Source organism: Miscanthus floridulus, chromosome 16 (genome assembly GCF_019320115.1).
Source record: "Miscanthus floridulus cultivar M001 chromosome 16, ASM1932011v1, whole genome shotgun sequence".
In the NCBI taxonomy this organism is placed as follows: domain Eukaryota; kingdom Viridiplantae; phylum Streptophyta; class Magnoliopsida; order Poales; family Poaceae; genus Miscanthus; species Miscanthus floridulus.
In genome coordinates, this window is record NC_089595.1 from 44036149 (window position 1) to 44108237 (window position 72089).

Below are 72089 nucleotides of genomic sequence, written 5' to 3' on the forward strand. Positions count from 1 at the left end.
TTTTTCTCGGTATAGTCCAGAGCACATCGGATTCAGGTCGGCACTTCACCGATGAACCAATGCTGCTCTAAGATAGGAAATTGCCGAGAGCACACTAGGTCTCTCTAGACATACAGTCCAGAGTGCACCACAACGGATGGCTCTGTGAACCTCATGGCATCTCTAATCTTTGGCGTTGCTCTATCTTCAGTAGCATTCTTCTAGTACCTCATGTGTGCACCATTTTGGTGGACTACGATGCATAATGATATATGTGGTTTGTTGTGAGAGGAAAATATTATATCATGGCTGATAAGGCCTAGCTGAAACCAACATGCATGGAGAGGCTAGCTCCTGGCCGAGGGCCATTTTATAGGGGCTAGCAGTCGTGGTACATTTTTATTTCTGAACTAAAGTTGTTGGGGTAGGTGGGAGCGGTGTTCCAACTGTTGTGGTCATGGGAGCACTGTTGGCATGTGAGGAGCATCTACACATCACTATCGGTTTTAGTTTAAAAACCGACAGTGAATTGGGTCTTCTGTGTCGGTTTGAGCAACCGACAGTGATAGAAGCTATCACTGCCGGTTTTTAAAACCAAAACCGGCAGTGAAGGGCCCTGCCGCCATCTTTTAGTAAAAAAATATAAAAAACACTATCGGTTTGGAGCCTGCCATCGCAACCTTTTTGTAAAAAATATAAAAAAGTTTGCCCTGCCTGAGATTCGAGCGCGGGTCGCAGGATCGAGAGTGCGCGGCCTTAACCGCTGAGTTAGGATAGGGAGTTTAGTTAGAATGGTTTTATTTTTTCTTTTATCCCATCGTAATGCACTACTAAATAATAAATGCAAAATCAAAAAAGTTTGGCCCACCTAGGATTCGAGCGCAGGTCTCAGAGTACAGAGTGCGCGGCCTTAACCATTGAGCTAGGATAGGGAGTTCGATTAGTTTGCTTTTCTTTATTTATTTATTAATATAAATAATGCAGTTAGTTTATATTCTAAAATAACACAAAAATTTGTGTCTTGATTATTTAATTCTATGATAATTAATTAATGGTCTATAATTATCAAATAATAGTGTTTGTGAACATCATCTTAATATTTGATTACATAGTCAATAATTAAATTGTAGAGATGTGCACAAAATATAAATTAAATATTCAATGCGAATTACTGATACAACGTCTATATAATGATTACATAGTTAACAATAATCTAACTATCTTTAGGTGCATCGACAATGAGGGCCTCATTGTGATCAATTTGTACGTAAGCAGGTTCGTCACCCTCTTGAAGGATAGGTAGGGGTACGTTCGCCCCGAATGGATGCATTTCCTGATAGCCTCTATAGTCTTCTTCGTCTGTTACTCCATCGACACCAACAATCTTTCTTTTCCCTTCTAGGACTACTTTTAGCCTTCCTTTTGTCTTGTTGCCCCTTGCATAGAAGACTTGCATAACATCTCTTGCAAGGACAAAGGGGTCGTCTCTGTATGCGGTCTTAGTGAGATCAACGGTAGTGAACCCTTTGTTGTCAGTGTTGATTTCCTCGAGCCAGACCCACTGGCAACAAAAAAGAGCTACTTTCAACGAACCGTAGGCTAGCTCCCATATCTCTTCTATGAAACCATAGTATGTTGCCTGCACGCTACTGTTTTCGTCGTGAGCATCAAAACAAACACCACAATTTTGGTATGTGCTCTTTCCATCATGCTTTTTTTGTGTAAAATGTGAATCCATTGATCTCATACCCTTGGTACTTAAGATATGTACTCAAAGGCCCCTTGGCTAAGGCATCCAGTTGATTACCCAACTTTATTCCAAGCAAGCGACGTCGCAACCAGCTGACAAATTCCTTCTTATGTTTTTTATCCAGCCAAGCCTATGACCTGCTCGGATATAGAGTTTGCAGCGATTGCCTGTGCTCGTCAATGTATGGCATCACACCCTTGGCTTACTAGAGAACAGCAAACTGTGTCTGTCTGAAATAAACATGGTCGTCTACTATAACAGATTTCTCCCCGATCGTTTCTTTGCCATGTAGTCTTCCCTCGTGATGAGATTCTAGAACTCTGACCCTTTTGATGTCTAGATAATATGTGCAGAACTCAATGGCCTCCTCCATTGACCATCCTTCAACCATGCCCCTTCTGGCCTGAATTTGTTCCTAACATCCTCCTAAAAACTTTCATCAATCTTTCAAAAGGGAACATCTGATGCAGGTACATTGGGCCAAGGGCTCTAATTTGGTCAACAAGATGAATGAGCAGATGCAATGAGATATCAAAGTAAGTCGGCGAGAAATGCATCTCAAGCCTAACGAGAGTTTCAGCTATGTCCTGTTGTAGCTGCTCTAGCGTGGACACATCAATGACCTTTTTTGAGATCGCGTTGAAGAATGAGCAAAGCTTTATGATTGGGGCGCGGATCTTTGGGGGGAGGATGCCACATAGGGCAACAGGGAGCAGCTGAGTCATAATGACATGACAGTCATGGGCCTTCAAAGGGCCATAGTTGAACTTGAGTTCTCTCATGTTCACTAGCCTCTTCGGGTTCGCACAGTAGCCCATCAGGACTTTGAGTTCATTGAAGAAAGAAATAAGCGCACGCTTTTCTTCCTTCTTGAATGTCCATGACGCAACTGGAAGTTCGAACTAGCCATTCTCTAGCTCCACAAGATGCAGCTCCTTCCTGATTCCCAAGTGTTGCATGTCTAGGCGTGTGGCTAGTGAATCCTTCGATGTCCCCCCCGATGTCCATCAAGGTGTTAAGAGTGTTAGAGCACATGTTTTTAGTGATGTGCATGGGATCAAGACAGTGGCGTACACTCAGAAATGGCCAGTAAGGTAGTTTCTAGAAAACCAATTTTTTCTTCCAAATGCTCCCATCAGGCGCTGCTACTGCATTGTCCCCCTTCCCAAGGACAACCTCCGGTTTATTGAGTTCTTGAAGTACCGTAGGCCCGTCTTGATATTTTGGAGCTAAGCATTTCTCAATAGTACCATTGAAATCTTTTCTGTTCCTGTGGTAAGGGTGATCCTTAGGTAGGAACCTACGGTGTCCCATATAAACTATCTTTGATTTATTTGGCCGATTTACCGCATCGGTGTCGTCCAAGCACTTGATACATCCAGTATAGCCTTTTGTCTTCTCTCTGGACAACGAACCTCGACCTAGTAGGTCAGTGATTGTAGTGATAAGTACTCCCTTGATCGTGACATGTTCCTTTTTGTACTCATCCCAAACATCCGACACACCCTTTTCAAACATCTCCACTAGTTCATCGATGACTAGTTCCATAAACACATCGATGTCATTCCTAGGTTGTCTTGGCCCTTGGATCAGTAGTGGCATCTGGATGTATGACCGCTTCATACAGACCCAAGGTGGAAGGTTGTATATACAGAGCATCACTGGCCAGGTGCTATGATTGCTTCTAACCTGGTCAAAAGGATTCATCCCATCTGTGCTCAAAGCAAACCAAAGGTGCCTTACCTCTCCACCAATGTCCTTATAGAACATAGTATTGACAGTCCTCCAGTCATGCCCATCGGTGGGGTGCCTCATCATTGTATCTTTCTTATGCTCTTCGCCATGCTAGCACAACAGCTTGGCTAACTTTGCACATGCAAACAGCCTATGCACCCGGGGAGCTATAGGGAAATACCAAACGACCTTTATGGGACCTCCTCTGGTCTTGGTACCCTCATCTGATGGCCCTTCCTGGTACCGTGGAGCTTCGCACTTGGGGCACTTGTCCAAGTCTTTGTATTTTTCTCCACGGTACAATATGCAATCATTGGAACACGCGTGGATTTTTTCAACCTCGAGGCCGATGGGGCAGATCATTTGTTTGGCCAAGTATGTATTTTCTGGCAACTCATTTTTTTCTAGGAGCATTTTCCTTATTATACCTAACAACTGATCGAAGCCTTTATCGCTCAATCCGTTTGTCGATTTGAACTCTAACAGCATGATGTCGGCTTCTAGTTTGCTCATTGGACAATTCCTATACAATGGTGTTTTGCCATCTTGTCTCATTTTCTCTAGCTTTCTCAGTTGTCTTTCACTAAGACATCCGGTCTCTACATTAATAGCAGCTGAGAAATGCCATCGTTATCCTCAGTGTCATCAGCTACCGTGTTCCTAAACACATTATTAACTGTGGCCATAGGTTCCGTGTTGACACCGGGTTCCTCGTCAGCATCATGGATGGCTACGTCAGGCATGTCCACATCATCATCGTTTCCTGTAAAACATTCACACCAACCTCGCCATGCATAGTCCATATCATATAGTTTGGCATGAACCCCCTGGTAATCAAATGCGATCGTATAGACTCAATTTGATAAAAGTTCCTATGAGTCTTGCAATCTTTGCATGGGCAGAAGACAGGGTTCGCATTCCCGGCATGGGCTTTGGCATCGGTGATAAACTGGCTGACGCCATGCATGTACTGCTTGTCCGTTCGGGACAGATGCATCCACTCTCAATCCATCTCTGCACACAAAAAAATACTGAGACAGTAATTACAAAGAATTAATAAGAAATCGAGCTTCATGAACAACAATTGTAGCTCAAAAGTACCATTTTTGGAAAACATTATTGTACACTAATTATTGGATAATTGAAATTGGTAGCCCCAGCCCTGTAAATTGAAAATCATAGTAAAAACAATTATTGCACAATATTGAAGAACAACTATTCTACTCTACTTCTAAGAACTAATTATAGCATCACATACTAACAATGATGATCTTGACCACCATGGAATAATTAGCTAGGAATTTAAATGTGTTCATAGACACCAATCTTTTGGATGATGGATTCACCACAATTTGAGCCTTGCACAAATGTCCAATTGGAAAAGTGCTCTCTAGAATGGAGAAAGAACTAGAATGAGAATCAAGCAATGTAGCCATCAAAACGAAGCTAATTAAGCAACAAAATCAAAGGAGTGGATGTTTGTTACTAACCTTAAAGAAAAAAGATCAAGCCATTCTTCAAAATCCAAGCACTAGCTTCATGGTGAAGAGCAGCCGCAACAATGGAGGGAAGGGTCCAAACGCGTGCCTCTATTCTTGGGATGGAAGAGAGGAGGAAGGAGAGGACGGTTGCAGCCTTTTTGTGTTGTAGGCTTATCACCGTCGGTTCTTGGCTAGAACCGATAGTGATAGAGCCCAATCACTGTCGGCTCTTGGCTTAAACTGGTAGTGATGAGTGCCTACCAAAACACTACCGGTTCAAGCCACAAACCGGCAGTGATATGGTCCTTCATTGCCAGTTTTAGCCCTGCCCCAATCATTTTTTCATTTTCAAGCTCATAACCGGTAGTGAAGGTACATCACTGCAGGTTCTCACAAATCCAGCAGTGATGATGCCAGTAGTGATGTGCAAATCTGGCATAGTGGTTACTCTTGGAGCAAGACTCCTAGCCGCTAGACGTTGTCCATTGAAGCATCCAAGCTTTGTGGATTGCTCTGGGAAGTTTATATTGCATAGAATTTCTTATTGGAACCTTCAAGCCACTACTTGGTAGATGACTTGAGACGAGGTGGGAGTTGGAAGAGACTCCAAGCCTTTGTGGCTCCCTCAACAACATGGATGTAGGCAAGCCTAGGTGGTGAGCTGAACTACGGGGTAAATCTTTTGTCATCCTTCATTTGTTGTGCTTGTGTTGCTTTTACTTGTGTTTGAATTGAATCTTCCTTTTGGACCTGATCTACTTCCTCTACAAGCTCTAAGTGCATCCACTACTTTAGACAGCTTAATACAACCCTCGGGAAGGCTACTGGTATACAAATTGATTTAAGTTTCTTGCATTTAATTCTGCTAGCTTTAAGCTCTAACGTGCGGAGGCCCCGCGCATCTAACTGAAACCTCCGCATTGTGGAGGTTCGACGATCTACTAATCAGTTTGTATTAGTTGTGATTTTTAGAACTAAACCTATTCAAACCCCTCCTCCCCTCTAGGCCTTGCTAGATCCTTTCAGGTTTGGGTGGGATGTAGAGCTCCATTTTGATTCACCTAACTATTATATGTGTTAGCTAGAAAAAATAGCTAATAGTTAATTGCTAGTTGGGTGATAGGTAAGACATTAGCTGATTTATTAGCTAAGGATCCAAACAAGATCTTGGCTAATTTTTAGCACCTAGTAATTGTTAGCTGCATGGGACCCAAAAGGCTCATAAGTTGAAAAGGTCTAATGGGTTGGTATGTGTTGGTATTTGTTAACGCAAACAGAGAAATCTGCAAGCGCACGGATATCATTGTAGCTTTCACCCAAGAGTATTCTAGGGTATCGTATTTATCCTCAAGGAAGCAATGGTTAAAGTTTATAGTTAACCATCATGTATCCACTAACTAGAATACCGACTAAACTAATGTGGGGGTAAGTGATAAAGATAGGAGTTTTGTATAAGGAGAACTCCATGGTAAGATAGTAAAGTAGACAAGCTAGACTGGGAGGACAACGAGTGAGTTCAAGGTTCCTTTATTCTTCTCTAACTATGGTTCTATTCTAGTTCAGACCAAAGGGGATAACTAAATATGGGTAAGACACAACAATCACACCATAACACTTTGGGACATCAGAACACTAGCCACGGATAGGGATGAGAAAGGGGGCTAGGAAGCTCTGACTATGGTCCTGCAAACACCAACCCGAACGTGCTGGAATACGTCGGCTGTTAGGGCCATCACCACCTAGGGCTATCACAGCTATCCGTGGGTTTGGGTGCCATCTCAGGTAACCTATAGGCTAGACACCATGTCTAGCCTACTGATTACTACTCTAGTCATGATCTATAACTAGAGCATAGGATGCGAGCGGAGATCCCATGCTAAGGTGTAAAACCACTATACTAACCACGCTTAGCTAACCAACTAAGGAGTGGACTAGATAACCATGATAAACAATTCAAGTAATTAGAGAAGATAAATATATGAAATATTTGAGTCTTACAAAGGAAAGATACAAAGGCATATCAGACCTCCGAGGACTCCTCCGAAACCCAAGCACTCTCCCTAACTCCCAACAAGGCTAATCTTATTCTACATCTTGAAAAATAGAGTGGAGCTCTTCGTTGTGGTTTGTTCAAATGAGGAGGGGGTGGCCTCCTTTTATAGGTTGAGAGGAGGAATATAGGCCACTCAATGTGCCATGTTAGCAATCCGTGTGCTTCTTCACCATGGCCCTTTGATCAAACCATCATAAGATCAATGGTGGAGATAGAGTGGAGTTGTGCTTCTTTGCATGCCTCCATGGATTGAGGCGGTGGAGCAAGGGGAGGTTGGTTTGGCGCCAGACATGCATGCTAGTGCTTCTTCTCCCTGATCCTGTATGTCCATTTTCTGTGTGTGGGCTGCATGGGAGCAGCTGAGACCAGCTGCATGCTGCCCATTTTGTGTGGACGTGGTGATTGCAGCTTGTGAAATTAATATCTTTTTACTCTGAACTCTAAATATAGCAAATGATATATCCGTTTCGATCGTCTCGACGAGCTCTTCACACTAGAGCGTTCCAAATCTTTGTTTGAGACTATTTTTCTATGAAAGAAAATTCAAACTACTTTTGTTCCTGATTTTCACCAAACTATGTATGTACTATTTAATATCTTTTGATGCAAATTTCGGCATATCCTACAAAAAAATCTAGAGAACCAAAATTCGTGGAACTTGTTAGATAAAAGACATATCTTGCTCAAGTATATTTTATTTGTTGTCATTTAAATATACTTTGACGGGCAAGATATTTGAGTTAACGACCGCCAACAAGCTCCCCCACACTTGTTCTTTGCTCATCCTCGAGCAAAAGTAAATGTAACTATGAAGTATGACTTCAAAAGATATAATGCTAGCATAAAAGATATTCCATGTCATTCCTCATACTTGTGGATTTTTGAAGTGTCTACCATGTTGCCTTGGGTGGTTGAAAAGTGGAACGGCTATGACATTAAGTCATCACTACCTCCCTATGGAGCATTCTAGGAGTTTTTTTTGTAACTTTTTGCAATTAAAAACATAGCTCATATTTCTCCGCAAATGGTACTCTAAATTTGCTCAATGGTGTATATATCCTTACCGAAGGCTTTTGAATTTGCCTTCTTTTTCATCCTACTTTTAATAAGCCTTTTGTGGATCTCTAGGTAGGATAAGGGTAAGGCATACTTGCATTTCATTTATTGCTAAGTCAAACAATGGATCCATTGGAGAAAAATATCGTACTTTTAGATCAAGATGTGCATGTGTGTGGAAATGTGGTGGTCATTATTACTCCTTAGTATGACACGATTCTTTCTCCATCTTTATTTGAGAGCATGGCTATTTTCTCTCTTTCTTTTAACTATGCACCTTCATGTGTCCACATTTTTTTCTTTTTTTACTATGGACCTTCATGTGTCGACATGTTTTTTGTTTTCAACTATGGACCTTCATGTGTCCACCTTTTTTTCTTTTCAATACTTTTTCATAGCCCATGCCTCATTTGCAAGAATTATGAAGAAAGATCATGTTTGAACACATGGAGTATTTATTTGGTGGAAATGGAAATGCATGTTTTGCTTACTTCTAGTGTAGAAGCATAGCATTTATTTAGTGGAGTGTACTTGATCTTGGAAGCATGATAAATTTCTCAACATGGGTCAACAAAGTTTGACAAAGCTCAATACAAAAACAAGCATCATATATGGAAGGTTTTTTTCTATCATAAATCATATTTGGCCTTGGTAGGATATTTCACCAATGAGGAGAAGTAAGGCTATCAATTTGATGTTTTATCAAAATAGAAATCTCCAAGAGCTTACATAAAAAAGATAGGATTTCTTTAGTCTTTGCCATTTCTCACCTCACAACAACTTAGTTGATATGTTTTCCTAATAAAGATGTATCCACAAGTAGCAAGTATATGAACTAGGAATAAAGTTTATGCCAGCCAACCTTTATAAAGCCAAGTTAATAGTTTGGCAAGATTTTATTTCATATTGTAAGTTTGATTGACATGTGTGGCATTTTTTAAACACAATCAAACATATAGGAGCAAAACATGGGTGAGAAAATGGAGTGCAAACCAGCATGCCCGAGAGAAAGTATGGTAGGGTCGAGTCCCCCACACTTGGACTTTTATGTCATTCGACACTAAAAGCCAAGTGTGAATGTTGGAGCATCTCCTTCGTGTGTATTGCAGCACCCATGTTCTTTAGACATTGTTCATCCTTCGTTCCTGTAATTGTTAGTGACCAAGAATACTCGAAGAGAACTTGTCTAGCACCAAGATTTTTAGTTTATTGTGGGAGAAAGGGAGGTCATAGCTTAAAAAAAGTTAAAACAAGTTTATTATGCAAATTTTATTTTTCTATCTTAGGGCAAGATTGTTTTTAGTTTGTATGCAAAAAGTATTTTGGTTGAAAGCTAAACATGCAAAATTCAAAATCAAAAGTCGTTTGAAAATCAAATATGAGATAAATATCGATTTACCTTCGGTAAGGGCTCACCGTTTTAAGTCCATTAAGCAAGACTTCTCCATTGAATTTAGCTTGAATGTGCATTATCCAATCTCAAAGATGAGGATGTGGATAGTTGCCTTTCTTGTTTCTGCCATGCCATCGTAATCATCGTTTGGTTTTGGCTTGGCAGTTGTGTGATTCATTTTTATTTTGATCAAGGTTTCATTCAAAGTTCACCAAATGAACTTTGATTTACCTCTATTATGAATTCATCTCAAGGACTTACCCACATGAATGTGATAATTTCCTATAGGGTTTAGTCCATGCATACAACCATTGTCTACACAAGCAGTTTTAGTCCAATAATCAAACTAGACTCCATGTCTAATTTAATTAAGGTAGGTTGTATTACCTAAGCACCATGCTTAATTTAAAAAGCCTATGGAAGCACCATCGATTAGGACAACCAAACCAAATCATACTAGTGTGGAAAAAGGAAGCATGAAAATATAAACATGAGATTCACTCAAAAATGGATGTATGAACATTGAATGACGAATCAGAGAACCATTGTTTTTTATGCAAAGCAATGCAAATGAGGTCGATTGTATTAATCAAAGATGCTATGGTTTTGTAAAAGGAAATCTAATTAAACGATTGCTATGCATGAAAATCTAGGCTTTAGCTTTTTCTCATAGCGCAGACCTTCTATCGATATCATACCGACTGGCAAAGCCAACATATGATTCCGATGGTCCCATTTAACATACGTCTACTACGAAGCTAGACTAAGAGCATCGAATAGATAGATAACAAAGAAGTTGTCATCTACCTAGACTAGGCATAGCGCCCGAATAAAGCTCAAAGTCTAGGAGCCACCCGAGGAAAGCACTAGATATTTGATGAATCAAGCAAACGTGCAGTGGTAAAGATAGGAATGTGAAAGATATTTTTGGGTTGGTTCTCATACCTTGATCGATTCCATCATCACCCACAATTTATGATGGAATTGTGAGTGATGTAATGTATTTGTTTTGTCACATGTGATGGTTTTGTCTCCTTTTGACGGTGACCTCTCCATCTGCACATGGTTAGAATGTACACATATACCTATCTAAGAGATGGTAGGGTGGAGGTGCTGATGGTTCATGATTGATCGGGCACCTGTTGGTATTTATTAACTTCTCACTTGTTGAAGTAGTCACCTAATGTTGTAGACATTTCTTAGCGTCACTTTTACTAAGTTTTCATCCCTAGCGATGGTGCCAGAAATGCTTGTTGGTACTACCTAGTGCCACTTCTAGAATGACACTAAGAAGTACGTTAGTATTTCATGTGACTAGAAAGAATATATATATATATATATATATGAAAAGAAATCTGCAAGCGCACAGATAATATACCATTGTAGCATTTCACCCGAGAGTATTCCAGGTATCGTTATTTATATTTTTTACCACAGGGAAGGACGTGCAGTTGGAATATATTGATAACTTATACATATGATGGAGAGACTAACCATAACCAACTTCTACTCATAACAGGGGTAAGTCAAGAGATAAATATATATGAATGGTAAATAATAACTAATCATTGATCACTTAGAGTACTCCTTTCTATGGCATTAGCATGGCTAAGTAGAATATTAGAGGAATAATTCCTAAGTCAATCTTAATTACAAGTCAAAGCATACGTTGATTAGTGCAATTACACTTAGTAATCATGGTTAAGATCAACTTCATATCTACACATAAGGGATATTACTAAGAAAGATTAAGAACTGAGCTTGTCTTCCTTCGTAACTAGATCCTACTAGTCCTATATTTGGGGAGTGGACTACAAAGGACTCAACGGAAGTGTCACATCCACGATCTATCACATGGCCTAGAATATAGGGTGCATCCATAGGTAAACAACGTATAAGCACCATGCTTACATAATGTCGACCACTCACCCCTGGATCCAAAGAGTGAGTGCTATACGAACTTATGCTTGAACACGATGATAATCTAACTATACTAAGCATATAATCAAAGTAGACAATGAACATGATAACTAGGAACATGATTAATATGAAGAACAATGTTATAACAATTGTAGCAAACATATAAAAGTAATGAGAGATACAAAAGAGAGGGGGTACAAAAGCTATACCAAGCTACGCTCTTGACACGATCAGGAATCCAAGCGAAGCTTGCATCCCTCTACACCTAGCCTAGCTAGCTATGCCCTAGAATAGGTTGGAGATCTGAGGATGATTAGGGTTTCTGTCTTCTCTTCATTGAATGCAATGCCTGAGGGAGGGGGTAGGGGCTGGTATATATAGGCCGGAGCGTTAATCATGAGCCCTCGGATCAAACCGACTTGAATAAACGGCATAGATGCAATGTAGGAGGTGATGAAGAACCAACATAACGAGATGGAGGCTAACAGGTGGGGTCCCAGACTGGTTGGCCTGCAAGTGGGACCGGCCCCTCACCCTCCGCTTCGGTGTGGTGTCCTCTAGAACCTTCTAGAGATGTTTATGCGATGATTAAGCACGATAAATTCTGACATCTAGGTCCACCTTGATGATTTTTGGATAAACCTTGTAGAAAATACAGATTCACCAAAACTCATGGAATTTGTTAATTTAAACCCTAAACCTATGTTGGTGATTATATTCATGCCCTTATACATGTTATATTAATGGTTTATAATGTTCGTTGACTACTGTTAACAAACTCTCCCAAGCTTAACCTTTGCTCGTCCCTGAACAATGCTAAACTCAGCAAATGGATCAGGAGTTGCATCGATATTTTCACTCCTCAAAAGTACAGATGAGTTCAAATAAGAATTCTCCTCCGGATTAGAATAAACTGATGTGACTTTCAAACTTACTCATATTACCTTCAACCATGGAGCTTCTTAGCCTTCACTTAGGTCTTGAGCAATTGAAAGGAAGAACGATCAAGGCAAACACTATGTCTCAAGCTCTTTGCTCAATTATTATTTCAAAGTTTTTGTGGATTTTTAAAATAAAACTCAGAGCTTCCATTGTATGACACTCTCAAGTCTCTCAATATATGTGGTATTTATGGATCCTCACCAAGGCAATAAAGATGTTGTGCCTTTCTCTTCCTACAACTAAGGCTTATGTTGAGCTCATAGGAGTGGAGAAAGCATGAAAGAGCATACTTGCAATACATATATTGTAAAGTCAAACGTCGAATCCAAAGAGAGTAAAGTCATACAATCAAATCAAGATGTGCATGTGTATGGATATATGGTGGATATATGTGATGGATATATATGTGGCTAACCTAATTCTACTATGCTCCTTGAAAACATATCTCTCTTTTGGAATTTAGAAACAACTTTGCAAGAGAACATGGGCTATCTTATTCATCTCTTCTCTTTTTTTTCAGGCGGGTATGTAAGTACCCATTGTTTTCAATATCTCAGACACTTGTCCATTTTTCCAACTCTTTTTCTTTTTTTATGAATAACTTTTGCATAGCCACATGCTTCTTTTATGTAACAAGAACTTTTGAGAGATAGCAACAAGAACTTGGATCATTTATTTGGTGGATGTTCTATCAAACATATTTTTGGTGTTTACTCCCAGTGTAGGAGTAAAATATTTTTGGGTGGATCTAAATGGAATGACATATTTTTGCGCCTACCCCCAGTGTAGGAGTAGTGCATATGTGGGTAGTGTGTACATGATCTTGATTTTAAGAGCATGACAAACCTCTCATAAGGGTCACAAAGCTTGACTAAACTCAATGCAAAACAAGCAACATATAAGTAGAAGTTTTCCTAGTCTAAATATCATATAAGGCTCTAGTAGGAATTCAAGCTTTGTCATACAGGAGCTCATCATGAAACATTTTTATGTTTTTCAAAAGATAAATCTCCAGAACTTTAGTATCACTTGGAACAAGATAAACAATAGCTCGGACCTTCTCATATCATATCCGTCAATTACCTAGACTTAGATCAAGCATATACTACCCACGAGTTTCAAGTTCAGAGTAAATTCTTATATCAAAACAGTCTTATCCAAAACTCGGGAGGATTCAAGGCTAAAAATTAGGTACTTGAAATGAATTTCAACAGAGCAACTATTCATTATTTCCATTTCAAGAGATCACCTTCAGAGTCCATTTTTTATTTTATTCAGCTTTTAAAAATCAAACTAGATGCACACTTTTTATTTTGTTTTCATTTTTTTAAGATCACACCTTATTAATATATATCTAAGACTAAGACAATTTTTATTTTGTTTTTAGTTATGCATTTTATTAAAGCAAACTATATAGCAGACTTAGAAACAAAAGAGAAAGAAATACTTATCTAGATACATGGGGGATGCCCTTCCCCCAAGCTAATTGTTGTTGTGGTCCTTCTCAAAGCAGCCTGACTAGCAGATGTCCTTCTCATCCAAAGGTGGAGCGAGACGAAGTCGACCGGGTGAACTTGCTCTTGATCATGTATATCATCCTGCAAAGCACAAAGAAGAACACGAAAACTCGTGGAATGGATTAAGATAAAGGGCTAGCAATCAGCCATCCAGAGATTAGTTGTTCTTGGGATTTAGAAATATTTTTGTATTGGCAAGTCTTTAGCAGGATGTCTATCTAGTATTTTTGGATTTTTCGAACATAATGCATGCATGGTATTTTTATTTTTATGCCACCACGGTGAATAGTCTTGTGGGTTTTTACACACCGTAAAAGTATTCACATGGGGCTTAGGATTTATGATGCAATTTGTATTTTCTTTTCTAAATGCTATATTGATGCAGAAAAGTAAATATGCTAAAGTGAAAATAATTTATGCAATACGAGAAAAGTAAATATGAATAACTACCGATGTTACCTCCTGGCGATGATTTAGAATTTTAAGTCCTCCGGACAGGACTTGACTAGAGAAAGTCCTTTATTCTCTAGGTGCATTCGTTGGTCTCGGAGATGGAGACCTTGATGGTTGCACCTCTTGTGATGGTGAATCTGATGATGTCACATTTTCCTTCCATACTTGCTTGGTCTATGGACTTGACTTGGGCGGAGTAGGTTCGTCTTTCACAACTTCTTTATCTTCCTCCCATCCATTCTTTGGAGATTGATTCTTCCAGTGTTGGGATCATCGTCGTCTAATCCTATAGCGGGTCTTCTTTGACTGCTCATAAGTGGTATAACTATTCAAATAACAGCATACCTTTTCTCTAGGGAATTGGAAGTGGACTTGTCCAGATCCGATATAGATGATCGTGTTTGTGGTGTTAAGGAACGGTCTTCCAAGGATGATGGGTGTATCATCTTCTTCTTCTCCTATGTCTAGAACCATGAAGTCGGCAGGGGCATATTGATCATGTATTCTTACTATGACATGTTTAGCTATTCCTTCTAGAAATCGGATGGATTGATCCACCATCTGCAATTGCATACATGTAGCAAACAAAGGTTTATCACCGAATAAGTATTCATACATTTCCTTAGATATTATATTGACACCCGATCTAATGTCGTAGAAGGTCTTGTGGAAGATTCTTCGTCCCATGGTGCACTCGATGATCGGTACGCCTGGATCATCCTTCTTGGTTAGATATGGTGAGGCGAGGAGGTGGTCGTACTCTGATCGGAGCATGTTGATCATGTTGACAGACTCTTCTTGTGGCTACCTGATCTTGTTCTTCCTTCTTCTCCTATTGTTTTTCTTCTTGTTCAGTGTTGTCTCTTCAGGCAGGTATGGCGTTGGCGGATGTGTAAGAGATTGCAGGATACGATTCTTGAAAGAAAACTTCTCCTTCTTATCCTTGATTGTGAAATAGATCTTGGCACTGTCTGCGTAGATGATGGCTTTTGTGGTGCTTAGGAAAGGCCAGCCCAAGATAATGGGTACCCTTTCATATCTAACTGTTTCCAAAATCACAAAGTCTATGGGAACATATGATTGTCCCACTTGAACAATGTCATCTTCAAGAACTCCCTTGGGGTAGCAGAGTGACTGATCTGTAAGCTACAAACGCATATTTATGTACAATAAAGTATCTCTATTAATTTTATCATAGATTACCTTAGGCATGATGTTGACAGTTGCTCCGAAGTCACAAATAGCTTCCTGGAAAATGTGAGGTCCAATGGCGATGGGGATGATAGGTCTTCCTGAATCACCCTTCTTTTTAGGAAAGGAGTAATCTATCCACCTTCCCTCTGATGGTTGTATGTAGTAGTATGCTGCATTGTGAACATCGACAAGATTTATAGTTTCTAGATCTTCCGGTTGCCCCAGAATCTTACCTTTATCGGTCGGAGGAACAGCAGCTACAGCTGAGCTATTTGTGATTCTATCATTTTATTGAAGCTATGTTGGTTCTTAATAGTAAAGGAGAAGTTATCAATTCTATTATTTATATTTTCTAGGATTCTATCATTGGAAGCTTACTTCCTAGTTAAGCCCTCCATTATTTTAGCTTGGCCAGAACTCAATTCTCTCAAGGGTAGTTGATTATTGAAATTATTATAATTATTACCTTAATAGTTACATTGGTAATTACCTTGGTAGTTCGGCCTCTATTGCTAATTCCATCCTTGATTCTATTGAGGATGAAAGTAGTTATTGTTGACGAAGTTCACATCCTCGTGGATTTCAAGGGAGTTGTTCCCTGAATGCCCAGTGCTTCCACACTCTTCACACGTCATGCGGGAATCATGAATGTGCATGACTTCTTGCTTCTTTGTGGCTCGGTCTTCGAGCTTCATCATGAGCAAGTCCATCTTGGCAGACAGCATGTCTACCTCCTTGAGTTGATGCATTTCTCCACCTCTCTTGCGGGTCTGAAAATGTTCTTCATTCCAACCTTGGTTGGAGGCCATCTTCTCTACGAGAGCTGTTGCACCTAGGATTGTGAGTGATAGGAAAGCACCTCCAGTAGCAGCATCCATGTTCTCATGGGTACTATTGGTCAACACCTGGTAAAAAGTTTGCATGAGTAGCCAATTCTCCATCCCCTGATGAGGACATTCTGATATATAATCTTGAAAGCGTTCCCATGCCTTAGGGACAGATTCATCAGGTTGTTGTTAGCAGCTTGAAATTCTCCCTCACAGAGCATTGGTCTTGTCTGTGGGAAAGAACTTCGCTAGGAAGGTAGTGGAGCAGTTATCCCATATAGTGTTTCTATCTTTGTTAGTGTAGAACCATTTGTTCGCCTTCCCCAAGAGTGAGAATGGGAAGAGGCGAAGTAGTATGGCGTCTCTAGTCACTCCTTTGATGGTGAAAGTGCTACAAATCTCCAGGAAGTGTTGGAAATGAGCACTCGTATCTTCATGTGCCTTTCCACAAAACTGGCTAGCTTGCACAATGTTGATGACAGCTGGTTTGTGTTCAAAGCCATTGTCTCCGACGTTGACCGTCGGCCTAGTTTGGATGTTGGCCGTAGATGGAGCAGAGAACTCATGGAGGGTCTTGTCAGCCATGGCTTCAAAATCAGGTGTTAAGCTTCGCATTGTCTGGTTGTCTTCCAATTCTAAAGCCAAGACTTTCTTGAGTTTGGCTCTAGTTCTCCTGATTAATGCTTCTGGATCTTAAACGTAGTTTGTCAGAAGGTCAAAACCGGTCATACATTACCCTGCATAAGATATAAAAGTATACAAAACAAGGGTAAGCCTGTTTGAGCAGAGGTTAATGGTTTATCTCGATCACATCAGTAAATATAAGTGTTTCAATATTTCCTTCTTGCCTAGCTACCTACCCCGGCAACGGCGCCATAAATGCTTATTGGTATTTATTAACTTATCACTTATTTAAATAGTCAACTAATGTTGTAGACATTTCTTAGTATCACTTTTACTAAGTTGTCATCCCTAGCGATGGTGCCAGAAATGCTTGTTGGTACTACCTAGTGCCACTTCTAGAATGACACTAATAAGTACTTTAGTATTTCATGTGACTAGAAAGAATATTATTTATATATATGAAAAGGAATCTGCAAGCGCACAGATAATATACCATTGTAGCACTTCACCCGGAAGTATTCTAGGTATCGTTATTTATATTTTTACATAGGAAAGGACAGGCAGTTGGAATATATTAATAACTTATACACATGATGGAGAGACTAACCATAACCAACTTCTACTCATAACAGGGGTAAGTCAAGAGATAAATATATATGAATGGTAAATAATAAATAATCATTGATCACTCAGAGTACTCCTGTTGATGCAAAAATGTTGACACACGGCAAGCCGAAAGGATCTACTTAGGATTGAGCCCAGAGATCCGCTTGGCTTCAACGCAGGGTTAACCGATCCTGCGAATTCCTCCCGAGGTGTGCCAGTCAATTTGACCTGCAATTGACAAGGAGAGAAAGTTTATCAGTAATTTAAGGTGGAACATGTCGGTCTTTGCCCAGACAGTTCCAAGTGTGCCGCTTCGGGAGCAGCTAGACGAGAAAATCAACTAAATAGCCGATATGCACAGAAATCGGCTGTTACGGATAGTAAAGTTTATGGATCGTGATTGATTTTATGTTGATAAGTACAATGCCCGCAGATGTAAATGAGATCATCAGCTATGTGGATATTACCAGTATGAATCATTGAGCCAATGAATCTAATCGAGAAAGAATATAACATGCAAACAAATTGACTGTCTAATATAAATGGACCTACAAACGCTCTGAATCTAATATGTTACCATCAATAGTGAGGTTCGACCGGATCGATGGCAGCTATGATGATAATAACAAACTAAAATCTTAGAATCCGTAAAACCATCTATACTTCGACAGGCTTTCCGAAAGACATGCTATACGTGAAGGCTTGGGCGAATCGGCTAAAATAGCCGATTCAGATGAAAAGGGACTACAGCGTGTGAACAATCGACTATTTCACATAGACAAACCTATGGACTCATCAGACTTAACCTACTATCTCTAACAGTGGGGTTCGACCGGATTGATGTAGCCGTGATAAAGATAATAAATTAAACCCTTAAAGTACATGGATCTACTCACGCTTAATAGAATCATGGACACACACCGTAGGCGTTAAAGCATAGGCGATCGGCTATTTAGTCGATGCAGACATATCAAACAGTTAAGGTCACGCCTGATCGAGAACAAACCTACTAGCTATCATCCTCCAATCTGCAGTGCCATTAGTGAGGATCGACCGGATCGTTACAGCCATAATAGCGAACTATAGATCATATTTAACTAACTAGCAAATACCTTCGAGATCATACATGCCTTAACCGTGTACTATTCATGATCAAGATCAAAATAAAAATAGCCGAGGAAACATGACCTGTCGCTCAGAGTAAGAAACATTGTGTTGTGACAAAGCGAACGACGAACTAAAAAGATATAAGGCCGATCTAAATCGATCTCGACCGAGCGGATTGATGTTGCTGCAAACTAATAACAATAAGGACATCAGCAAGATCGGTAACTTAATGAATCTACCCGAAGGACGCCACCCTTAGGTAGAGCTGATAACTTGACCTTAATCTAGTTCGAGCAGTGGAGGTCGACCGGATCGATGCAGCCGTACTTGAACTAGACATGAGTCGATAACTAGCTTATACTAGAGCTCACAGTGGAGGTCGACCGGATCGATGCAGCCGTACAAACCAAAGTATAAGCTATGACGGTACTTACAGACAAGTCGGAGGTCGGCCGGACCGATGCAGCCTTGCTTGTTGAAGAACTCACTGAGATCTACTCTACTCCTACTCCTAAGGGTTGGCACAGAGCCGAAAAAAGTAAATTGTATTTGATTGATTGGATGTCCCTTTACAATAGCCGTGGTCCAATATTTATACCCGGAATCTAAGCATGAATCATACTTAAGTACGACTCATTACAATCTTTGGCATAAGAGAAAATATTCCTAATTTAAGATAACTTGGACCCTAATCTTTTTTCTTTTGTAGAGTCCAACATGTTTTTCCCAACGCCAACCGTAGCTTTTGTCGTTATCTGCTGACGTCATTCGAAGAGAACCGATTCCAGTGTTGTATTTGAATTAGCTGATATCGGTTTTTATACAATCGATTCCTTGATGACACGATCTTGGGAGCTTCGAGTTCCTGCATTCCTGTTCCTAAATTTTGGTGTAAACAACTCCTTTTATGGCATTAGCATGGCAGTTGGTATTTATTAACGTGTCACTTATTTAAGTAGTCACCCTATGTTATTGACATTCCTTAGCATCACTTTTACTCAGTTGTCATCCCTAGTGATAGTGTCAGAAATGCTTGTTGGTACTACCTAGTGCCACTTCTAGAATGACACTAAGAAGTACTTTAATATTACATGTGACTAGAAAGAATATATACAAATGAAAGAAACCTGCAAGTACACAGATAATATACCATTGTAACACTTTATCCGGGAATATTTTAAGTATCGTTATTTATATTTTTTTACCACAGGGAAGAACGGGCAGTTGCAATATCACTACAAGAAATGTGACGATTTATGACATTTGATTTAAGTCATAATATCTTAAATATATGTCACATATCAAAACTTATGACATCTGTGTGACGAAAAAGGCGAGTCACAAACCATGCGCCTTAAATGGCCATTTTTGACGTTTGTATGTTCATGTCATAGATTAATGACATTGATTTTAAAGTCACAAAGATTTTATGACAACTGATTTAATGTCGAGTTCTTGCAGTGTGCCATATCAACAAATGCCACGTAGGAATAAATGTTGATGTGGCACTGAGGTGGCAGATTCATACACAAAATCCCATTTTAACAGCCATACAACCAACTAGGCCACAAACACATATCAGATTACAAATCATGCACTTATCATATTAATAAACATACCAACAATTAACATGTGCGAATCTTTTACAAAATGTCATTCAGAAAAAATATATATATCCTAGAAAGTAAAATACAGCATCACACGTAACATCAAAGTCTGTCTTCATCATTTAATTCTAAATCTCTATCAATATGAATCCTGGTAAGGCCTTTGTTGCCTTTGTTGCTTTCTTAACGGGAAAACAAGAGTCCAAACTCCAGCTAGCCTTCTTTGCTTCAACCTACAAGTGGCTCAAGTTAGAACTTACTCAAAAATTAATCCCACAAATACATTGTGTTTCTCAGATATATATATATATATATATATATATATATATATATATATATATATATATATATATATATATATATATATATATATATATATATAGTCAAATCTACTTATACAGGAACACAAGCTGAAAGATCACGCTTCAGTACACTTTGAGCATAAATAAAACAGTTAATTTGTTCAGTACACTATCTAGCTTATCATGTGATTAAACGCCTCCTAATCTAGTGGCATAGAATATGTAATGATGCACAAAATATCCAGATTAGGAGACATTTTCTTTTACACATAAAGCTGAATGACCAACATGCCAAAACTCAAAAGTCAAACCACCAAACTGATTAATAATAGGCAAAAATAGATAACACATCTACTGAACAAGAAAAATTCTGCATGCTTGTAGCCCATCTTCCTCATCAATGTAATGACTATATGCTGCCCAGTGGCTAACTTGTATATTGATATAGGAGGCTGACTGCAGCTTCAGCTTATTAAATCTGAGATGAAATGCTACAGCTAAACAACTTTAGGTATAGGCAATATGAAACACTGGATTGCACTGGTACACTACTAATATTTCTAACTTGTTATATGTGCAGAAGAAAAGGTACATTTGAACCTACTTTTCAAAAAATTCCAATAGATAAGCAAATAGCTAGCTTTCTGAGTACAAGTTCAGCCTATAAAATCTGAGAGGATCACGAAAACTATAGCAAGTCATGTGCTCACAGGTCAATGTCTTCAATACTAACCACACAATAAGCTAACCTCTACTCTATATTTTTTACTTTTTATTGATTCCTACCTTCTCTGAATTGGTAATAATTAGATTAAATGAAATTATATAGACATCTCACACAGGAAGTCATACAAGTTTCCAGCATACAATCCTAAGACATTTTCCAAATCTGTACAGTGTAAACTCATATATATCACACAAGAACTATCCCTTTATAGCCTCAAAATGTACCACTTATTATTAAGAGTAGTTTCATCACCAGGAATGAAAAAAATAAAGCAGAAATGCATGTAATATTCTACCTGATAATTTAACTGAATCTGAAGGACGGCATCACCTTATAACCTGCAAAACAACGTACCCATACCCAATATTCAGCAAGAAATAGAGCCAACTGAAGTTCAGTACAAATCAAACTTGCTGTCACTAACCAGCTCAAGTATATTTACAACTTCCATGGTGTTGGCCAATGTTTTTTTTGGCGCTAGGCGGTTTCTAGGCGGTGACCCATCGCCTAGCGCCTAGGCAGGCCTAGGCGTTTTCTAGGCGTTTTGACATTTTTTGTGCGTTTTCTAGGCGTTTTGACATTTTTTGTATCTCAGCATATATAGCTAAATAAATTATATAAATATAGTAGCCGAGTGAATTTTATAAAAAGAGAAAGGGTCCAATAGACATACCTTAGTTGATAGAAAAGCGATGTTCATGCTTAGTTCATAGTTGATAGTTGATACAATACAAATGTGATGTCCTTCAGCAATACAAGTGGAGAACAGACCATATCAGTAGTTAAATATAAATGAACAGCAGACCATATGAACAATACAAGTTACACAAAAATAGGAAAGAGCAGGTTAGGTACTTATCTCAATGATCTTAGCCCTTTCCTATCCATCAGACATTATCAGCAGCAAATGATAGCCATTTGAAACCACAAACATGTAGGGATAACAGTAGCAGCAAAGAAAATTAAATGGTACAGAACAACACATAATTCAGTTCTTAAAATACAGAACACAGGCACACAGGCACACAGAATGTAGGAGTTCCAAGTTCATAAGTTAAAGATACAATTAAAAGATAAACATGACATGATAAAGCCCCACTGCCATATCTTCTTCAATAGGGTTCCATATATTCGTCCTCATCTTCATCAAACTCTTCTTCTTCAGAGTCAAATTCTTCTCCTTCATAAAGCTGCCTCACTCTTGCACTTCTACGCAGCTCAAGTTGTTGGTCTACTCCTACTGCTTCTCCAATAACAGACCAAGGTATCCCTGTACCTTCCATCTCCTCATCTTCCTCATCTCTATAGACAACTATTGCACAATCATCTCCATCCTCATACAGAAAACCTTGAGCTTCAGTTGTCTCACTAGACAAGAGAACATCAGTGGTTTTCTTTGACGCTATCCTTTCTTTCTTATTAATCAACTTGGAGTTGAATTGAATAAAGACCAATTTGTTGAGTCGGGTTGTAGTAAGCCTATTTCTCTTCTTAGTGTGTATCTACAAATTAAACATGAGAGCATATAACTATTTTCATTCCTGTAAGTTTACTGCTGAAATCTGGACAGTAGATAGGGACTAACCATTTCAAATGTACTCCAATTTCTTTCACAACCAGAAGAGCTTGATGTCAGAGATAGGATCCTTGTTGCCAACTTCTGTAAAGCTTTTGTTTCAGTTCCATACAACCGCCACCAAGACGCTGAAATAAATGAGCAGAAACTATATAACAACCATGTAATAGCACTGGATAACAAAAAGTTGCAATAAGGTGTATAACAGCCATGGCAATCAAGGATAGATGCCGAGGTACATTTTGGGAGCTCTGCCTATATTTTTGGGCAAATGCTAGCTCATGTTGTATGCATAGTCTGCATTAACTAGCCTCTTGATAATGATAATGATAGCAGCAACTCTATAACAGCCATGTAATATGAGTTACCTGGATTGTACTCAAAATTTTTCACAAGTCTTTGCAAGCTTCTTGTTAAATGGTCCTTCTCTATTATGAAACTTCTGTAGTTCAGTGTTGACAGCCTGATCTTGCTTGTCCTCATCATGATGAAAAAAAGTCTCTACACAGCTCATAAAACCTACCGTTATTGTGGCATCATCAAAGATTGATGGGTTGCCATAGCTGTAGTATGGATTCAGCAGATAGGCAGTCAAATGCAATGGAGAATCAAGTCTTCCTTTCATCTTCTTGTCAATAATAGCAATAACTTCGTTGTAGCGGGACTAAACATTGCCATAGGCTTCCTTGATCTCTCTCTTTGCCTTCAGTAGTTCTCCATATATGAAACCCATTGATGGCTTCGCATCCCCATCAACCAAACGAAGAACTTTGACCAATGGCTCAAAAACACTCAAACACAGCTTCACATCCTTCCAAAAGGTTGGACTCAATTTTGTTGCTGTTGCATCTTTTCCCTTTTTTGACTTCACATCCTTCAATGTGTCCCACCTATTATGAACCACCATCTTTCTTAGTTGGTCCTTCTCTAGTATGCTGTTCAAAGTGAGAAAAGCTGAAGCAAACCTAGTCACTCCTGGCCTTATTATCTCTCTCCCCTCTGTGAAGTGTCTCAAGCACTCCAATGTTCTTGTGTGCCCATAGACAAATATGGTTAATGCCTTTGCTTGGTCAATCACCTTCTTCAACCGTGGCATGTTGCCAATTCCTTGGAGCATCAAATTGATTGTGTGAGTTGCACAAGAGGTCCAAAAGATGTTTGGTCTCTTCTCAAGCAATAGCTTCTTTGCTCCCATGTTGTTAGAAGCATTGTCTGTCACTACTTGCACCACATCATCCGGACCAATGTCTTCAATTGCTTTGTCCACTAGTTCAAATATGACTTCACTTGTGTGTGACACATCTGACATCTCTTTTGAGCTGACAAAACTGGATCCATCAGCACAGTTAGTGCACAGGTTCATTATACTTCTCCTCTTCCTATCTGACCAAGCATCAGTCATAACAGAGCACCCATTCTTCACCTTCTCAGCCTCACGTTCTTGCAGCAAACTCTTGGTTCTTGCATATTCTTCATCTAGCAAACTCTCTCGCAGATCACGCAGAGATGGAGGTTCAAGTCCAAAACCAAACTGTCCAATTGCTTCACACATTTGCTTGAACTCATCATTGTCACAAGCATTGAATGGTATGGCTACATATGATACAAAAAAGTGTAATTAACTAATTAGTGTGTAGTTCAGGCATGTATTCAAATTTGAAATGTAAAACAGAAATGCATAATATTAAATTACCATGTTTATATGCCCATCTTGCAATATATTTATGCACCTCATGTGTTCTTTGTTTCCAAAGTTCCTTGTTTAGCTTCTGTTGCTTCAAAGACTCAGATTTTGTTGCTTTAGGATCAATAGCACGTGTCCACTTATCAATGGGTCCTAATTTGTGAGGCTCTGAACTTCCAACACAAGTCACTCCATCATCCTCTGTTCCAACCCGAGAAACATTCACGTCTTCTCTAAGCTCTAGTTCACGAACAACCTGCTCCTTCCTCTTCCTTTTTGAATCTTCTAGTGATTTCTTGCACTTGTCTTTAGCCTCCTGTGTGCTCTTCCTGCATTTCTTCGCATTTGTTCCAACATTGGCCACATGTTCCTTCAACCGATGGACCCCTCCTTGGCTCCGATGACCACAGAATTTGCACTCCACCTTGTCCTTGTTGTTTGCATCCACTAGAAACCCATACTCCCATCCAACATCATCTGAATTCCTTTTCAGGACATTCACCTCCTCCCGAGATGTAACACCAGTTTCAGTTTGAGGAGCACATTGTTGGACCGACATTCTACATGAAGAGCAGCAGAGGCATGTGAAATTAGTCCTGCAGCACTACTTATAAATTTAGATAAAAAGCCACTGATAAAAAGCCACTGAGTATTTCATTCCCCTTCTCATGAAATCTAATCCAGCAGTTTAGAAGATGCTCTAACCAATATTGAATCCACAACCTCTTCATCCAGCAGATTTCTAAATTAGGAACCTTCATGAACACAAATGAAACTTCCTCACCTTACTACGAGCACAGTAGTACAGCACAGCCGAGCAGAGGAGAGAGGAGCAGGGGGCGGGCGGACCTCACGTACAGCACAGCCTCTTCATCCAGTTAACTAACTACGAGCACAGCAGTACAGCACAGCCGAGCAGAGGAGAGAGGAGCAGGGGGCAGGCGGACCTCACGTCCTCACCTTACCTTGGGGTTCCCGAGCGGTGGGACCAGGGGTAGCGAGAAGGTCACCACCGGTGGCGGCCCGGCGAGGAGGGGCCGCACGGGAGCTCCAGGGGCAGCGGCGGGCCGGCGGACGGGGCGGACGGGGCCAGCGGCCGGCGGGGAGGCCTGCACGGACGGAGAAGATAGCCGGCGAGCGAGCTCGGGTCAGAGGCAAGGGGTCGACGAGCTCGGGTCGGAGGCAAGGGGCCGGCGAGCGAGCTCGGGTCTTGACTCTCTCACTGTGTATCTCTCTCTCTCTAATCCTCTCTACCACCCGTGCTCTTTTCTTCCCGCGCGGGCGCTTCCTTTCCCGCGCACCCGGCTTCTCGCGCGCGCGCTCCCGCCTGCTCCCGTCCGCCAAAAAGCGCTCGCGCTCCCACCGCCTAGGCGCCGCCGCCTCCGCCTAGTCGCCGCCCAGGCGCCGCGGAGGCGCCGCGAAACTCCGCGGAGGCGCGCCCAGCGCCTAGAGGTGCGCCTCACCCCTAGGCCCCGCGGGAAGGCTCTGCCTTGCGCCTGGGCGCGCCTAGGCGAGCGCGGAAACACGCCTTGTTTTTCATTGGTGTTGGCTCAAGGCACAATCAGTTGCTGAACTAAAATGTAGAAATAATAATAGCATCAATAGTTATATGTATTCTTTTATTTACACAAATCCAAATCAACAGCTAGCTGTCATTTTTGAGTCATGGACAAAAGATCTCAATAACTAATCTCATTTCATATTTCTCTACTTTTAAGGGACAGAATATCATCGTACTTCTATACTAGGGAATTTTGGTTGCTCCTCTAGCTGCTACCATTTGAGCCAAACACAAGCCACCTGACACATTCTTTTCCTCAAACAGAGTAACTGCTAATGCATGGTCTAAATTTTTAGATGCAAGCAACATATATGCAACTGTATTTTCAATTCTGCTACGAATCACATATCAATCACTAGATCTCTTTTTAATTTAATTCTAACACAACCAGACATGACATAGAAATATTAACTTTTAGATCTGAACTAGTAAGAAATCCTAACCTCAATAATCCATAGGCTTCCCTAAATCAATCACAAGTGCACCATGCAGCTCATCCACAGCCTGAAAATGGATCCAACAGGGGTAACTGAGTAGTAGTAACAGCACAGATCTCAGGTTAGGACAATAGCTTGAGTTTGCAGTGTCATCATATAAATTCTGGAAAACAGGAAGACAAAATTATATCGCTGTCCTTACTGGAGGAGATAAGATTCACAGGTGTCATCCTTACTGGCACTAAAAGGCACTGGAATCACCAACCCACAAACTGAAATAAGTGCAAACATTTGTAGTGGTCAGAGTGCTGCTTGTGCCGACATGCTGATTAGCATCTATTTATTATTTAATATGTGCAGACAATATGTATTCACAGCTCGTAAAAAACAACAGACAACATGTTATCACCAATTAGTCACCCTAACACATCTTCTATTTTTTAATCAAATAATATCAATATATATCACTAATTTATGTTGCAGAAGCAACCTAAGGCAACCAATAGGTATTGAGCATTAGCACATTGTGAAAGCAAGAAACAGTGTTGTCAGTCTGAAATAAGGATTAACACTGAGGTCACACCGAGCAGATTAGCTTCACACGCTAGTACAACAGTTGCTCATCTCACTGTTACGAAAGTACTAATAAACCATGGAATAGTAAGAAGTATACATCACACACCATCTATCTCAGCATGGTCTAAGGGAGCCTCGCTGCCATTTTGGAAGAGCTTTACCTTGAACTGAAAAGGCAAATGAGGGTTCCAATGTTGCCTATGACTATGCATATGGACCACTGGAGCTTTCAAGCCTCCTCCTCGTGTCTAAATCCTGAAATGCAATGCTAGACTATATCAACTTACCAAGATGAAAATCTGTGTAACATAATTTTAAACAGATCTCCACACATATACAGTACTTTTGTTTGGGGGGGTGGGGGGGGGGGGGGGGGGGGGGGGGGGGGGGGTGATTTCCTAAATATACCTCTGTTGGCAAACCGTGTGAACCAAGATCTGAAAACACTAGACAGCAGTACAATTGCTTAAATAAATCATAGGTGGAATTCTAGTCCACCAAAATTTATGTTCTTTAATAATTCAGAAAGCTTATGTAATTGTCTACAACTTTGTAGTTATCAACAGAGCTAGTTCTTCGGTTAACAAGGTCGAAAACATAAATGTTCAGGACCACGCAACAAAATCCTGACAGCGAACTTCAAAAAATCATGGAACTCCCAATCTGGTGGGCTAAAATCCCGAAAGTTTAGGATAACATAGATATATAAATTATCTACAACTTTTTTATTAACAAGATTAACAGAAAAGATCATTTAAATACACAGAATATTTTTTTCAAGCAGAATTATACACAGCAGTTTTCAGCACACATTGCAAAAATGTTATTGAGTTTTCCTTATTTGTTTCCACATCAAGACAATATATACTGAGTTCATTCGTTCAGCCCAATTCCACTCCTAAACAGATAAGTGAATCTCGATCTCAAGTTCCCTAACCCTAACCCTAGATCCCTAATTTGCAGCACATAACAAGACAGGCACAAAACCGTTGGGGGAAAGAGCTCACCACGGTGATGCATTGCCCGATCTCGATCTGCAATGGTCGGAAGAGCACGACAGTGAGGGGAAGGGGGCAGCACGGACAGCGTCATAGCCTGGCCAGGGGGTGGCCAGCCCGGCCAGGGGCTCGGCGGCGGCAAGGCCAGCAGCGGCCGTGTGGCACGCAGCTGCGACCTGCCGGCAGCCCGGCGGTGTGCCCATCCATCCCCGACCATGGCCGGCGGCGCCAGCGTGGCCAGCAGAGCCGCCTAGGGCATGGCAGCCTACCTAGTGCGAGGGCGCGCGACGCGGGGAGGAAGTGGAGGGGGCGCCGGTGCTACACGCGGAGAAGCTGGGAGCAGGGGAGGTCGCCATGGGAGGAGCAGCAGGGACCGGCGTCGGCGTCGAGAGAGGGAGCCCGCGAGAGAGAAGACCGAGAGAGACACCACGGGGTACGCACGGGACGAGATAAGGTGCAGGTGCTGCTCCCGTGCCCGTGCGTGCGTGGGTTGGGTTGTGTTGTGTGCGTGGCATTTTCTTTTTAATTTCTTCTTTTTTGTTAATTAAATATTTATTTAGAAAACAAATTGTCAATATATATGCAAACAATTATTTAGGAGTACATATAAGTAGAGATATACAAATATATATATATATATGCATATATACACAAATACATTTGACACGAATTGAGTTTCCACAATAAAAATAAGATATGCATGTATATATAAATGTATTTTTATTTAATTATTATTTTAATACCCAACTAAGCCACATATATATTATTATAGCATTTATTTAATGTTATTCATATATACGTACAGGTGTATACTTTTATCTAGTATTTTAAATAATTAACAATAAATAATATTTATATTTTTTATATACATCTTGATTTTTTTACTTGCCAGTTACTAGAATGGACAGGATTAACAACATTGATCAACACCTACGGTGTTACTAGACCTGTCTTGTTAGTTGGACTCGCATGCCACCTTGGATAAAAATGTTAATAAAATCAATAAATATTTTTGTGACACATCATCCTTACAAATTACTCTTTATGACATGACAAATATTGTCATAACATATAATTGGACTAGCTTTAAGACATTTTTATGACATACATTTACTTATGTCACTAAGTTCGGATGCCTCTAGAAAAATCATCATAAACTAGTGGATTTAGTGACATTTTTGCCTAATGTCGTGCTATAAATGTCATAAACTAACACATTTCTTGTAGTGTATATTGATAACTTATACACATGATGGAGAAATAAACCATAACCAACTTCTACTCACAACAGGGGTAAGTCAAAAGATAAATGTATACGAATGGTAAGTAATAACTAATCATTAATTACTCAGAGTACTCCTTTCTATGACATTAGCATTGCTAAGTAATATATTAAAGGAATAATTCCTAAGTCATTTTTAATTACAAGTCAAAGCAATGTTGATTAGTGCAATTACACTTAGTAGTCATTGCTAAGATCAACTTCATATCTACACATAAGGGATATTACTAAGAAAGATTAAGAACAGAGCTTGTCTTCCTTCGTAACCGCATCCTACTTGTCCTATATTCGGAGAGTGGTCTACAAAGGACTCAACAGGAGTGTCACATCCGCGATCTACCATATGGCTCAAAATATAAGGTGCATCCGTAGGTAAACAACGTATAAGCACTACGCTTACACAATGTCGACCACTCACCCTAAGTACACCAGAGCGAGCGCTATACGAACTTATGTTTGAATATAATGATAATTTAGCTATACTAAGAATATAATCAAAGTAAACGAAGAACAATATAACTAGGAACATGAATGATATAAAGAACATTATCATAACAATGGTAGCAAACATATAAAAGTAATGGGACATACAAACGAGAGAGGGGTCCAAAAGCTATACCAAGCCACGCTCTTGACAAGATTAGAAATCCAACCGAAGCTTGCCTCCCTCTAGATCTAGCCTAGCTAGCTATGCCCTAGAATAGGGTGGAGCTCTGAGGATGATTAGGGTTTCTATCTTTTCTTGATTGAATGCAATGCCTGAGGGAGAGGGGTAGAGGCTGGTATATATAGGTCAGAGCGTCAATCATGAGCCCTCGGATCAAATCGACTTGAATAAACAGTGTAGATGCAATCTAGGAGACGATAGAGAACCGACATAATGAGACGAAGGCTGACAGGTAGGACCCCAGACTGGCTGGCCTGCAAGTGGGATAGACCGGTCGCACCAGGTGGCCCCTCGCCCTCCGCTTCGGTGTGATGTCCTCTGGTATCCTCTAGATCCTTCTAGAGCTATTTATGCGATGATTAAGCATGATTAATTTTGATATCTAGGTCCACCTTGACGATTTTCTAGATAAACCTTGAAGAAAATATAGATTCACTAAAACTCATGTAATTTATTAGTTTAAATCCCTAAACCTATGTTGGTGATTATATTCATGCCCTTATACATGTTATATTAACGGTTTATAATGTTCGTTAACTACCGTCAACAAACTTCCTTAAGTTTAACCTTTGCTCATCCCTGAGCAATGCTAAACTTAGCAAATGGATCAGGAGTTGCGTCGATATTTTCACTCCTCAAAAGTACACATGCGTTCAAACAAGAATTCTCCTATAAATTAGAATAAACTGATCTGACTTTCAAACTTACTCGTATTATCTTCAACCATGGAGCTTCTTAGCCTTCACTTGGGTCTTAAGCAATTGAAAGACAGAACGATCAAGTCAAGCACTATGTCTCAAGCCCTTTGCTCAACTATTATTCTAGAGTTTTTATGAATTTTCAAAATAAAACTCAGAAATTCCATTGTACGATACTCTCAAGTCTCTCAATATATGTGGTATTTATGGATCCTCACCAAGGTAATAAAGATGTTGTGTCTTTCTCTTCCTACAACTAAGGCTTCTATGGAGCTCATAGGAGCTGAGAAAGCATGAAAGAGCATACTTGCAATAAATATATTGTAAAGTCAAACCTCGAATCCAAAGAGAGTTAAGTCATACAATCAAATCAAGATGTACATATATATGGATATATGGTGGATATATATGTGGCTAACCTAATTCTACTATGCTCCTTAAAAACATATCTCTCTTTTGGAATTTAGAAACAACTTTGCAAGAGAACATGGGTTATCTTATTCATCTCTTCTTTCTTTTTTTAGGAGGTCATCTGAGTACCCATTATTTTCAATATCTCGGACACTTGTCTATTTTTTATTTTCCTTTTTCTTTTTTCATGAAAACTTTTGCATAGCCCTTGCTTCTTTTCTACAACAAAACTTTTGAGAGATAGCAACAAGAACTTGAAGTATTTATTTAGTGGATATCCTATCAAACATATTTTTGGTATTCACTCCCAGTGTAGGAGTAAAATATTTTTGGGTGGATCTAAATGGAATGACATGTTTTTGCGTCTACCCCTAGTGTAGGAGTAGTGCATATATGGGAGGTGTGTATGTGATCTTGATTTTAAGAGTATGACAAACCTCTCATAAGGGTCAACAAAGCTTGACTAAACTCAATGTATAACAAGAAGCATATATAAGTGGAAGTTTTTGTAGTCTAAGTATCATGTTTGACTCTGGTAGGAATTCAAACTTTCTCATACAAGAACTTATCATGTAGCTCACTAGGAACAAGATAAACAGTAGCTCAGACCTTCTCATATCATATCCGTCAATTATCTAGACTTACAACAAACATATGCTAGCCACGAGTTTTAAGTTCAGAGTAAATTCTTATATCAAAACAATCTTATCCAAAACTTGGGATAATTCAAGGCTAAAAACTAGGTACTTGGAAGAAATTACAACAGAGCAACTATTCATCATTTCCAATTTAAGAGATCATCTTCAAAGTCCTTTTTATTTTAGCTCCTAAGAACAAACTTAAAACTAGACACACACTTTTTATTTTGTTTTCATTTTTTAGATCACACAATACTTAATATATTTTTAACACAAAGATAAATTTTTATTTTGTTTTTAATTATGCATATTTTTTGGCATGAAGCAACCTCATAGTAAAAGGAAAGAAATAGTTAGCTAGATACACGGGGATGCTCTTCCCCATGCTAGATGTTGTTGTGGTCCTTCTTAGAGCAGCCTTACCATCGGATGTCCTTCTCGTCCAAAGGTGGAGCGAGATGAAGTCAACCAGGTGAACTTGCTCATGACCATTCTGCAAAAACTTCAATAAGAACCACAAAACTCGTGGAACGAAATAGGATAAAGGGTTAGCGGTCAGCCGTCCAGAGATTAGTTATTCTTGGAATTTAGAAATATTCTTATTATTATTTTTTGTTGAATTGGTAGACTTTAGCAAGATGTCTGTCTAGTATTTTTGGATTTTTTTGAATATAATGTATGCATGTATTTTTATTTTTATGCCACCACGGTGAATATTCTTGGAGGTTTTTACACACCATAGAATTATTCATACGGGGCTTAGAATTTTATACCCAATAATGAAATTTTTATTTCTTTTTCTAAATGCAAAGAATGTGTAGAAAAGTAAATATGCTAAAGTAAAAATAATTCATGCAATGTGAAAAAAGTAAATATGGATAACTACCATTTTTTATCTCTTAGCGAGGGTTCGGATTTCTAAGTCTTCGGATAGGACTTTTCTCTAGTCTTGTTCATTCTTCGGGTGCATTTGTCGGTCTCGGAGATGGAGACCTTGATGGTTGCATCTCTTGTGATGATGACTTTGATGTTGTTACCTTTTCCTTCCACACTTGCTAGGTCTATGGACTCGATTTAGGCAGAGTAGGTTCATCTTTCACCACTTCTTCATCTAACTCCCATCCATTCCTTGGGGATTGATTCTTCTAGCGTTGGGATATCGGTGTCTCCTCATGGAGTGGGTCATCTTTGGCTGCTCATAAGTGGTATAACTATTAAAATAGCAGCGTACCTTTTCTCCAGGGAATTGGAAGTGGACTTGTCTAGATCTGACATAGATGATCGCATTAGTAGTGTTAAGGAATGGTCTTTCAAGGATGATGGGTGTATCGTCTTCTTCTTCTCCCATGTCTAGAACCATGAAATCGGTAGGGGCATAGTGATCATGTATTCTCACTATGAGATCTTTCGCTATTCCCTCCGAAAATGGGATTGATTGGTCTGCCATCTGCAATTGCATATACATAGGGAACAAAGGTTCATCACCAAATAAATATTCATATGTTACCTTGGACATTATGTTAACACTAAACCCAAAGTCGTAGAAGGTCTTGTGGAATATTCTTTGTACAATGGTACACTTGATCGTCGGTATGCCTGGATCGTCCTTCTTGGTTAGATATGGTGAAGCGAGGAGGTGGTCATACTCCGATTGAAGAGTGTTGATCATGTTAACTGATTCTTCTAGTGACTGCCTATCTTTGTTCTTCCTTCTTCTCCGATTATTTTTCTTCTTGGTCACTGTTGTCTCTTTGGGCAGGTACGACATTTTGTGGATGTCAAGGAGATTGCAAGATACGATTCTTGAAAGAAAACTTCTCCTTTTTATCCTTAATTGTGAAGCAGATCTTGGCGTTGTCCGCGTAGATGATGGCTTTTGTAGTGCTTAAAAAAGGTCAGCTCAAGACAATGGGTGCCCTTACATCTCCACCTATTTTCAAAACCACAAAATCTGCGGGTACATATGATTGTCCCACTCGAACAATGGCATCTTTAAGGACTCCCTTGGGGTAGCAGAGTGACTGATCTGCAAGCTACAAATGCATATTTGTATACAACAAAGTATCTCCATTAATTTTATCATATATTACCTTAGGCATGATGTTGACACTTGCTCCGAAGTCACAAATAGCTTCTTAGAAAATGTGAGGTCCAATGGCTTTGGGGATGATAGGTCTCCCTGAATCACCTTTCTTCTTAGGTAAGGAATAATCTATCCACCTTCCCGTCGATGGCTTCGTGTAGTAGTAAGTTGAATTGTGAATATTGACAAGATTTGTAGTTTCTAGATCTTCTGGTTGCCCTGAAATCTTACCTTTGTCGATCGGAGAAACCGCAGCCACCAGCTAAGCTATTTGTGATTCTATCATTTTATTAAAGTTGTGCTGGTTCTTAATGTCAAAAGAGAAGCTATCCATTCTATTGTTTATGTTTTCTAAAATTTTATCATTAGAAGCTAACTTTCTCGATAAACCCTCCATTATTTTAGCTTGGCCAGAAATTAGCTCTCTCAAGGGTGGTTGATATTGAAATTATTATTAACTTGTTAGTTACCTTGGTAATTACCTTGGTAGTTTGGCCTTTATTGCGAATTCCATCCTTGATTCTGTTGAGTACAATAGTTGTTGTTGTTGATAGTTTACATCCACATGGGTTTTAGGACAGTTATTCCCTAAATGCCTAATGTTTCCACACTCTTCACACATCATGCGGGAATCATAAATGTGCATGACTTCTTGCTTCTCTATGGCTCGGTCTTCGAGCATTTTCATCAGCAAGTCCACCATGACAGACAGCATGTCTACCTCCTTGAGTTGATGTATTCTTCCACCTCACTTGTGGGTCTGAAGATGTTCTTCATTCCAACCTTGGTTGGAGGCCATCGTCTCTACGAGAACTATTGCACCTAGGATTGTGAGTGATAAGAAAGCACCTCCAGCAGCAGCATCCATGTTCTCGTGGGTACTGTTGGTCAATCCTTGGTAAAAAGTCAACATATGTAGCCAATTTTCCATCCCATGATGAGGACGTTGTGAAATGTAGTCTTGGAAGCGTTCCCATGCCTTAGGGACAGATTCATCATGTTGCTGCTGAAAGCTTGAAATTCTCCCACGTAGAGCTTTGGTCTTGCCTGTGGGAAATAACTTTGCTAGGAAGGCAGTGGAGCAGTTATCCCTTGTAGTGTTTCTATCTTTGTTGGCGTAGAACCATTGCTTTACTTTCCCCAAGAGTGAGAATGGGAAGAGGTGAAGTAATTTGACAGATCTCTAAGAAGTGTTAGAGATGAGCACTTGCATCTTCATGTGTGTTTGCACAAAACTGGCTGGCTTGCACCATGTTGATGAGAGCTAGTTTGAGTTCAAAGCCATTGTTTCTGACATTGACCGCCGGTCCAGTACGAACATTGGCCATTGTTGGAGCAGAGAATTCACGGAGAGTCTTGTCAGCCATGGCTTCAAAATATGGTGTTAAGCTATGCCTTGTCTGGTTGTCTTTTGATTCTAAAGCTAAGACATTCTTAAGTTTGGCTCTAGTTCTCCTGATTAATGCTTCTGGATCTTCAACGTAGTTTATCGAAAGGTCAAAACCGGTCATACATTACCCTGCATAAGATACAAGAGTAGACAAAACAAGGGTAAGCCTATTTGAGCAGAGGTCAATGGTTATCTCGATCACATCAATAGGTTATAAGGTTATCAATATTTCCTTCTTGCCTAGCTACCTTTCTAGGCAATGGCGCCAAAAATGCTTGTTGTATTTATTAACGTGTCACTTGTTTAAGTAGTCACCCTATGCTATTGACATTCCTTAGTATCACTTTTACTAAGTTATCATCCCTAGTGATGGTACAAGAAATGCTTGTTGGTACTACCTAGTGCCACTTCTAGAATGACACTAAGAAGTACTTTAATATTACATGTGACTAGAAAGAATATATATAAATGAAAGGAACCTACAAGCACACAAATAATATACCATTGCAACACTTTATCCGAGAGTATTCCGTATTGTTATTTATATTTTTACCATAGGGAACACTACAATGATTCACCTCTAATGCCATGCCACATGATTGCAACACCACTAATTTGGTTGGCATAGGTGGATCGTGTTGCAACCTTTCCATAAAATGGTTGCAATATGTGCCTATAATGCAACAGACTAAATATGTTGCAATATGTGTGGTTTGTCGTTGCAATAGACATGTGCTACTGCAACCATTTAAGAATTGTGTGCCAATTAGTTGGCATTATTGCCATGGCACTTTTGAGTTGCAATAGTATTGATTTTCGTTGCAATTACTTGGTGTTATTGCAACTATATTGGATTTGGTTGCTTTTGCTTGTAACTATTGCCATGGTTGTTATGGGTTGCAATAATGTTCCATGGTGTTGCAATTGCTAGGGTGATTATTGCAACAAGAATTCTGAATGGATGCAATAGCATATTCCTATTGCCACGGTTTTCTGGGATTGTAATAATCTTTTGTGGCATTGCAATTGTGAAGTACTTATTGCAACTACAATCCTAAATGAATGCAATATCATGTTAATATTGCCACGATTTTTTGTGTTGCTATAGACTACCCCTGATGTAACGGCCTAAAAATGTTGCAATATACAAAAAATGGTTGCAATAGATAAAATGCTCCACGTATTAGACTACCCCTGATGAAACGGCCTAAAAGTGTTGCAATATACCAAAAATGGTTGCAATAGACAAAATGCTCCATGCATTTCTGAATAATATACCCAAAAATGGGGGTGAGGAGGATTCAAACCCACGATCTGCCACTAAAGATGAGCATGTCTTACCACCACATCATGGTTGTGTTTGTCATTTTTTCTAGCATGTTTCCTTATACATGTTTGGTCTAATCATTTGAAATTCAAAACAAAAAAAATATGGGCTAGGCTGCACGCTTACGCCTGGTCCGAGCAGGCCTGCTGGCGCCAACTACAAGCTAGAGCCCATCTACCAAGGGAATTGACGTGAAAAGGGCAAAAAAGGATGCTGGCCAATGAAATTGAACCCAAGACCTCGGACTAAAACCAAGCGCACCGTACCACCACACTACTTCATTGTTTGTGACTTACTTCGACATACATTGTTCTTAACATGTCAGTGGGAGAATAGAGAAATTAAATCAGAAAAAATTATTCCTTAGTTAAGACTCGAACCCAAGACCTTGACAAGGAACCAATTAAGTCTAACCACCAGGCTACAACAAGTGTTTGTGCCAAGTTGTGGGAATTTTCTTCCTAGTACTAATTCCGTTCAGTTTGATGAACTAATTTGGAATGAAGAACACATGAATAGTTGGTATTTCTATTCTTAATAGTTGGTATTTCTAAAACTTTTTTAACAAGCAATAGCCTAAGTATATGTTGTTGTGTAGGAGTTTCTAAAAAATTGGAACTCATTTGATATTTTCTATCTTTTAAATAATTTTTTGCGTGCTTACCGAAAGTAATTCCAAATTGAACTGTGCGTACCTCCAATAGGAGTCAAAAAAATTTACAAAGAACATATTTATAGTCATACATTTCACTCCATCCCATATCCCAGAATTGTTAGGGAAAAACATTTGTTTGCTAGGGATAATTCATCCTTCTATTCTTAAATTAAGATCAAATAATTGTAATAATTCTAAATTTTGTCAGAAAATTCTATAATTTTGCATGGTAACATGTTTTTATTATCTAATCATCATATAAAAAACTCAAATAATTTTAACAAGGTGGCAATAGACATTGTTCACAAATTGATACATCTCTCACATAGTTATAAGCGATTAATATGAAAGATGTATCCAATTGTGAACAATGTATACTATCATTTTGTTGGATGGAGAAATTACCAATACAAGAGTTGTAGATCACGTTGGATTGTACAACTTTGTTGTTGATGACTTTTTCATTTGAAATCATTAACTGTCCCAAAAATATGTTTGAAGCTCTCATATTTTAAAATTCAAATTTTGAATTATTCAAACAAAGTCGGATAAAGAAATGACCAAAATAAAAGTTGTAGATCTTTATGATTTCTACAACTTTGTTGTTCATAATGTTTTTATTTGAAATCATTTACTATTCCAAAATTCTATTTGAATTCTTATATTTTAAAATTCTAATTTTGAATTCTTATATTTTAAAATTCAAATTTTGAATTGTTGAAACAAAGTCGGATGGAGAAAGGACCAAAACCGAAATTGTACATCTCAGTGGGTTCTACAACTTTGTTTTTGATGACTTTTCCATTAGAAATTATCTACTATTTCAAAATTTTAGAAGTTCATAAAAATTCTAGAAGGAAAAAAGAAAAAGAACGAACACGTGATGACATGTGTGGCAAACGGTTCTGTCTTCGTCGCTGACCACAGGGCCCACCGTACCGATGTGGAGGCATAGGACTAGTCGGACTATGTCACCAGCCCCGCGGCCTACACCGCTCACCACACCGTTTCATTCACACCTGCACGGGAGCAAATACTGGCTGTGCGGGAATCCAGCCAGTGGGACCCGCTCTGATGCAACAGCCTAAAAATATTGCAATGTACAAAAAATGGTTGCAATAGATAAAATGATCCACGCAGTAGACTACTCCTAATGCAATGGCCTAAAAGTGTTGCAATATACAAAAAATGGTTGCAATAGATAAAAAAAGTATATTCTATTAACAAGAAATGCTCCACGGAGGATTTGATCCTAGAAACTAAAGTACAAGCAAACCCTCATCTACCACTGGGGTACTGAGGTGTGTTTGACATTAAGAAGCCTTTATTTTACCATCTGGCCACCGTCACCACGCCCAACGCGCCTCGATGCCGCCGTGCCGTGCCAATAGCTCACCACCAGCGCCTGACCACGCCGTCCATGCGCATCGCTGCTCGAGCACACTACCGCGTGCATTTTTTGAATCTTATTGGAGGTACACATAGTTCAACTTGAAATTACTTTCGATAAGCGTGTAGAAATTCATTTAAATGATAGAAAATACTAAATCTATTAAAAATTTCTTGAAACTCCTACATGACAACTTAAATGTTGTCTATTACATGTAAAAATGTAATTAGAGGTATATAAAATAATTATTTTGCAAGTTACTTCGCAAGGGTGTATTAATTAGTTAGTTAAAAAATAGAAAAATAACTTTTTTTTGCACAACAAGTGGCAATGTAAATCCACAAATATCAACAGCATGGTAAAGGTAAGGTTGTCTCCATTTTGAGGTGCGTATGAGTTCGAACATATTACGAGGTATTCAAATCTCAAAGTTTGACTTGAGTTGTATGAAACAATGTGAGAGGTCTATCCATTTTGTGAACAACGTACACTCTAATTTTTGTAAAATCTTATGAAACTTTTTTGTCAAGCTTATACGTCAACAAATTGATTGTATGTCAATTTTTAGATTTTTCGGAGAAGTTTTAGATATTATTACCGTTATTTTATAATAAGGTTGCAACTAGAAGTTTGAATTATCCCTAGCAAAAATTTAAACATATAATCTATTTTCAATATATGAGCTATAATAGAACAAAGATAATTAAAATATATTTTAAAGAATTTTTTAAATATTATTTGAGATACATGTAGTTCAAATTGTAATTACTTTCAATAAACCTACAAAAATCATTTAAACTTATATGAGTTAGAAATTTATTGAAACTTCTACAAGGCAACTTATATGCAGTCTATTGTATATAAAAAATATATTGGTGTATAATAGATAATTAATTTTGTGTGTTACTTCACAATGGTGCAATAAAATGAAAAAAGAAAAAGAAAAACATTAAGCAGAGAAAGAATGAACCAAGCCCATTTTAGCCCAAATGGCCCAACTATTTCTGGCCGTCTATCGCCGATCCAGTGGTTCTGATCGCACCCTCAGGGTATAAATCGCGTTCATTTGTGATACTTGCATTGTAGTTTTCCGAATGAGCACATCTATGTCACTTATTCTGAATTAGTGTCGCCTAGATAGCCATTGTCAACATCAAGCTCAAAACATAGCATGTAACATGCATCTAGCAAAAGAAAATTCAAAATTAAGAGTACATGGGAAAGTTAAACCATGAATACAAACCATGATATTTAATTACATTTCATACAATGTGGAAAGTTCATGGATATAATACATTTCATTAAATTCAAATTCTCAACAAAATTAAAATTCATGGATATAATACATTTCATTAAATTCAAATACAATGTGGAAAGTTAAACCTGCTTGGAAATTTTGCTCCTCATAAGAATTTTTTTAATTTAAATGTATTTCTGTTTATACAATAAACATGTTGATTGATTTTGTTAAACGGGCTGAAACATCCTGTCCTGAGACGTTTCTTCTAAGGCCCAGCTCCTCATAACCGTTCATCTACAAAACGACGATCAAGATCTCAACTAGCATAAAATAGATCTACAAAACCGTTCTAAGGCCCAGCTCCTCCATGTTTCAACCCTACCTATCCGTCCCCTAGCCGCACCCCTCGCGGCGCCACCAGTGCCCCCCGCCCGCCGCTCGTGCTCCCTCGCCCGTGGGCGGCGCTCACGCGCACCGCCGGCTGCCCATCGTCGTGGTGCCGCTAGCCCCCCTGCCAGCCACCCTCGCCCCCGCACGCGCCATCGACCGCCCATCGTCGCGGTGCCGCCAGCCCCCCCCGGCCACCCTCGCCCCCACGCGCGCCTTCCTCTCCAGAGATCCACCGCCACTCCGGACCCGTCGTCGTCCTGTGGTCCTACCTGGCGCATCGTCAGATCTGAGAGATTCTTCCATCCTCTCCGAGTTGTTCTTAGATCCATGTGCAAATTGGTATTGTCTGATTCTGTGCGTAGCTGTGTGGGATTGGGCTTCTACTAAACCATTCGCTTGCAAATTGCTCTGGTAAGTTTTTGGGCGGTATTTTTACCTTGCATCCTTCTTTTGTGGGCTCCATTGGTCTCTCATATTCATAGTCTAGTAGGGGTTCCATTGTGCCAGTGATGAATTAAGTTTGCAGTGGTAAGTTTCTAAAAGCTTTAATTCAGAGACTACAAGGTCTGCTTGCTAGTTGTTCCTATCAAGTTTTCTCTACCATATCATCGATCCTATGTCCATCACATTTATACATTCTAGCTAGTATGTTGTTTGTATTATTTTGCCTAATTGAATTCCTGCTATATCTGATTGATGCCATTAATTCTTTTTCTTCTGCATGCTGCTCTTGAGGGAAGGTGGTCTTAACTGGAATGGTAGTACTGACAGAGTGTGCCGGTAAATGAGTACCCTGATGAGGTTTGGATTGGGGAGAACCCCTTTAAGCCTGGTTGTGGTATGTTCTGTTGGACCATCAACCCCAAGTGTTTTCATCTCTCTGAGTTAGATGACTACCAGTGCATAGTCCCTACAAGAGGTGTGAGTACTTAATTTTGCATTTGTTTTTTTCTGTATTTGCTTTTATTTGCTTTTTGAAGTTGTGCTAATCTTAAATATAGTGCCATGGCAGTGTACTATACAAAGAATTCATGTCAGCTTGTATACTAAATTAGAATACTGTAGTCTCTACAAAATGTCAACACATTCTATAGAGGTGACATTATCTTAGTCTTTACGTCCATGTGTGCATTTTGCTATTGAATCTGTGTCTATGTGTGAAGTCTGTTCAAGCAATATTCCTTTATGTCATGTATTGCTTATCTCCTTTGGATGGCAGGATCTGAAGTACTCTTAGCAACTATGAAACTCACGAGGAGTATGCCTAGTAATGGAATGTGTTGTCAAAGAAAATTATGGTGGGTGGGTGGGTGGGTGTGGGTGGGTGTGTTTATTACTGTGACTTCCAGTGTGGAATCTGAATTTTATTTTGATATCTTTAATTACTAGTAACTTAGTATTTTCTTACACTACAGCTTTTCTTAGTAATACATGCATTTGATAAGCTTGAAGTAACAGAACATGCACATACTTCAGATTTAGGGTTTGTCTTCTAAAATGAAATGGGGCATTCCTGAATTTTAATGCCATATTACTTTAAAAAAAATTTCACTAGCTTTAAATTAAGGAGATGCAGGGCTCGAACCTGGGTCTCCAGACTAATGTCATATTACTTTTTTATAATAGTTTGCAATTAAGTGAAACTAACCACTTTTCTTTTTCAAGTCACTTTGTCACTGATCCTAGTTTGCTGTTGTTGTCATAATCTAAAATGTTTTAATTTATTTGCAGATAAAACCTTGTTTTCTAACTTGCTTTCCACTTCGACCACCCCTTAGACAAGGTAATTTCTATTATGCATTTGGCTGCATATTAGCAAAAGGAATTGTCCTTTGAAAGAAAAAGGCAGCAACACTAAAATAACTTTTTAAGAATGAGTTCCTTACTAGTTTGTATCAATCTTGAAGTCCAAGTTATTAGCCCAATAGATCACTTTCTCATTTCTCACTTGTTGACTTGTTGTCCTGCTCAGCCTATCAGTATTCAAAATTTCAACTAGGCCATATCATTTGACGACTTTGGTTTCTAATGGAATTTCTGTGGGATTGGGTGTAACTTGACCGTCATAAATTTCCTAATACCGTTATTTGACATTGTAGGAAACAAATGCTAACTTGGACGAGATAGTTGAGCTAGCAAAGCAGCTCCAGGTTAGTGTAATCTAAGTTGCTAGCACTTTGTGGGGGTATGGCCCCTGGTATCCTCAAGACAAGACATGGGCCGCACCATCAGAGGTGGCCCGGCCCACAAGATCTAGGTGTGCACGGCGCTGCTTAGCGTGCACTGCAAGACATTATATAGTACCAAATAGGATACTTTACTTGTAACCATGTCCTTTCAGACTATATAAAGAGAGGTAGGGGTCCCCTAGCGGGGACGATCCATCAGGATCCGTCAGGATCTATCAGATCTCATTGAGATACAGCAATACAATCAGACGCAGGACGTAGGTATTACGCCTTCACGGCGGCCGAACCTGGATAAAACCTCGTGTCTGTCTTGCGTCACCATCTCGTTCGTAGCTTGCCCACCTGTCTACCGATAATCTACTACCTTAGGCATACCCCTAGGTAGACTGTCGACCATATTTCATCGACAGTGGCGCGCCAGGTAGGGGGTGTGCGTACTGCTCCCTAGACGAACAAGATGGTCATCATCCCCGGTTCCATGGCTACGCCGAACGGCCTCACGTTCACCATCGGGCAGATCACCTGGACCACTAGCTCCGACAACTTCATCGCCATGACCACGGAGGAGGCGCAGATCCAATCTACGTCGACCACTGCTTCACCAGCATCAGCTATGGCTCCGACCACGTTGGATCTGGCTCCGGCCACACCAACATCATCTTTAGCCACACCGACAACCCGTCGTTCGCTTCCTCGCTACAAAGGGAGGCAGATCGACAACACCGACCTGCTCGACTCCATCGATTAGGATGACGTCGCTCGGACTACTTACTCTGACCACCTGCCGCATCGTAATGATGATCGCCGCGAAGAACGGCGCTGTGACAACCACGATTGCCACCATGATGATAGTTCGGAAAGCTCGAGCGCCGGGCAACTTTGTCAACGCCGACCAGATAGCGCCATACGTCGCCGACCAGTCGTTCTGTCTAAAGCTAAGTCACGCTTTAATATTTTTCTAAATATTCTCCGATCTTCGTTAATCGCCATAATGTTTCTCTGAGCTGTTTTCTCTATGTTTGCTCTCCAAACGTTTTTCTTTCATGTATACCATCTTAAAGATAACATACAGCTAAGTCTAAGGCGAACCCTCGAACAGTCATGTTGATGCTCGGACGCCTCCAGAGACGGCCCTGTCTCTGGCTCCTCCCTACACATGCACGAGCGTCTGCCCTCTGCGTTATGGGTGGTCGGCAGCGGGTCCTTGGTCACACCTGTTCCTCCTACACGTGCATGGGCTCCGCGCTCGACGTTATGGACTATGGGCTAGCTAGGGCTGGAGACTCAGCTACACACTAACTGTTCGGGTGGTTTATATTAAACATAAATATATTTTCACGCCAACTGATCGCCGAACTGCATACGCCGTTTCATCACCATTGCTGATTTTTCTCCGGAGTTTATTTATTTGTGTGTCATGTACTACCCGTTCTACATGTTTACATTGCAGGATCAACGTCCAGGTGATCGAATCACCTGGTGCTCGGGCTTCCCCGCCGATCAACTGGTCGGACCGCTCAGTTCATGGACTCCGTCGCCGACCAGTTGATCGGACTGTTTGTCGCTCGTGCTTCATCGCCAGCTACGTCGGTAACTCCTCAGCGCTCAAATTCTTCATGCTCAAGGACTAAGCAGGCACACTTCACCACACAGACGTCGTCAGCTACATCGGTGCTTGGACCTCGCCGCCTACGCCGAGGACTTCTCGGTGCTCGGACATCGTCGCTTATGCCGGGGACTCCTCGGTGCTCGATCATCGCCAGCGACGTCGGGGACTCCTCGCTCCTCAGTGCTCGGACATCACTAGCGATGCCGGGGACTCCTCGCTCCTCGGTGCTTGGACATCGCCAGCGATGCCAGGGACTCCTCACTCCTTGGTGATCGGTCATCGCCAGCGACGCCGGAGACTCCTCGCTCCTTGGTTCTCAGTCATCGCCAGCGACGCCGGGGACTCCTCGCTCCTTGGTGCTCGACATCACCAGTGACGTCGGGGACTCCTCGCTCCTCGGTGCTCAAACATCGCCAGCGACGCTGAGGACTCCTCGCTCCTCGGTGCTCGGTCATCGCCAGCAATGCCAGGGACTCCTCGCTCCTCGGTGCTCGGTCATCGCCGCCAACGCCAGGGACTCCTCACTCCTTCATGCTCGGACATCGCCAGCGACGCCAAGGACTCCTCGCTCCTCGGTGCTCGGTCATTGCCAGCGACGCCGGGGACTCCTCGCTCTTTGGTGCTCGGTCATCGCCAGCGACGCCGGGGACTCCATGCTCCTTGATGCTCAGTCATCACCAGCGACGCCAGGGACTCCTCGCTCCTCAGTGCTCGGTCATCGCTAGCGACGCCGGGGACTCCTCGCTCCTCGGTGCTCAGTCATCGCTAGCGATGCTGTGGACTCCTCGCTCCTTGGTGCTCGGTCATCGCCAGCGACACCGGGGACTCCTCGCTCCTCGGTGCTCGGTCATCGCCAGTGATGCTGGGGACTCCTCGCTCCTCGGTGCTCGGACATCGCCAGCGATGCCGGGGACTCCTCGCTCCTCGGTGCTCGGTCATCACCAGCGATGCCGGGGACTCCTCGGTGCTCGGTCATCGTCAGCGACACTATGGACTCCTCGCTCCTCGGTGCTCGGTCATCGCCAATGACATCGGGGACTCCTCGCTCCTCGGTGCTCGGACATCGCCAGCGATGCCGAGAACTCCTCGCTCCTCGGTGCTCGAACATCGCCAGCGACGCTGGGAACTCCTCGCTCCTCGGTCATCGCCAGCGACGCTGGGGACTCCCTTGTTGCTCGGATCTTGCTACATCTCATCGGTGTGCTATTAAGCTGCTCCATGCTATTCAGATCAGGTGCTGATCTTGGGCAGCACGTCTAGGGTCTTGATACGCGCATGTTGGACAACGTCGGCAAAGCTTTTAGACTTCTTTTTCTTTGACCCCGCTACAAGATTCATTCTTCATCTTCTAGCAAGCTCGGGGACTAAGTGGGCACACTTCACCTTGCGGTGAATGTGCTTGTTCTCATCTTAAGGCTACGCCCGGGGACTGGCTACCTGCTCGACTGGTCTTCTACTTTCTGACCCTAGCACCATGTGACTATGTCACCTACTGTCAGGCTCAGGGACTAGCTGTGGGGGTATGGCCCCCGGTATCCTCAAGACAAGACATGGGCTGCACCATCAGAGGTGGCATAGCCCACAAGATCTAGGCGTGCACGGCGCTACTCGGCGTGCACTGCAAGACATTGTATAGTACCAAATAGGATACTTTACTTGTAACCCTATCCTTCCAGACTATATAAGGAGAGGTAGGGGTCCCCTAGTGGGGATGATCCATCAGGATCCATCAGGATCTATCAGATCTCATTGACATACAGCAATACAATCAGACGTAGGACGTAGGTATTACGCCTTCACGGTGGCCGAACCTAGATAAAACCTCGTGTCTGTCTTGCGTCACCATCTCGTTCGTAGCTTGCGCACATGTCTGCCGATAATCTACTATCTTGGGCATACCCCTAGGTAGACTACCGACCATATTTCGTCGACACACTTGGGCTGTATGAAAGTGTAGTGCATTTCTCTGTTTGCTCAATTTTTTGTTTCATCTAAACTAAATGTAGGATGAGACCAATATCAAGCCATTGTGGGGAACCGCACAACTCTTTTTGCATCCATGCTACATGCATGGAGCTGCTACTAGGTTGGTATCTTGGATTTTTTTTGTATTAGACAAAGTTATGGACTTAAAAGTGTGTTGTACAAAACTATAGTGGAGTGACTGTTGTGGACTCAAGAGGATTTTTTGTCATGCCTTTAGTGGTTATCTGCATTTGTTCTCTTATAATTCTCTTGAGATTAGTAATAATGTGTTGTTATGGTTTCTGCCTCACAGAATTTATCCCAGCAGCTAACTACTATGGTTTCACTGCCTTTCTATTGGCATTGGTTTGAACTATTTGATGTAAGTCATCCTGACTTTTATTTCTTAGGTTGTTGAGGCAGTTCAAGGTGTGAAGATTACAAATGCCAAGGGAGAAGTGAAGTATCTAATCAAGGTCAGTCAATGACGTTTGATTACAACACTGCTCCACTAAATATATTCTATCATATGGATTTGTTATGTTGTGAATAAGACATCTCTAGGATATCCTTTTGATCAATTTACCTTTCCACTGCTTACGTACTCTGTAGTGGTACTTGTTGCCATATTATTGTCCAGACAATGTGCTCTACCAAAACACTCAATTAGGATGTTTGATGTTAACTATAGCATGAACTGCTTTGGACCACCTAGGTGGTCCTTCTGCCCATGCTGGGTCAAAGACCTTGATGCTTGGTTGCTTAGTAGTGCATGGACAACAACTTTTAAACATGTATTATTGTTCTCTTTAATCTCCCAGGTTTGGTGTTAATTGTTCTTATTGTTGAGTTCTTTCATAAATTTAGCTTATAACTATGGGTTTTATCTGATCTTTAGAGCATCAATATTTTGAAAGCTCATGGTAAAAGTGCCAAGGATAGTTACCTGCCATGTTATAAGGTTACTTGTACAAGATGCACTTGAGTAGTGTGGTATATCATTTTCTAGGTAGCAGTGTAACATGTACACGATGCTTAAAATTTTGTTCACAATATTGCTCATACAATGTAGAGATCATTGTATTTCTTTTATCCTCAAAGTCAATGTTTGTAGTTTGAGAACTGAAAAGTATTTAATGTTGTCATGTGATAGTCCTTAGTATGGGGCCTAATTTTTCCTCCATCTATTGATTTGCAGGAAAACCAAGATAGCAACCTGCCACAAACACAACTCATAGCTACCATAGCGGAAGGTACAAGTACTAGTTAGAGCAAGATAGAGTTTGAGTGGAGTGCACAAGTGATGGGATGGTCAATGTCAAGTCAACCTTTGCTATAGTGCTAGACATAGTTCATTACATTTTGATGTGTTCAAACTAGCTAGTGTGTGTCGGATACCTTATGTGTTTCAGTTGTGCATGTGTTATTGACTAAGTGTGACATTGGATGGTTTCATTAATGAATTATATGAACAAAGCATATTTTGGATTAATGGATGTCTAAATGCTTCTTTCATCATATATTGTTTGGCATGCAATTATTGTTTGAAGCAAATAAAGTGTTGCAATATGGACTATTGACATAATAATTTGGCGTTGCAATATATGATATAGCAACAAACAAACGATGTTGCAAAAAACATCATACCAACAGAATAGTGGGTGTGGCAATAGAATCTCCAAACAGTAGCAACACAATAGCAAGCGTGGCAATAGAGTGTCCAAGTATAGCAACCACTATTGATCGTGGCAATAGAGAGGCAACCTCTAGCAACCAAATATTTATCGTGGCAATAGATGGTTGCACCTATAGCAACCACAATGTTTAGTGTGGCAATAGAGAGGCTACCTCTGGCAACCAAATATTTATCGTGGCAATAGAGGGTTCCACCTATAGCAACCACTGAGATAGCGTGGCAATAGAGGGTCCATCTATTGCAATGCTATTGATGTGTTGCAACAAGGTCTATTGCATCACCCATTGTCGTTGCTAATGCACCTATTGCCACACTTTGGGTACGTGGCAATAGGTATTTCTAGCAACAACGGGTGTGTTGCAATAGTAACTATTGCAACACCCACGATGGTTGCCTATACTATGGGTTGCAACAGTACATGGTGTTGCAACAACACTCCTTGGTGTTGCAATAGGGGAAAACATATTGCAACACCAAAATGAGTCATTCGGCAAACTTTAGCCCACGGTTACTATGGCAATGCCTGCCAACAAAAAAAGTGTTGCAATTTTGTCTATCGCAACTATTTTTGGTATATTGCAACACTTTTAGGCCATTGTATCAGGGGTAAAACCTTGTAGTGGAAGGACGGGCAGTTGGAATATATTGAAAACTTATACACATGATAGAGAAATAAACCATAACTAACTTCTACTCACAATAGGGGTAAGCCAAGAGATAAATGTATATGAATGGTAAGTAATAACTAATCATTAATTACTCAGAGTACTCCTTGCTATGGCATTAGCATTGCTAAGTAGAATATTAGAGGAATAATTCCTAAGTCATTCTTAATTACAAGTCAAAGCATACGTTGATTAGTGCAATTACACTTAGTAGTCATTGCTAAGATCAACTTCATATCAACACATAAGGGATATTACTAAGGAAGATTAAGAACAGAGCTTGTCTTCCTTCATAACCGCGTCCTACTTGTCCTATATTCGGGGAGTGGGCTACAAATGACTCAATGGGAGTGTCACATCCGTGATCTACCATGTGGCTCAGAATATAGGGCGCATCTGTAGGTAAACAACATATAAGCACCACACTTACACAATGTCAACCACTCATCTCATGTACACTAGAGCAAGCGATGTACGAACTTATGTTTGAATATAATGATAATCTTGCTATACTAAGCATATAATCAAAGTAAATTATGAACATTATAACTAGGAACATGAATGATATAAAGAACATTATCATAACAATTGTAGCAAACATATAAAAGTAATGAGAGATACAAACGAGAGAGGGGTACAAAGTTATACCAAGCCACGCTCTTGATAAGATCAGGAATCCAAGCGAAGCTTGCCTCCCTCTAGACCTAGCCTAGCTGGCTATATCCTAGAATATGGTGGAGCTCTAAGGATGAATAGGGTTTCTATCTTCTCTTGATTGAATGCATTGCCTGAGGGGTAGGGGTAGGGGCTGGTATATATAGGCCAGAGTGTCAATCCTGAGCCCTCGGATCAAACCAACTTGAATAAACGGTGTAGATGCAATCTTGGAGGCGGTGGAGAACCGACATAACAAGATGGAGGATGACAGTTGGGGCCCTAGACTGGCTGGCCTACAAGTGGGACTGGCCGGTCCCACCTGGCTGCCCCTTGCCCTCTGCTTTGGTGTGGTGTCCTTTGGTGTCCTCAAGAAGCTTCTAGAGCTATTTATGCGATGATTAAGCACGATTAATTCTGACATCTATGTCCACCTTGACGGTTTTTGGGATAAATCCTGCAGAAAATATAGATTCACCAAAACTCGTGGAATTTATTAGTTTAAACCCCTAAACCTATGTTGATGATTATATTCATGCCCTTATACATATTATATTGATGGTTTATAATGTTCGTTAACTACCGTCAACAATGGCTAAGTAGAATATTAGAGGAATAATTCCTAAGTCAATCTTAATTACAAGTCAAAGCATACGTTGATTAGTGCAACTACACTTAGTAATCATGGTTAAGATCAACTTCATATCTACACATAAGATATATTACTAAGGAAGATTAAGAACAGAGCTTGTCTTCCTTCGTAACTATATCCTACTTGTCCTATATTCGGGGAGTGGACTACAAAGGACTCAATGGGAGTGTCACATCCACGATCTACCACATGGCCTAGAATATATGGTGCATCTATAGGTAAACAACATATAAGCACCACACTTACACAATGTCGACCACTCACCCCTAGATCCAAAGAGCGAGCGCCATACGAACTTATGCTTGAACACGATGATAATGTAACTATACTAAGCATATAATCAAAGTAGATGATGAGCATGATAACTAGGAACATGATTAATATGAAGAACAATGTCATAACAATTGTATCATACATATAAAAGTAATGAGAGATAGAAAAGAGAGGGGGTACAAAAGCTTTACCAAGCCATGCTCTTGACACAATCAGAAATCCAAGCAAAGCTTGCCTCCCTCTAGACCTAGCCTAGCTAGCTATGCCCTAGAATATGGTGGAGCTCTAAGGATGATTAGGGTTTCTGTCTTCTCAAATGACTTGATCAGGGTTTTGATTCTTGAAGATATGGAGGGGGTGGCAGGGGCTAATATATATAGGCCAGAGTATCAATCCTAAGCCCTAGGATCAAACTAACTTGAATAAATGGTGCAGATGCAATCTAGGAGGTGGTGGAAAACTGACATAACAAGACGGAGGCTGACAAGTGGGGCCCTAGATTGGCCAGCCTATAGGTGGGACTGGTCGGTCGCACCTAGCGGCCCCTCGCCCTTTGCTTCGGTCTGGTGTCCTCTAGAACCTTATAAAGTTGTTTATGCGATGATTAAGCGTGATTAATTTTGACATCTAGGTCCACCTTGATGATTTTCTGTATAAACCCTGCAAAAAATACAGATTCACCAAAACTCATGGAATTTGCTAGTTTAAACTCCTAAACCTAAGTTGGTGATTATATTCATGCCCTTATACATATTATATTGATGGTTTATAATGTTCATTAACTGCCGTCAATAGCACCCTATACTCATGATGATTCATCTTTTTTATGCCCACAAAAGTTAGTGGTCGACTAAATTAATAGATATCAAAGTTAATATCAAAATCTTTACGCCAATTGCTTCCCTGACAATGGCGCCAGAAAGCTTGTTAGTATTTGTTAATGCAAATAGAGAAATCTACAAGCGTATGGATACCGTTGTAGCTTTCACCTAGGAGTATTCTAGGGTATCATATTTATCCTGAGGGAAGCGATGGTTAAACAAGTTGATAGTTAACCATCATGTATCCACTAACTAGAATACCGACTAAACTAATGTGGGAGTAAGTGATAAATATAGGAGTTTTGTATAAATGACACATAGGAGAACTCCATGGTAAGATAGTAAAGTAGACAAGCCAGGTTTGGAGGACAACAGGTGAGTTCAAGGTTCCGTTATTCTTCTATAACTATTGTTCTATTCTAGTTCAGACCAGAGGGGATAACTAAACATGGGTAAGACACAGCTATCACACCATAACACTTTGGGACATCTGAACACTAGCCGCAGATAGGGATGAGAAGGGGGATAGGAAGCTCCAACTATGGTCCTACAAACACCAACCCGAACATGGTAGAATACGTCGGCCGTCAGGGTTGTCACCACCTAGGGCTACTACAACTATCCATGGGGTTGGGTGCCATCTTAGGTAACCTATAGGCTAGACACCATGTCTAGCCTACCGATTACTACTCTAGTCACAATCTATAACTAGAGCACCGGATGCGGGTGGAGATCCCATGCTAAGGTGTAAAACCACTAAACTAACCACGCTTAGCTAACCAACTAAGGTATGAACTAGATAACCATGATAAACAATTCAAGTAATTAGAGAAGATAAATATATGAAATATTTGAGTCTTACAAAGGAAAGATACAAAGGCATATCAGACCTCTAAGGACTCCTTCAGAACCCAAGCACTCTCCCTAACTCTCAACAAGGCTAATCTTATTCTACATCTTGAAAATAGAGTGGAGCTCTTCATTGTGGTCTGTTCAAATGAGGGGGTGGCCTCCTTTCATAGGTTGAGAGGAGGAATATGGTCCACTCAATGTGCGATGTAACACCCTAGGTGTTTGGCTTCCACTAATTGCATTTCATTTCATAAACATGTGCATCATCTATCTCATCATGCCTTTGTTACTGAAACATGCATATGCAACATTTTCCAATTGTGTATGTTTCATACTTGAGTGTTGTGAATAGTAATGGTGTAACATGTGAATGCAACCTGAGTTTCTTATACCTTGAAACATGGCAACATGGTAGTAATGTGACAAGTATAGAATAACAACAAAGTCATGCAACATGTGAAACATTGCATTGCAACATATGAGTGAATTGCTTGTTTTAGTTGCTTTATCACATGTGATCATTAGAAGTGGTATAACAATTTTGTAAAGTGGTTGATTATGGTCTATTACACCTTAACTACACTTAGGTTACTTGTTGGGACATTGTTCATGTAGATCAAAATGACCAAAATGCCCTTAAGTGGAGGTTTGACTTGAATTGACCTTGGAGTGTCACTGTTTGACTGATTCAAAAGTCCAACTTAGAGACTTTGCATGGCTGTGCACTCTTTACCAAAGTTGTAGCTAATTTATCAAGGAACAAAAGTTGTTTTATGGCCAACTCATGAAAATGTGTGGAACATGGTCAAACATGGCCCACAAGTCAGAAATTCATGCTGATTTCAACATTGAAAAATATGCTAAGTCTTAACTGCAATTTCAGTTGGATCAAGCCCACTTTGGCTTGATGTAACTGCTGATCCATGATGATTTAGGTGTTGGTCCTTGAAAAGAAATTGTAGATGGATGGTACATCTACATTTTTCATGTACATCGTTTTTGCAAAGTATCACTGGATTAGCTGTGTTGACACGTCGAAATGTCACTGACAGTCATAATCATCGAACACTGAATCGCCATTTTTAGAAAACGGTCAGTGAGCACGGTGGCCGACCGGCTTAGGCAACGCTCGCCGCATGGCGTTCATGCGCCGTCGAGGTCACCACGTCATGCGTCCGCGCTCCAGAAGAGGGCCAGCGCCTGCCCGAACACGCTCACCGCTCCATTTCCCTCTCTCGCCTTCTCCGCGCGCAGCTCCGTGTCCGCAGCAAGCTCCGCCATTGCCGACCGCGCGTCACCATTGTCATGCACGCTCGCCACCACGAAAACGAGTTGCCCAGTCCGTCAGTAGCCTCGCCGTGGTCTTCTCTACCGTCTCCACCTCACTGTCGGGTCAATCGAGCCTCGGTAAGGGCAAATCGTCGGTTTTCTTCCATCGCCGCCATGGCTGCCCTCGCCGGAGTTGGCGCTCCACGCGGCCAGCGGTCCTTGCACCCTTGCCATCCCTCCTCTATCTCGTGCTAGGTTCTAGGAGTGTTGCCGAAGCTCGTCGGGTCGCCTTATCGGGCTGCGACGCCGTCATCTCGCCAGAGCCGGCCCTACCGCGGCCGTGCGCCGCCATTGCTCATCGCCAACCCTGTAGCCGCAGCACTAGCCTCAATTGAGGGCACCAATAGATGCGCACTGTTGCATTGAACGTAGTAGCATCGCCGACCTCGCTGGAGAAGCCACCGGCGACGAACTACGCCACCGGCCGTTCCTCCTCCCCTGTTTCTCTCACTGACGCGCGGGTCCCCTTTGTCAGTCGCCGCTGCTGAGGAGGTAGCTAGCCTGGGCCGCGCCGAGTGTTGGGCTGCGTTTGCATGAGTTGTGGGCCGCCGGATCTGTCCGGGCCGGCCCAGTTGCGAAGTTGATTTTATTGTTTTTGGTTTTGTTTATTTTGTTTTTCACAGAATTGTGTGCATGCTTCAAAAATGTGTATTTCCTAATTGGTAGCTCCAAATGCTATGGTTCCAATTTTGTTGAGTTCCTAGTAATGTCTAGTATTTAATAAAAATATTATATGAGCACATGTTTTAGAAATTTTGGATGAATGAAATAGGACTTTGAAATGTGTTTTTAGATGCATGCAAACTTGTTTGAATTTTATCTTAAGTTTCTGTGGTCCAAAAATTATGAAATTTTGTGGGTAATCTATTATTGCTTAGTAGAAGCTTTGGTTAAAATTTCAGAGCTAGTGCATGTATAGTTTTTGAGTTATAGAATTTCTTTTTATCAATGGATGGATCTTGTGTGAATTTTCATAATTTTTCTATAGATCCAGTATAGGTAAAATTTGGTGAGTAAGGTTCTTATGCTAGAATGATGCTAGGAAAAATGAGAAATCTGTTGCTTGACACTTTTCATTAGGGTTTCCTAATTATGCTAAAAATGGACATGCCACTTGTTATTTTGGGTACAGGAAGTTCTACTTGCCCAATGGCTTTAAAATTTTTATGGTAGTCTATGTGAAGCATGAGATAGCTACTGTAAATTTTGTAGATTTTTATGAATAGTTTTACTATATATTGCTTTAATCACCTAATTAACTAAATAAATTGGAAAAGGTATTAAATAATTTATTTAGAAGTTGGCACTATACTTTCTGATGTTTCTTGGGTATGAAAAACATGTTGGTAAACTTGGGTTGGTCCAATTATGCTTTTGCATCATCATTAAATAATTAATTTAGTAACCCTGTCATTCCTGGACAGATTCTAGGTTTACTGGAATTCGATTTGATTAACGTAAGAATCATGCTTTGATGTTTACAAATGATTTGTAGAGAATTTCATAAGCTTTCCAGAATGTCCTCATGCAAGTCATTTGGAATTGTATAACTCTTGTTGTGATTGAATTAAGGGACTACTTGTGTGCATATGAAACTTTAAATGTTGATTTATGTATGCCTTTACTATTTCTAAGTTTGTGGTAATGTTCCTAGGTGTTAGGCCTTTAACCGAAGATGAGCATCTTTATCTTAGGTTATGCAAGTTAGGTAAGTTAATCTTGTTCTTTAAGTTAAGTTAGATACATGCTTAAAGTGATTTGAATAGAGCTATTTTACTCGGTAAACGAGTGTCCAGTGATGCTTTCGTAAACACTTATTGTGATTCATTCATCATGAGCATCATGTCATTCCTTATGCATCCATGATATTTATCTTGTGCTTCGGCATGCAATAGGTGTACCGGAGGGAGTAACACTGCTGGAATTCGAGAAACCGAGCGAGCAGCAGCAGCCGACACCGGAGATTCAGGAGGAGCAGCCTTCAGGAGAAGTGCCAGACGAGGTCGCCGTTGAGTGCCCGGATCACCGTCCTTGCAACTTTGTGAAAGGCAAGCCCCAGAGCATATTAAGCCTCCTAATTTTTGAAATGCAGTTACAATATTATTGTTACATATATATATTGTTGCATTAAGTTTAGGTGTTGGATGCAAACACTTGCTGCATTGGTTATCCAATCCTTGTCCAGATATTGTTACCCTGAATCCTATGTAACTCAGGCTCATGTAGTGCTTAGCCCTGCTTAAACACGGTAGAAGTCAGGTGATTTCCTATCACCTACGAGATATAGGAAGATACATATGGCACGGTTGGCTATATTTGCTATCGTGGAAAAGAACCAGTCTTAATTTGAAATGGAGACCGAGCGGAGGCTTGCCGGTTTGCAGTGACTCCATCTGTGTCGCTTAAGGACTGATTCTTGGAGCCTTTCCTGTTCATGTTGAACGCATGCCTCTCTCTTAGTTGGTCATGTCCGATGACCGACCGCGAAGCCGAGTAGCTCACCTCAGGCCGAGAGTCGATAAGTATAAAGTATGCCTCGGAAGGGAGCCGTAGGCGTGAGTCCAAGGGTAGGTGATTTAAAAGTCCTGATCGTCCTGGCCGAAGGGTAATCCCTGAGAGCGCTGGCACTGATCGAACCCGCAAATTTGGTTCCTGAGTTGTACCAAAGGTAACCCACGGCTACCCTTGCTAAGTATGCCAGGGTGAGAGTTAGGAATACCCCCTCAGCTGAGTTGTAATTCGATTCGAGTCGCCGTCTCTCCCGGTTAGTGAGAACTTGATGGGCTTATCTCCAAAGTAGATACACTAAATAACATAATGGTTCGAAAATGATGATATGATGATGACAGCCTTATTATACCTGCTATGGTTAATATTGTTTGCTCCTAATAAGTGAGTGCTCTAGTACAGGTGCTAATCTAGTGGACAGGTAAATGATGATAAGCTTGATGCTAAGTTTAAATTGGTTACTATAATCATAAGCTCTTTTATGCAACTATGTCAAGCTAGCCCACCTGAAAAGCCTTGCATGATCCTTGGTGTCTTTTATTTCTGGTTTTGACAGGTAAGTCTAGCTGAGTACCTTCTCGTACTTAGGGTTTATCTCCCACCTGTTGCAGATGACCAGTTCTACTTTGGTTGCTGCAAGTACTGCCTTCTCCTGGCTGGGGATGAAGACTAGACCGTTGGGCGCAGTCTCTACTAGTTCTCATACCTGATAATGCTTTTGTGGGACATGACTCAGACTTGGCAATGTAATTGAAAACTATGATGTTTTGTACTAAACTATGTTGCTTCCGCACACTCAAACTTGGTTTGTAATATTCTATTTAAACTCTGATGGATGTAATCCGAATGCTACTTATGAAATGTTGTAATGGATGATGTGTTGTGTTGAATCACTATGATCTTGGTTTGTATGTTGAGAGTTGGTTGAAATCCTTCATGATTTTTGGACTACCAGGATTATGGGAGCTTAAGTACAGGAATTTGATCGCTTAGGTGATTGTTTTTGTACTTACGTTCTTATGATTTGGTCGGTTCTATTACATGTGATGTCTGCAGTCCATGTGCTTTTTCACCTTAGCCCTTGGATCAAACCGTCATAAGATCAATGGTGGAGATAGAGTGGAGTTGTGCTTCTTTGCATGCCTCCATGGATTGAGGCAGCGAAGCAGGGGAGGTTGGTTTGGCGCTAGACATGCAAGTTAGTGCTTCTTCTCCCTAATACTGTATGTCCATTTTCTATGTGTGGGCTGCATGGGAGCAGCCGAGGCCAGCTACATGCTACCCATTTTGTGTGAACGTGGTGACAGCAACTTGTGAAATTAATATTTTTTTACTCTAAGCTCTAAATATAGCAAATGATATACCCGTTTTGATCTTCTCGATGAGCTCTTCGCACTGGAGCCACTACAAGAAATATCCATTTCTATGACAAATAGATTTCATCACTGAAGGAGCCAAATTCGTCATAATTTCAGTTTTATGATGAATCTATGATGGAAAATGGTTTGTCATAGAATTCGCGTCATTCTTGCACATTTATGATGAATCTGATAAAATCATCGTAGAAGTGTCTTGATCTATGACGAAAAATAGATCGTCATACAACTGTTGGGCACTTCCATTGGAGATGCTTTCCACATGTACAAGCTATAGCCCACTTGTACATGCTATAGCCGTTTGTATTGGAGATGATTCGGGTACGTGTCACCATCTTATTGCACAATATGGCCATCTCTAGTTCTTATACGTATTAGGTTCTTACTGGACCATGTGTTAGGTCCCTGTTGTTCCACATGTCAGTTTTCTATTGGCACACGTGTCATGTTGCGATTGAATCATGTGTCACTTCTTCATTGGACCATGTTTCATATTTTTATTGGTCCATGTGGCCGTTTCTTACTCGACCAAGTGTCACGGCGCTGTCCGTCCATATTTTATATTTTTATTTGGCCACGTGGCTACACAACTTCCTTCCATGTGTCAGATTTTAATAGCCCACGTGTTGAGTCCTAGCTATTGCACATGTCATGCACCGGTTCGTCCACGTGTCGCATTTTTATTTGTTCACGTGGCCTATCCTGGTTCTACCGCGTGGAGTACAATCAACTCATCATAGAAGTAATTCAAGATCATCACTACTACACAGATTGACTACATAACTATTTAGCCTAACAATCAAATAACAACAATTAACATTTCACATGTCAGCATCGAACCACTGACAGAGTATCACCACATCAAACTGGCATACAAGTCCACATATCAAACCGGCACATGAGTCCACACATCAAACCACAAATGTTCACTACATCAAGCCGTAGGAGTGGAAGACTGAGAATTACCAAAAGAGCTAATGCACGTGCATAGCTCATGGAGATTGTTGTACTCTTCCTGTTGTCGTTTCATGTATTTCTCAAGTTCCCTTTTAGTCTTTTCTGTCTTCCTCTTTAGTTCATCCACTTGATCGATGAGGGTAGCGGAACTTTCTTGTTCAGCAGCAAGCTATTCTCAAAGCATTCTCTCCGTTGATGTCTCTATTCTGGTGGAGCTTGTCTGGATACTAGCATTCTTCAAAAAAGGTTATTACCACTTCCCTAGGAGGGGGCCTTGCCCTGGTAGACACAGAGGACCTTGCAAACAACATCAGCACTAGTAATTAGTTGCTGCCCGTCAACAACAGGTTCTACTTGCATAGTTTCCATAGCTTCCTATGAAATTCAATCAGTAAAACATTAGGTTATAGATAGTGTAAGAGGACTTCAATTGAAAACCCAATAGATTGATTCATAACAAGTAATTCATAGGTCTTCCACAGTCTACTACTGATAGAGATTACATAAGCTTCAGTAGATTTTAGTAGATTTCCATAACACTAGACTCCTGCTATGTTTTCTTCTTTTATGGCAATGGCTTCAATAGATTTTAAGGGAAGCAAAAGAAGGTACTTACAACTATTGCTCTTGAAGCATCGCTCAGACCCTTTTTCCTACTAGTATGGAAGTCTCTAAAGACTTCCACAGCATGAACATCTTCATCAGATGGACCATTTTCTTCTTCAAGTCCTTGATCATGTTCTACTGCCTCCCTCTTATTCTCCTTCTGTTCATATTACACATGAGTTTTGGTTTATATTTGTACAAAGGTAAGAGTAACAATAAAACACAACCATCACTTACAAATTTTTACATCTAGACAACATAGGAGCGAGATCCTATAGCCTAGTGGTACTTCACTTTTGCACGGTTTTGCTTGTTCTTCTTAGATGTTTCCTGTAACACCCTAGGTGTTAGGATTGCATAATTGCACTTGCATTTGCATGAGCATAAGCATTAAGCATTCTTATATGAAACTTTACATATGAAACATGCACTTGAAACATGTGAAACATGACTTGTATATTGTGTTTTTCCTATGTGTATGCTTATGATCATAGGTGATTGAGTGCAAGTGATTGATGTTGATAACTAAAATACCTTAGCTACACTTAGGATGTCTAATGGAACAATGTTCAAGTTAATGACTTTACCTAATTATGCTTCTAGGGTTTAGTTTGACTAGGTGCTCCTCTTGAGTGCCTTTGTTTGACTGAACTAGAATAGTGCCATAGAGTGTGTTAACACTGGATTTTGGTCGATTCTGGAAGATGACAGGTAGACCCACATGCGGGAAGAAGGGTATTCGGCAAACAAAGCAAGCGGTCGGCTAAATGCATTGCGGTCGGTTACTCCAGAAGGCGGTGATTCCATTCGGGAAAAACAGAAGATGGCAGGCAAGGCCGATCGAAAAGGTGAAAGTTGTAATAGTAAAGGACTCTAAAAGTTTAGGGTAAGGAATCGTGAGTTTCCAAGTTTGTTTAAAAGTTCCTTTGTGAATCGTAGTCCTCTAGGACTCGTGTTTTGTCCAGGGTATAAATATTGACCCTCGACCATTGTAATAAGGGTTCACAACCAAATCAATACAACCGGCCCCGCGCCAACTTTCGAGTCCTTTTGTCGTGTCGTCGAGTTCTTCAAGAGGAGCCATCGATCCGTCGACCTCCGTAAGTTCCGACAACCTTGTTATCACGTTTAGTATCATGCGGTGGATTTAGACGTGATGCAAGTAGTCTTGTTTGTTTTCAATGATCGTGCGGCGGATCTTTGCTTGACAATCAAGAAGTCTTTGCTTATGCTTTGCTTATGAGTAAGTACCGTGCGGCAGGCGTTTGTTCAATATGCTTAGTGGAAGCAAGACAGTTATCGGCTCTATTAGATATGGCAAATCTAAATAGATTCATTAAGTTATCCAGTGTTGCATGTTTTAAATATTTTATATATTTGTAACACACTTCTGCCCAATCTAGATCGATATTGTTCGGCCCTCCCTTATGGTTTATTTCGTGCTTCAATAATCATTATTTTCGTATTACCTTCACAAATAGGTAATACGCTCGTAATGGCTGAATTATTTTGATCTAGATTGTCACATGTCGTGGGTTCATGCATTTTAATTACGTTTAAGCTTTGATGAAACTAGGTGTCGTGCGGCAGATGCAGGTTTTAGATTAGTTTAAGTGTATTTATTTGCACGTTCCTCCTTCATGGACCCCAACTCGGCTAGACTGCCGAGCTTGGTTATGCACTAACTCATAATTAATTTCACTTGTTCAAACATGTCTTCCCATGTACATGTATTCGGCAATTAGGTCTTTACGTGCATTCATCTCACGATTAGCTGAATGATTTATGAACTTGTTGGCAGACAGCTCTTTATAGCTGTATGTCGTTGTAAGTGGCTTCAGGGCCGTATATGAGGAACTGTCTGGTATTACCCGACATGTTCCGGTTTGACATTTAATTGTTCTATCCCTTGTTAGTTTTCAGGTCAAACTGACTGGCACGCTTCCGGATCACGAAGCACCCGAGAACCCGATTGAAGCCACGCTTTCCGGCTTGCTGTGTGTGAGGCACAGTGCGTCACATTTTGTGTCAACACACTTTTTGGCACGCCCGGTGGGACAATCTATTAGTTTAAGATGGCGTCTGAGATCAACAATGATCATGTTCTGGATGTAAGCATGGCAGAATTGCCAGATAATTACAAGGATTTAGTGCTACAAGCATGTGAGCAATACCAACGGAAATGCTTGATGTCTTTCTCCAAAAACAAGAGCAATAAAGTATTTCAAAAGCAATCAATGCCAAGGGTTCTTCTTCCGCATCAAACTGATTACACTGAAGAGGAGGATGCTCAGAAGATGGCAGCCCTGGTTTATAAAGCTATGGGAGAAACCATGACAAATCATCACACAGCTTTTCTGAATACCTTTCGGGCAATCATGATCAGTACTTTTGGTCCAATGGTTGATAAATATTTCGAAGAAAATGTTGGACCACTCAGTGGGCCGACGCTTTTCAATGTTCCAAAGCATCAAGAGAAGCCTGTTGGAAAAGAGGTAGCGTCGCCTTCAAATATAGGTGGATTGACTCACACTGAAAAGCAATCACATCCCACCTATGGCCAAGTAACATTTGGTACCACAGGAGAAGTGCCACCTTCAGTTTATAGAGTTTCTCCAGCATCAAACAGATTGCAGAAGAATATGTATGGAGATGGGTATCAAGAATTTACTGATTACAGTGCTATCAATGCTGTGCCAAATCCAGGGTATAGAAGTATTTCAGGATTGCCTTCTGGAGTGCAAGTACAAGGAAATCAGGATCCAGGCATTGATGTTTTGATGCACAGGATGGCTGATATGATGCAAAATCAGTTCGGCTTGAAGCCAAAGAATCAATCCTATTCATACAAGTCTCCTTATCCAGAATGGTACAACAGAGTGGCGTTGCCTCCAAGGGTGAAGCCTCCAACAGATTTGACCAAGTTTTCTGGTCAAGATGATACTAGTACCATAGAGCACGTCAGTCGGTACTTAATGCAGATTGGAGAAGCTGCTTCAGATGAAGCTTGGAGGATTCGATATTTTCCTTTGTCTCTTACAGGACCAGCTTTCACATGGTTCACATCTCTACCAGCTCATTCCATTGGAACGTGGGCAGAACTAGAGCAGAAGTTTCATTCATATTTCTACACGGGTACTAATGAGAAAAAGTTGGTTGATCTCATGAGTCTAAGGATGAGAACAATGAGACTGGCACGCTTAATTGTTCTATCCCTTGTTAGTTTCAGGTCAAACTGACTGGCATGCTTCCGGATCACGAAGCACCTGGGAACCCGATTGAAGCCACGCTTTCCGGCTTGCTGTGTGTGAGGCACAGTGCGTCACATTTTGTGTCAACAGAAGGAATTTTCTCCATACAACAGTAAAACAAACAGAGAGGTAGTAGTTCCCCCTAGTGGAGCCCCTGAGCGCCTCGAGCTGAAAAATGTTCGGGTCGGAGTGCTCTTATAGGAGCAATACGTTAGTAAATAATGGTAAGACTGAAACTTAGGGGAAAGGAAAACGACATTGCTATTCCAAGGTGCTTGGTGAGATCATCGCCGTCGTTATCCTTTAGTCGGTAGGCGTCCGGTCAGATCACTTCATGCTCCAGTCGTCTAGATCCTTGTCCACTGCGCCCTCTTCTTCGGTCGCTACCTCCTCGCCTTTTTCTTCCTTTGGCCTGCCGGCCTACCTCAGCAGGCGCTTGAGGAGCTAGCAGTCCTTGTAGAGATAGTTGACGGGATAGTTGTGGTTGGTGCATGGGCTCTCCATGAGCTCATGAAAGTGGCCTGGGGTCTTGCTGTGGCTGAGTGCCCGCGTAATCTGCTACGGCGGCCAACGCGGAGTTGGCCGATCGCGGCGCGATCCTTTCTGTTCTTCTTTCCCCTCTATGTGGAGGAGCCCTCATCTTGATCCTAGTGCTTGGCCTTACCATTGTCGTGGCCCCCGTTGAAGCGCGGCAGAAAAGGCGCTTGCTGGGGGTGTTGGACAAAGGTCCGTGGTTCTAGGCTGTTAGGGCTAGAACTCTGGTCGATGCTTCGCGCGTCTTGGTTTGGCCCAAGTCATGCGTAGATAGGCTGTCGGCATGGGCGTCATCAAGTTAAGACGAGGAGCGGTTGTGGCTTCTTGTGCCGCAATCGGTGGTTGAGGCGATGACAGGGTGTAGTGCCCTATCTGTTGCATCCCTGTTCCCCGGACGGGGAGCGAGGTCATGAGTTGGCATCGCGATATGGAGTACTCCGCCTATTGAATGGTGGCGGTCTCCAACAGTGCCTGACTGTTCTGGTGGATTGCCCGTCCGCGAGGGTCGTTCGGCTCGGGCAGTCACATAGGAGCATCGCCGCGGCGGCAACGTTCTGACTAGCTCGAGCAAACTGCGGGGAGTTGGTCCCCTAAACCGGGCATTGCGCTAGGGCTGACGGGCGTGACCCCGAGCGCCGCTTGCCGGTCTATGCGCACGGGGTGCAGTGTGGTGCACCGAACGTGTTGGTTCAGTTGGTGGCTGATGCGGCCACTGTCGTCGTATATCCTTCCCGTGCTCACGTGTGAGCTCAGGGGTCTCCGTGTGAGGGCCCAGCGGGGCATGGGTCCGAAGGACTCCATTACCCCTAGCGGCTGTTTCGGGGCATCCGTCACTGTGTACTCCTAGGACCGACGGTGGCTAGGCGCCACGTCGCCGATGCTGGAGCCATCACTCTCCGACATCGTCATCCATGATGTCGAGGAACAGGTGGGAGCATAGCTCGCTATCCCCATGAACTCAGACGTGAGAGGGTACGACACCAGCACCTTTTGGAGTCCTCGGGCGTATGCATCCGCGGAAGATGCGAGCCATAGGGGAACCGGCCGTATGGCGGAGCGGGGTTTGTAGCAGGTAGATTTGAGCAGAGGAGGGAGGTCTAGAAAAGTAGATGAGAGAGTTTTGCCCAGAATAAAGTGCAAATGCCGTGCCGTCGAAGTCGCGCGTCCCGAAGCGATGGAGGACGTCCCTCCGATGGGTGCCGGGTCACGAGCCTCCTCATGGAGGTGGAGTACGCCGAGCCGGTCGGCGATGAAGTCCAGGCTCCCGAAGCGGAAGGCCTGGAATGGCTCGAAGACGGGTGGAACCCATATCCTAGCGGGCGAGAGTGCGGGGAACACCAGCGAGCCGAAATGAATCGTATCGCCCAAGTCCGCCACGGTGGGGGTGGCGGAAAAATGGGCCATCCGATGACCAAAAGAGTGTTAAACGTACAGCGTCCTCCCCACGGATGGCGCCAACTGTCGGTGCAGAAAGTGACCAACTAGTAAATATTTGTAGTTTTGCTGCACGTTGCGATCGGAGGTGGCCTAGCACTCAATGACACAGGATTTATACTGGTTCAGGCAACGTGCCCTACGTCCAGTCGGGGTCGGTCGGTGACTTTATTCCTGAGCCCAGGTGCTCGAAGTCTGTAGTGGGGTTATAAACGAGAAGGAGAAATGAGGGGGTGTACAAGAGGTTCGGTTGGCTCCGACCAGAAGGGTTGCGGTCGGAACTGGATGGTTCTGCGGTTGGGAGTGTTGATGTCGATCTAGTGGGTCTGAGCTTGAAGAAGTCGATCCCCTTTTGTTGGAGAGAATGCATCCCCTTTTATAGATGAAGGGGATGGCTTTACAGGTGAGAGGGAGAGAGTACGGATGTTTCTAAGCCTTGCTGCCCATGGTGATGAAAACTGGATAATGGTTGACGCCCCCAATACTGTCGATATCGTTGTAGGATGTCAGATGTGCACGGGAGGTCAAGCTATCTTCTTCAGGAAGGATGACGCCGGTACATGCAAAATATTTCTTGATGCCTAGTGGCATGTGAGGAGCCACGCTATGTTCACCCGGTATGGTAAATCCTGGAGCCCATATTGCGATCGATGTCCAGAGACACGCGGGGGGGGGGAGCTTAACATATGGGAGTTTCTAGCGGCCCCTACAATACTTTATGTCAGGGTGGCTGCAGAGCACTGTTTTGTGCAGGGTATGGCCCCTGGTACAGTGGTTTTAACTTGTGAGCCATGCCTTGCCTTTCTCCGCATATCTTCTGGTTCCTTTCGAGTGGGGTGTCCCCGGTTGGATGGCCCCGGTCGGCTCTCAGTGTGCCGGTCGGAGAAGAGCGGTGAGCAGGGTTCCCACGAGCCCCGGTCATGGGGTCAGAGTCGAAAGCAGCGTTTTGGGCCAAGCCTTCCAATTAGAGAGACTGCTTGAAGACGGCTGGTGCTTGAAGCGAGTGTTCCGGTCGGAGAGGTGGATCGAAGAAGTTGAAGAACGGGCATTTGTTCTTAAGGGTAGACCTTCCAGTCAGTGACCGGACTACCCTTCCGGTCCGCTGTGTTTTAGATTTTTGGGCCAGCCCATGAACTATGTGCTGTTTTCCTGGACCGAGCCCGGGCGTGGAAGCCGGTCCTCGCGGGACCCCGGATTTACGAACCCGACAAAAACATTGAGTAGAAGTCTGAAATACTATAAAAATAATTAATTTGGATTAAAAATGAATAAGGAAAAATTACCTAGAGCCTGATCCCGGTGAACAAAACTAATCGGCTGATGCTAAATTGATGATCGCAAAACCGATCGTCGTCGTTCATTGGTGGAGCCCTCGACCTAGAGGCCTGGATGCCTGGTCGCTGCCGTGCGGGCGCCGTGTCTGTCCGATGTCCGTCTCTCCACGTCTACGGCGGCACGCAACTCGCTGACATTGCAGTCTTTGCGCGACTGTTCGGCTGCTTGCGAGGTCATTAAATCACTAATAGACTGTAGGGCCGAGGGTTTTGTATATCTTGGCTTGGGCCCTTGGCCGTCGCACCCCATGACCCTCCCCTGGGCCGGCACTGGCGACCCTCCCTAGACCTTCATTTGTGTTCGACTAGTTCATAATCTGGTCGAGCGATGTCGTTTGCTGCATCAGTGTCGGTGCTCTGGTGACTTTCGAGTCCGAGCTCGACCGGGTCGCGCGGATGCCGCTTGCGCAGTTGCGCTCACTCCCTGCGTGCATGTGCATAGTCGTGCGCTGCCACGCCAAGCATCTGTGTTGTGTTTTACAGCTAGCTCGACGTCCTCTCCCATATCTCGATTTCCCTTTTGTTTGTTTTTCCCTTGGAAAACGCATGATATCATGCATTTGGTCCTTCGTTGTTTTCTATATACTGTCTATATACGAACATTTTTTAAAATTCTTTGTTCCACACAGCTTTGCTCGAAGGAATGTGTTTTTTCTATCCGGATTCCTGCCGTACCAAGCACTTCCTGTCTAAAGGTGGTAGGAGATTGGGAAGAATAAAGAATATGATACAGTACCCAATACAAATATACAAGAGAAAAGAAAAGTATTATAAAAATAGTTAGAGTGATTTAAAAATTGAACATAGTTCGAGATTCCTGATGCAAAATTATCTTCTATATTTTAGGAATGAAAACTGTTTGAGAAACTTAACAGATATACTCTGACTTTTTTAGCCACTTAAAAGCTCATTAATTTACTAATTGATTTTTTAGAACTATTAGAGATGCTCTGGGTTTTCATCCACATGTTACGAGGACAAGTGTGACAAAATATCACCGATCTTGTTACCAACAGATGGTTAGTCCACTGCACCACACTCAAACACATAAAATCCTGGGCATTGTGCAGTGGCCAGTGGCCACACTGCATCAGTGATGCAGACTGCTGCTGCTGCGCTTGCACGGCCAGCAAGCGAGCAGCTGTGCCGCATCCTCGAACGACGTGACTTGTTTTAAGGCTGGTTTAGGCGCGTTTAGTTCCCAGTTTTTTTTTTTTTTGATTTGGCTACTGTTTAGCTATTGTAGCACTTTCGTTTCTATTGGTAATTAATATCTAATTATGGACTAATTAGGTTTAAAAGTTTTGTCTCGTGATTTCTCACCTAACTATGCAATTAGTTTTGTTTTTTCGTCTATATTTAGTACTCCATGCATGTGCCGCAAGATTTGATGTGACACTTTGGGTTGAAAATTTTTGGAATCTAAACAGGGCCTTAGTTCCCAACTAAATTCTCAAAAAGTGCTATAATAGCATCACATCGAATCTTGCGATACGTGTATGAAGCTTAAATGTAGACGAAAAAAAACTAATTGCACAGTTGGTTAAAAATTACGAGATAAACGTTTTGAGCCCCTAATTAGTCCATGATTGGACACTAATTGTCAAATAAAACGAAAAGTGGTAGAGTAGCCAAATTTCTAAAATTTACGAACTAAACACGCACTTAATTGCAGCGGGGCCGGCACACACTGCGCGACACGTGCTCACGTGGGTGCGCGCACCGGCACACAGCCCGCGGCGCCCGTGCCCTGCGCGGCACAAGGACGGGAGAGCGGAGCGCGGCGGTGCCAGAGCTAGACGACAGGCAGCAGGCGCGTCTCTCTCGCGTCTTTTGGCGCCTGATTACCGAGGGCAGCGCATCGAGCCCCGCGCGGACGGACCATTGCTAGGTGAGGTCGGTATAGCCGAGGTGCAGGACCAGTGTTAGGCGAGGGTCGGTATAGCCGAGGTCGGGCGCCAGACCTCACGATGCCGAGCTACGTCGTATTATTATCTGGTCTTCAACCTCAACGCGTAGCGCCTCGTGAGCCGTGGCGCCATCTTAGGATTAAAGAAAGTTTTAAGTCTACAGGACCCAACGTAAATTTTCTTTAAAAAAAATTAAATTGTAAAAAAATAGGACGAATTTCGCCCAGCTTGCACGCGTCCCGCGATTTATGTAGGGGCACGGTACCGTACCAGGTTTTACCCTTTTCATCGACTGACATGACCTGACCGGCCGACCCAACCCAACCCGCTCCATCGCGCCATGTCGTGGCTCGCGCGCTCTATCACGGCCACCCTCTCCTCGCCGCGCGGCTCCGACGCCGACGAGGCCGACTCCGACCCCGCCTCCGCGCAGAGCGGGGCAGGGCCGGAGGAGGAGGAGTCCTCGCCGCGCGACCGCAGCCCTAACCTGGGCCCTGTGGCCGGGGAGCCCGAGCAGCCCGGCACGCCGAGCCGCGGCGTCAAGGACGACATCTCCGAGCTCACTGAAACGCTCACCCGCCGCCTCTGGGGCGTCGCGTCCTTCCTCGCACCGCCCCCGAGCCCACCGGAGGCCTCCACCCCGCGCGCCGCGACTCCGGCACAAGGTGAAGAGGAGGGGGTTGAGGATGGGGAGGAGGCCGCGGTGCTGTCCCCCCGGATTGCGGGGATCCGCAGCGATCTGGCCGAGATAGGCGGAAGGGTGCGGAGCGGCATCTCGATGCTGCAGAACAACTTGGCCGTGGCCGAGATCTCCAAGATCGCCTCGTCGCTCCTGCCGTTCGGGCAAGGGGAGGCGGACGAGGGGGAGCCCGTGCCGGGCGTCACCGAGGAGGTGGTGGTGTTCGTCAGGCACATCTCCACGCGGCCCGAGACATGGCTCGATTTCCCCCTCTTCATCAGCGAGCGCTACGCAGATGGTATGAATTAGGGCCTGTTAGTGGAGTGATTTTTCAAAATTACAGTGCATTTTGATGAAATGGAGCGCCATCCGTACATGTATACTCTACTTCAGCATTTGGTCGCTATTGACGCGGAAGGGAAGCGATTGGAGCGGGGAAACTTGGTTCAGAACTAATGATTGATTTTTGAAAGATAATTAATGATGTTAGATGCTTTCACTTAATTTTAACGAGGGGGGTTGCTCCTGCCATTCCTCGTAAATAAATACTCCTAGAAAAAAACATTTATTGGATTGTAGTATGTCATTGATTTGATTCTTAAGTGGTACAAATTACTTCTGCATATCTTTTGCACAAAACAGGGCATCCCGTAGTGATTACATTTGTGAATGTTGCTTGACAAAGAGTACTAGTAATTAGTTTTGAAATTTTACGTTCCAGGTTGTTGAAAGGCACTCCGAAGTTAGCACCTTGGCTTTAATTGATTTTTGTGTGGTCAGATTTTTTATGTTACTGGGGGAAGAGAGGGTATAAGAGTGGTAGATGCTTCAGTTTTGTTTGGCTTTTAGTTTAACATCACAATTCTTTACATATTTTAAACAATAGTATGAATTACCTATGGACGTTCTGAATTTCTTCTAACATCATTGGTAATAGCATGCTTGGATGTAACTGAAACCTTCTAGACTTAGGTTTCTGGAACTTTCACATTGTAATTGACCTTTGATGAATATTCAAGTACCCATAATTTCTTATATGTTGGAACTTGGAATGCTTTGATATAGTGCATAGGTTTTCTAATAATTTTTTTTTATGGACAGTGAACATTGATGTATTCTGTATTTGGTTACTGGTACTAGGCTGTTGAGTTAGTTTTGCCATGACCCAGAAACTGGGTCTTTTTATCTGAGATTGTTTGCTTTGAGCTAGCAATATATCGTTTAGTTCTCACTTCTGAGAATGGCCTGGTTCACTTGACTAGTTTAGTTCTATGGAAGTAGTTAAATAGGTCTAGGCTGTTACTCTGGAATTGAAAAATATCATCATGCAATCATGCTTGAGTAGTTAAGTGTTACAGTTATGGGTTACCTATATTGGTTGTATGCTTATACCTGCTAGCCTATATTATTCTACTTTCGCTTTGTATAACAAAAGTTGAAAGGAAAAGATTAAGTTTGCAATCTGGACAGCGTAATGTACAGCATGTAATTCACATATTAAAAGCTTGTTAAATATCCTTTTGTGGTTAGAACTTGATTGATCAAACAAAGTTAATTTTGTAAGCATCACTACTTGCTTCATAGAATGAATGTGGTACCAATCTCCCTAGGGCTCTGGTTTAAGGAGCACAATGCCTTAATACAGTACTTTGTAACCTGATGGGAAGTACAACTTTCTTTGAAAATCAGGTTGGGAAGCATATAATTTATGGATGAGAAATAATTAAAATGTTAACGGATCAAATCATCAAATTATGGTTCTGCATCCTGCATTATGATATGTAATATGTAATACTATTTCCATGAGCAGGGAGTACCTTTCAACAAATTTGTTGTCTGCATGAGTGCTTTGTGTTTTATTGATCACAGGAACAAATTCCATTGCTATATGATTTGTGTTGCAGTTGTCAATATTTTCTGGAATAAGTAGATTATGTCCTATGTTTGCCTGTTTACTCATATCTTCCTTAGATTTTTAATCCTTGAATGCTTCACCTGAGGCTGTATCTTTTTTTTTCCAAAATGCAATCAAAGTTTGTGTAATGGACCTCATTAATTTCCTTTATCCCATCATTGTATCTTACACAGTTTCTTTCTTTCTTCAGATTTTGAACTGTCAGATGCTCAATACGTGCATGCGCTGTCTATAGAGCACCTTGTGCCAGGCTTATCAGATTTAAAGGTTCAGATTTGCTCTACTGATATGACTGAAGCATGTTTCTGGAAGATCTACTTTGTGCTTTTGCACTCGAAACTCAACAAGCAAGATGCTGAACTTCTTTCAACGCCACAGGTATTATCCTGGATCATCCATAGTATATCTATCTCTTGTGACCCAATTTTTTTTATATAATTATGGATTTCTGTGCTATGCCTATTGCCAAGGATGAGAGGGTCAGTAAATAAATAAGTAAACTTTTACCAGCTAGTTACAGTTTTGCTTTGCATGTTGTAGAACAACAGTCTGCTTCTTTCCTTAGCTTTCATTTTTTGCGCCACACTTTTACTTTGTTTCCACCTATGTTTATAAGGGACCTTAATGATCTTGTTATCTACACAGATCCTAGAAGCAAGGGAGCAGTTGTTGCAAAGTTTACAGTCTCAGAATAAGCGGGGATCCAAGGTTCCTGGTGAATCATCAGAGAGTTCGAATGCATCCTCTGCTCCTCCTGAAGAGAAGGTGATTCAACCTTCAATCATCCGAGATAAAGCTGACACTCCAGAGAAATCATCGTTTGAAGAACCTTCTTCTGATATCATGCCCGAAATCGTGTCCGAAAAATTCCCAATTTCAACCACTGAAGTGGAAATGGTTGACAAGTCAGTGGTTGAGGAAGAGTTGGCAGTGACAAAGGAGAGCAAGACTTCACCCGTCCAGTCCAAGCTTCGCTTTGAGACTGACGAAGAGGAAGTCGATGAATGGCCTGATGACGATCCTAACCGACGAGGTTGTCCAGGCAGGCAACAGAGCTTCACTAGGACAGGAGGAGGACGTATCATTCAGTGATCTGGAGGACGACGAGGACGATGCTGATAGGAATAGAAGGGATGGGCAATAGGCAATAGCCAAGTTGGCAAGGTAAGCTCGTAGTCTGGTCCTGGCGCACAATCATGATGATCCTCGACACTCCGCGCAACCACATGCTGGCTTCATTGGAGTAGTAGGGCCGAGATCACATCCAAAGATCATTGCTTTGTTATTATTAGAGTCCGGAAGTAATGAATCCAAGCAGTTGCTCGGTCTCGGATACCCCCTGATGTGGAATCGTAATAATAAGCATGTCTCTTGCCGCCCGTGTTATTAGTGCTAATGGCAAGTACTGCATCTGTATTATTGGCCCCGTCCTGTAGTTTATATGTACATAGAGAGCGCTCCCGGTTGGGCCTTGTGTAAACCTACTAGTCTACTACTACTATGTCGATCTGAGTTTCGTTGTCGCTGGCGGCTGGTTCATTCCATGCAAGCAAATAATTGAGATCTGAATAGCTGATCTTGATGAAGATTGGCAACTGTCTACTCATGATATTTGCAGTCGGTATTCGGCAAAGCTATCGTGGCCTTGCTGATTCTGGGCTGCATCAAGCATTCAAGCCTTTCTTTTTTTTCCCCATCTGAAACATAGCCAGAATCTGACGTCTGCTGGTCCTGAGTCCTGACAGCACGTTAACCACGCAACGGCGAGCGCGAAGCAAGCAGTGTCCGTCGGCTTGGACACACCGGGCGCCCGGCCGCGGTGAGGCGAGGGGACGCGCCGAGGGGAACGGCGGATGGCGCTCGTAGCGTGCCATGTTCGCAACCGCGCTGGCAGAGGCAGAGTCGAGTCAGGTGGGCGCGGGCGGGCGGGGCGAGGGAGCGACGGGACCATCCGCCTTTCGGCGGAGGCCGCCCGCGTGCCGGGCCAATTCCGGCAGCCAGCGTCGGTCTCTCTTTCACTGTCCAGTCATGCAGTGAGTGAAGCGACCGACCCACCGGGCAGGGGCGCAGGGCAGGGCATCGCATCGGCATCCGTTCCGCTCAGCGTGTCTCGCGCACGCAGGTTGCCGGCCGTAGGTGCGGCGTGCTGCCTGTGCCTGCCCTGCGGCTGCGAGCGTTTCCGTCTGACGTGAGACCATCCACCGGTGACTGACTGGTCGGCAGAGCGGTCTGGAACTCTGGATGGAGCCCATGTGAGGCCGCACGCGCAGTAGCGAGGGAGCTGGTGCGCGGGCCGCGGCACGCACCAAATCCGCACCTGACGACGGCGCGTGCAGGTGCAGTCAAACTGGGCACGCACATGGGACGGGACGGGCACGTCCAGTTGCCCCGGCCAAAAACCGCGGCCACGGGCACCTGCTGCTGCGTTCGGCTCAAAAAAAAAAAACGGGGGGCACGGACGGTACACGCCGTGCTCTTGCTCCCAAGTCCCAAATGCGTGTACGTACTCTGTACCGGCTTTACCGTCTCACGCGGCGGCATCCACGCGCGTGCCGGCGTGCGAGCGCGAGTGTCACTGGCGGATGGCACGTCGCCGTCCGGGAAC

At 42.0% G+C, this 72089-nt stretch overlaps 1 protein-coding gene, 2 non-coding genes and 1 pseudogene across 17 annotated transcripts; 3 read left to right on the forward strand and 1 right to left on the reverse strand.

Annotated features, from left to right (window-relative positions):
- Nucleotides 1–16411: 16411 nt before the first annotated feature.
- Nucleotides 16412–16520, forward strand: LOC136514528 (small nucleolar RNA R71). The gene has a single exon (XR_010773686.1). It is a non-coding gene; the product is annotated as a small nucleolar RNA R71 (small nucleolar RNA).
- A 3699-nt stretch (nucleotides 16521–20219) lies between these two features.
- Nucleotides 20220–28559, reverse strand: LOC136511829 (uncharacterized). 15 transcript variants are annotated; one of them, XM_066505854.1, is made up of 9 exons: nucleotides 28114–28559; nucleotides 27268–27361; nucleotides 26733–26802; nucleotides 26537–26597; nucleotides 25498–26105; nucleotides 24542–25092; nucleotides 23217–24441; nucleotides 22858–22976; nucleotides 22235–22774 (listed from the first exon to the last, which is right to left on the reverse strand). In XM_066505854.1, the coding sequence occupies exons 6-7, from the start codon at nucleotides 25089–25091 to the stop codon at nucleotides 23513–23515; spliced, it is 1479 nt and encodes a 492-aa protein (XP_066361951.1). In that variant the 5' UTR covers nucleotide 25092; nucleotides 25498–26105; nucleotides 26537–26597; nucleotides 26733–26802; nucleotides 27268–27361; nucleotides 28114–28559; the 3' UTR covers nucleotides 22235–22774; nucleotides 22858–22976; nucleotides 23217–23512. The 15 variants fall into 15 exon arrangements, 13 of the variants coding, with proteins under 13 accessions (XP_066361951.1, XP_066361948.1, XP_066361952.1 ...); XM_066505851.1 differs by having other exon boundaries at nucleotides 25317–26105; XR_010772866.1 differs by lacking the exons at nucleotides 23217–24441; nucleotides 24542–25092; nucleotides 25498–26105 and adding exons at nucleotides 20220–20476; nucleotides 21568–21610 and having other exon boundaries at nucleotides 21946–22774.
- A 6253-nt stretch (nucleotides 28560–34812) lies between these two features.
- Nucleotides 34813–34920, forward strand: LOC136514524 (small nucleolar RNA R71). Its single transcript, XR_010773682.1, has one exon. It is a non-coding gene; the product is annotated as a small nucleolar RNA R71 (small nucleolar RNA).
- A 32278-nt stretch (nucleotides 34921–67198) lies between these two features.
- Nucleotides 67199–71057, forward strand: LOC136513162 (uncharacterized; annotated as a pseudogene).
- Nucleotides 71058–72089: the final 1032 nt, after the last annotated feature.

Excerpts from the sequence above, each read along its gene's own strand:
- LOC136511829 (XM_066505861.1), bottom strand. The coding sequence starts at position 25,091 with ATGTCGGTCCAACAATGTGCTCCTCAAACTGAAACTGGTGTTACATCT. Across the intron at positions 24,442-24,541 it reads AAGATGGGCATATAAACATG|CCATACCATTCAATGCTTGT; the intron begins GTAATTTAATAT and ends TATCATATGTAG.